The sequence below is a fragment of the Heterocephalus glaber genome, unplaced genomic scaffold (assembly GCF_053883595.1).
Source record: "Heterocephalus glaber isolate CG9 unplaced genomic scaffold, H.glaber_assembly_v1.0 deba00001428, whole genome shotgun sequence".
NCBI lineage: Eukaryota > Metazoa > Chordata > Mammalia > Rodentia > Bathyergidae > Heterocephalus > Heterocephalus glaber.
Window position 1 is genome coordinate 288,494 of NW_028258293.1, and position 64,721 is coordinate 353,214.

The 64,721-nt window shown below is 56.6% G+C and overlaps 4 protein-coding genes across 14 annotated transcripts; 2 read left to right on the forward strand and 2 right to left on the reverse strand.

Annotated features, from left to right (window-relative positions):
- The first annotated feature begins 1,040 nt into the window (after window positions 1-1,040).
- Window positions 1,041-9,194, forward strand: Pkp3 (plakophilin 3). Its single transcript, XM_004851737.4, has 14 exons — window positions 1,041-1,235; window positions 2,433-2,628; window positions 4,444-4,523; window positions 4,669-5,300; window positions 5,392-5,515; window positions 5,911-6,115; window positions 6,528-6,702; window positions 7,073-7,190; window positions 7,267-7,437; window positions 7,529-7,714; window positions 7,969-8,122; window positions 8,259-8,451; window positions 8,539-8,626; window positions 8,832-9,194. The coding sequence occupies exons 1-14, from the start codon at window positions 1,155-1,157 to the stop codon at window positions 8,865-8,867; spliced, it is 2,439 nt and encodes an 812-aa protein (XP_004851794.2). The 5' UTR covers window positions 1,041-1,154; the 3' UTR covers window positions 8,868-9,194.
- Window positions 9,195-9,785: 591 nt separating this feature from the next.
- On the reverse strand, window positions 9,786-17,295 carry Sigirr (single Ig and TIR domain containing). 4 transcript variants are annotated; one of them, XM_004851733.3, is made up of 10 exons: window positions 17,204-17,295; window positions 13,320-13,485; window positions 12,339-12,531; window positions 11,725-11,858; window positions 11,500-11,640; window positions 11,203-11,346; window positions 10,838-10,940; window positions 10,620-10,770; window positions 10,348-10,537; window positions 9,786-10,083 (listed from the first exon to the last, which is right to left on the reverse strand). In XM_004851733.3, exons 1-10 carry the CDS (start codon window positions 17,243-17,245, stop codon window positions 9,920-9,922), a joined length of 1,428 nt encoding a protein of 475 aa, XP_004851790.1. In that variant the 5' UTR covers window positions 17,246-17,295; the 3' UTR covers window positions 9,786-9,919. The 4 variants fall into 4 exon arrangements, with proteins under 4 accessions (XP_004851790.1, XP_004851791.1, XP_004851788.1 ...); XM_004851734.3 differs by having other exon boundaries at window positions 13,320-13,482; window positions 17,204-17,268; XM_004851731.4 differs by lacking the exon at window positions 17,204-17,295 and adding an exon at window positions 15,034-15,177.
- A 762-nt stretch (window positions 17,296-18,057) lies between these two features.
- Ano9 (anoctamin 9) lies at window positions 18,058-30,968 on the reverse strand. 4 transcript variants are annotated; one of them, XM_021264065.2, is made up of 24 exons: window positions 30,843-30,968; window positions 25,995-26,054; window positions 25,647-25,772; window positions 25,411-25,556; window positions 24,627-24,673; window positions 24,468-24,526; window positions 24,316-24,389; window positions 23,936-24,070; window positions 23,759-23,855; window positions 23,575-23,635; window positions 23,401-23,483; window positions 23,127-23,231; window positions 22,870-23,052; window positions 22,760-22,796; window positions 22,487-22,598; window positions 20,693-20,750; window positions 20,516-20,613; window positions 20,307-20,437; window positions 20,082-20,234; window positions 19,297-19,444; window positions 18,688-18,789; window positions 18,526-18,616; window positions 18,323-18,435; window positions 18,058-18,243 (listed from the first exon to the last, which is right to left on the reverse strand). In XM_021264065.2, the coding sequence occupies exons 1-24, from the start codon at window positions 30,846-30,848 to the stop codon at window positions 18,216-18,218; spliced, it is 2,253 nt and encodes a 750-aa protein (XP_021119724.1). In that variant the 5' UTR covers window positions 30,849-30,968; the 3' UTR covers window positions 18,058-18,215. The 4 variants fall into 4 exon arrangements, with proteins under 4 accessions (XP_021119724.1, XP_012930132.2, XP_087067307.1 ...); XM_013074678.3 differs by having other exon boundaries at window positions 25,980-26,054; XM_087211181.1 differs by having other exon boundaries at window positions 18,323-18,616.
- Window positions 30,969-33,141: 2,173 nt separating this feature from the next.
- On the forward strand, window positions 33,142-63,247 carry Ptdss2 (phosphatidylserine synthase 2). 5 transcript variants are annotated; one of them, XM_004851725.4, is made up of 14 exons: window positions 33,142-33,342; window positions 36,411-36,512; window positions 36,627-37,039; window positions 42,693-42,794; window positions 51,944-52,026; window positions 55,311-55,378; window positions 59,752-59,886; window positions 60,068-60,118; window positions 60,619-60,732; window positions 60,819-60,937; window positions 61,369-61,483; window positions 61,555-61,700; window positions 61,803-61,988; window positions 62,216-63,247. In XM_004851725.4, the coding sequence occupies exons 2-14, from the start codon at window positions 36,414-36,416 to the stop codon at window positions 62,382-62,384; spliced, it is 1,800 nt and encodes a 599-aa protein (XP_004851782.2). In that variant the 5' UTR covers window positions 33,142-33,342; window positions 36,411-36,413; the 3' UTR covers window positions 62,385-63,247. The 5 variants fall into 5 exon arrangements, with proteins under 5 accessions (XP_004851782.2, XP_087067312.1, XP_087067311.1 ...); XM_087211186.1 differs by lacking the exon at window positions 33,142-33,342 and having other exon boundaries at window positions 36,246-36,512; window positions 62,130-63,247; XM_087211185.1 differs by lacking the exon at window positions 33,142-33,342 and having other exon boundaries at window positions 36,246-36,512.
- The last annotated feature ends 1,474 nt before the right edge of the window (window positions 63,248-64,721 follow it).

Consider the following 64,721-nt stretch of genomic DNA (forward strand, 5'->3'; position numbering starts at 1 on the left):
GAAACCCAGAGTATAATTAATTTAAAGAACAGAATAAAACACATAGCAGGAAACAGGGAGATAGAGATGGAGGGAGTAAAAAAGAGTGAGGATGTGTTACGGACATGTACCGATCCCCCACCACGAGTGTAACCATTATGTACTATAAACATGTACTAATAAAAAATTAAATTAAAAAATGCATAACTAGGGCGGGGGATTTAGCTCAGTGGTGCCAGCGCCTGCCCTGCAAGTGCAAGGACCCAAGTTCGATCCCTGGTAGCAAAAAAAGCAAAACTCTTCTATGATCCTCTCGCCTGTCTCTGGGACTCTGGCTCTGCTCCTCAGAACGCCCACTGTGGCCTGCCAGGCTTGGCTCCCGACCAACCACAGACCCCAGTGCCCCTACTATACCTCAAGCCTCCCTTCCCCCTTCCTCCCTGAGTAGTGACAGCCTCCTGGGAGGTCCCTAGACCTCCCTCTCCCTCGGGTTGGAGTCTCCCCTTCTGCCCCTGAGGGACCGTCCCAGGCCCAGGTACCTCCTCACCATCATGGCTCCTCAGGGATTCCAGGAGACACTTAGGGAGGACGAAGGGAGGCTGCTTGCAGGATGCAGATCCTAGGCTGGGGATACCACCTCCTGCCGCACCCCACAGCCGAGTCCCTCTGGCCCCTTACTAGTTCTAGGTGAGGCCAGTGGCCTAGGGCCTGGGGTCGTGTGTGGCCACGGTCCATGTGTCCTCGGGGAGTCCTCTGGCGCTCACAGCCCTCACTGCCCAGGGGAAGGCAGGCCAGTAGGATGGTGCCATGGCCCCCAGCCCTGGGCCTCCAGTGCTGTCTCCAGAATCAGAGCCCCTGTATCTCAGGGCAGCTTTACTTCCCCCACACATCCGGCCTTTGCTGCCCTCCCACCACCTCTAGACTGCTACACAGAGGGCTCTGCAGGGCCCTAGGCGGCCCTGGGCCAAGGGAAGGCCGGGCCAACCATGAGTGCCAGCCGTATGCCTCCAGGCTGTCGGGGCCGCACAAACTTGTCTCCCAGGATTTTTCCACACGAAACACATCGCACAGGGAAGCAACAACCGGTCGGATGAGCTGGGTGTGCATTGTTCCCACCCCGCCTTCCATGCCCCTCCGTGCAGTCGCCAAGAGGCTGCCCACACCAGCGGCCCGGGATGGAGCCCAGGACACCTCGGCCAGCAGCAGCGACCTCTGGGACGAGCCAAGGGCCTGGCGGGGGCTGGACCACCGGCAGGGTAGGTGCCCCACCCAGCACCTGGTCGGCCCCTGGTAGGCCTCCACCCAAGGGAGTCCTGCACCTCCCCAGGGGATGCTCTGCCCCTAGCCCACACTCCTGCCACCTTCTCAGCCCTGGTCCTGCCCCCAGGCTGCCTCCAGACCCACTGAGGTAAGAGTCAGGGGCAGGGGGTGAGGGCTCAGAGGGCTCAGGGCAAGAGCTTGCCACAGGGACAGGCAGAGGCCTGGGGCAGCACCGGCGCAGCCTCAGAAGTGAGGGCCATGGATCGCCCCCAGCCTCCCCCGCCACCTCCTGGACCCTGGGCCTGACGGGGCATCTCAGAGCATGCCGCCCCACCCCCACTGACCCTTTCAGGTCTCCCTTGCAGGACCCCCAGCTCCTGTGCCCAGCCTGGCAGGCACGAACATGAGTCTGGGCCCCTCTGAGTCAACCCCCTGGGGCAGCCCTGCCTGCCCAAGTCAGCCTGCACCCTGACTCATGGGCTGGGAATGGCCTCCCACCCCAGGCCTGGGGAACAGCGGGTGGAGGTGCCAGAGAAGGGGTCAGCTGCAGAGTGAACTCAGGGTCTGTGGGCCTGGGGGGTCTCACCATTCCGAGGACTAGGGCAAGGGCCGCCATGGGGCCACCTTAAACACTAGCACTTGGGCCTGAGTCCTTTGCCCTCACCAGCCAAGCCCTTACAGAAGCTCTGGGTGCCAACCCCGCCTGCGGCAGCCCAGCTCCTATGGGGTCCTTGGAGTCCTGGGGCCCCAACCCCTCAGACTAGGGTACCCCTTCCCTGCAGGCTGGGTGACAGGCCCTGGCCCTCTGGCAGGGCCCTGTGTGTTCCTCGCACCCAGGAAGCTGGCACTGTGGGACCCGGTGGGGCCTCACAGGCTAGAAGCAAGCAGGGCTGGAGCTGTGGCCCAGACCTGGGATGGGAGATTGTCTGGAGGCGCCCGGGGCCTGTTCTTCCGCCCAAATTCCACCTTAAGCAGGCAGCAGGGGCCCCTCCCTCCCACCTGGCCAGGTGTCTCCGCCCACAGGGAGCTCAGGCTGGTCGAGCCAGCGTCTGTCTGCAGGCCCACTCTGGGGCGCCAGCCACTGGGGAGGGGACTCTGGGGTCAGGGCCTAGAGGGCCAAGACTGTGAAGAGGCCCAGGCCAGGCTGGGTGGCCACCATGCAGGACAGTAACTTCCTGCTCTCGGCCCTACAGCCAGAGGCTGGCGTGTGCTCTCTGGCACTGCCCTCGGACCTGCAGCTGGATCGCAGGGGTGCCGAGGGCCCTGAGGCTGAGCGGCTTCGGGCAGCCCGCGTTCAGGAGCAGGTCCGAGCCCGCCTCCTGCAGCTGGGCCAGCAGCTGAGGCACAACGGGGCTGCCGAGCCTGAGGGTGCCACCGAGACCAGCAGAGGTAGGCAGTATGGCAAGGTGGGCAATGGGGAGCGGGGACTTGGGTGGCCCCAGCAGAGGTACCCGGCAGGTGTGGCAGTCAGAGGGCAGAGGCCGAGGCAGGCTCCGGGGTTTGGCCCCTGACTCACCAGGGCCTGCTCTGAGTCACCGCTCCGCCCCAGTGGGTGTGGGGAGCAGCCCTGGGTCGGGTGTCCCTTCTCCCAGCAGGGACTCTGGGTCCTCTAGGGAACCAGTTGGTCAGACCCCCCTGTCTCCTGGGCCTTGAGCCTCCCCACAGAGCTGCTGGGGAGTCAGGCACCTGGCGGGCCGGCCAGGCCCTTCTGCAGGCAGACCTGGAACAGGCCCCAGGGACCGAGGTCACAAGTATCTCAGAGCTGCCAGAGTCCCCACCCAAAGAATCAGTGGGACAGAAACATTGGGGGGGGGGGGCGGTCCTGAGCCACAGCCAGGGCTGTCTGGACCAGGTTCCCTGAGGAACTGCAGGGGCCAGCTGGCGGGAGTGACCCAGATCTCCAGAACACGGGCGAGGGTGCCCCTGTGTGTGCGCGTGATATGTGTATGCATGATGCGTGTGTGTGTATGTGTAAGGGTCTTACAGACATGGCAAGTTCAGGGCTGTTGTTCTCCAAGTGTCACTTCCCCCCTTGCTGGGCTACAGCAACAGAGACTAAGGGAGCCGGGAGAATGGACCCCAGTTCACGTGAGCCAGCCTCTGGCAAAGGGGGAGGGGTCAGCCAGTGGGGCCAGGACAGTGCTGGGCTTGTACCTGTCTCTCTGGGCCTCAGCCTTGCTGGGCCAGGTCAGTGCCAAGGGCTCACAGGGTGGAGAAGGCCCAGGAAGGGGTTAATTACCGCCTGGCCACACTGCCAATTAGGGGAGGATTATAATTTGGGGGTGGGCATAAGGTCCCCAAGCGGGGGTGTGCCCCCCAGATGGGGCATCACAGCATCAAAGGGTTAAGCTTCATTAACCAGGGTGGTCTGGGGAGCACGGGGTGGGGAGCCCCCCAGACCACCCGATGGATCCCCCTGACTTCTTTAGAGGCCATGCTGCAGCAGGGACCCATGTCCCATGCCCCGCCCCAGGCCTTCCATCCATGCAGGCATGCTGGTCTCTTGGGGCCATACGCTTCCAGCTGTCTCTGCACCCTTGTCCGTCTACCCCACAGCCCACTTGCACACACTCTGTCCCTCTCTAGCCACCGGTCTGCCTGCCCTTCCAGCCGCCTGTCCCTCCAAGGCTTTGCCACTCTCCCTCCACAATGCCACACGGTCTACTCACCACGGGGTGGGGTAGGCGCCACTGCCTGGGCTCCTCTGTGGCTGGATGGGGCAGGTGCGCTCACTGCCCCGGGCTCTGCCAGGTCGGAGTGACTGCTGCCCACTAGGGCAGACTGGTCCAGCGTGGCTTCACTCCTCTGTGCCTGAGGCTTGGGTGGGTCCTGGGCACAGGAAGAGCCCAAGGGAGCTCAGTGTGGCTGAGGCAGGCGGGGCTGGCTTCCTAGAGGAGGGGGTGGGCATTGTGCCCAGATAAGGAGTGAAGGGCCGATGCAGAAGACCCTGGCTCATTCCCCTGGTGGCCAAGAGGTTAGTGGAGGGAGTGGTCCAATCCCTTGGAGGCTACGGAGGCACAGCGGGGTGCGTTGTGGGACAGGGACCACCAGGGCTGACGCTGGAGGAGAGAGGTTGGGTCTGTGCAAGGTGGGGCCCAGGCAGGGGTGGCACCCAGGACACGGACAGAAGGGTCTGGCAGAGGGAAGCACAAGGCCAGTGCTTTGCCGTCTGACCAGGTCAGCTGCCACGATTCCTGTCCACAGGCTCATCCCGGGGTCAGTACCACATTCTGCAGGCCAGCTTCAGCTCCCGCTCCCAGGGCCAGAGTGGGGACAGAGTCTCAGTGAGTGGCGGGACCCTGAGGTGGGGCAATTGAAGTTCCACTGTCCAGGTCGAGTGGGAGGTCTTCGGTGGGGATTGTGGCTCTGGGTTGGAGAGGGGATGGGCACAGGAGAGCCCAGCACCCTCACTGTCCCTCCCTCCCACAGACCTTCCGGCCAGTCGCCAAGCCAGCGTACAGCCCGGCCTCTTGGTCCTCCCGCTCTGCTGTGGACCTGAGCTGTGGTCGGAGGCTGAGCTCTGCCCACAACGGAGGCAGTGCCTTCAGGGTGGTGGGGTACGGGAGCACCCAACCCACGCCAGCCATCCCCACTCGGCCTCTGTCCTTCCATGAGCGTGGCGGCGCTGGCAGCCGGGCTGAGTATGACACACTGTCGCTGCGCTCACTGAGGCTGGGCGCTGGGGGCCTGGACGATGGCTACAGTGTGGTGTCTGAGCAGCTGGAGCCGGCAGGTGGCTCCACCTACAGGGCCTTTGCCTATGAGCGTCAAGCCAGCTCCAGCTCGAGCCGGGCTGGGGGGCCGGACTGGCCAGAGGCTGCCGAGGGCCCCCCAAGCCGCACCATCCGGGCCCCCGCCATGCGGACCCTGCAGCGATTCCAGAGCAGCCACCGAAGCCGCGGGGGAACTGGGGCAGGGCCAGGCACAGGCCTGGAAACCGTGGCCAGGGCCCCATCTGTGCGCAGCCTGAGCCTCAGCCTGGCTGACTCAGGTCACTTGCCCGATGTGCGTGGGCTGGACAGCTACATCAGCCATCGCTCTCTGCAAAGACTCAGCAGTGGGTAAGCTGGCTGGGCCCAGAGAGGAGGGGATTTTGCCATGGTGCTCGACCAAAGCCTAGGGCCAGCCTGACTCCTGCCCCTGCCTCTGCAGCTTCAATGACATCGACCTGCCCTCAGCAGTCAAGTACCTCATGGCCTCAGACCCCAACCTGCAGGTGCTGGGAGCGGCCTACATCCAGCACCGGTGCTATAGTGATGCAGGCGCCAAGAAACAGGTGGCTGCCCCTACTGTCCACCCCTGCCCCTTGGTGGCTGCCCACTGGCTATGCATGTCCTTGATGACCACCCTCATTGGCCCCTGTGCCCCTTGACCTCTGGTCCCTGACCAGCTCTCAAGCTGACCAGGCAGACCCACCCTGGACAAACCCACCCTGCCCACTGCCTCTCTGCAAAGGAGGGGCACAAATGTGCCATTTGCATTCACCTGCATGCATTGTATGCAGGTGTGGAGAGCTGCCAAGTCATCTGCACACTCCTGTGTCACCTACACACATCCACACATGCCCACATACTCCTGCATCATCACCCACACCTGCACACATCCACATCTGCTCCGGCACACACAGATGTGTCTGCAGGCACCCAAACAGTCTGCGTTCCTGTGCTGTAGGCTCACAGCCTTCAGGCTGTGCCGAGGCTGGTGAAGCTCTTCAACCACGCCAATCAGGAGGTGCAGCGCCACGCCACGGGTGCTATGCGCAACCTCATCTATGACAACGCTGACAACAAGCTGGCCCTGGTGGAGGAGAACGGGATCTTCGAGCTTCTGCGGACACTTCGAGAGCAGGACGACGAGCTGCGGAAGAACGTCACAGGTACCCTCGTCACCTGCCCTCCCTGTGTCCCGCCCTGCCCCCTGCAAGTTCCCCTCCTTTTCTTCACCTTCCTCTACCACCTGTGTCTCTTTTGCCCCTTGGTCTCCAAAACCCTGTTCTTTGTGGTTCTTGTTCCCGCTCCGTGTCTCTCTCTTCTTCTTTCTCTATCCCTCTCTCCTCTCTCTCTCGAGGTCAGACCCTGGGCCTCACCATGCCAGGCAAATACTGTAACACAGAACCACAGTGCAGCTCCTGCCCCTAAGCCTGTCCTCTCGCTCAGTCCCAGCCCCCAAACCTGAACGGTCACATGGAGAGTTTTGGGGGGAAGTTGTGGGTAGGAGCCCCCTGCAGCATCCCCAGAAGAGCCAGAGGTCAGTGGGTGGACCCTGACCACAGCCCCAGCCTCCTCCAGGGATCCTGTGGAATCTGTCATCCAGTGACCACCTAAAGGACCGCCTGGCCCGTGACACACTGGAGCAGCTCACAGACCTGGTGCTGAGCCCCCTGTCAGGCGCAGGGGGGCCCCCCCTCATCCAGCAGAATGCCTCTGAAGCTGAGATCTTCTACAATGCCACTGGCTTCCTCAGGTGCATGGGGCAGGGGCAGCAGACCAGGATAGTGGGGGTGAGCACACCGAGAAGGGGCACTTTCATCAGGAGCCTGGCACAAAGGAGGAGCTGGCCTGGGGCCTGGGCAAAGTGGACAGGCTGGGGCGGCCACAGGTGTGGGCATCACCCTGGCTGCAGGCTTGGGGAGTCAGGCCTCCTGCTCCAGCACTCACCCTCTCCCCAAGGTGAGGGGTGGTAGAGGAAAGACAGTGTAAAGAGGAATGAGGCTAGCACTGTCCTGCAGGGACTAGGAGTAGAAGGGAGAAGGACTTGTCCCCAGGACGGTGCCGTAGGGTCTGGGGTGGCTCTGCCAGGTCTCTGGGCCACTCGGATCTGCCTCCCTCCCCAGGAACCTCAGCTCAGCCTCCCAGGCCACTCGCCAGAAGATGCGTGAGTGCCACGGGCTTGTGGATGCCCTGGTAACCTACATCAACCACGCCCTGGACGTGGGCAAGAACGAGGACAAGGTGAGCAGTGGCCAGTGCCTTGGGGACTCAGGGGCTGAAGCTCGTGCTGACCGCCCTCCACCCTGGCCCTCTGCAGAGCGTGGAGAATGCTGTGTGTGTGCTGAGGAACCTGTCCTACCGCCTGTATGACGAGATGCCACCATCTGCCCTGCAGCGGCTTGAGGGCCGGGGCCGCAGGGACCTGGGTGGGGCCCCGCCCGGAGAGGCGGTGGGCTGCTTCACACCGCAGAGCCGGCGGCTGCGCGAGGTGGGCACACAGGAGGGAGCACCAGCCAGGCCCCCGCTGACCCCCAGGCCCCCGCTGACCCAGACCCCTAATCCTGCACCCTCCCGTGCAGCTGCCTCTCACAGCCGATGCGCTCACTTTTGCCGAAGTGTCAAAGGACCCCAAGGGTCTCGAGTGGCTGTGGAGCCCACAGATCGTGGGCCTCTACAACCGGCTGCTGCAGCGCTGTGAGCTGAACCGACACACAACCGAGGCAGCGGCAGGGGCCTTGCAGAACATAACCGCAGGGGATCGCAGGGTCAGTCACATGGGCTGCTGGGGGCAGGGAAGGAGGGCGGTATCTGCCCAGGAGTAGGCCCTGTGACATCTGGGTCTGAACAAGCAGAAGAGCCACCCTGCCAGGTCCTGACTGGGCAAAGGGCAGAACGGGTGGAGGCTGGCAGCGGAGCTGGAGAAGCAGTTCTGCCTCATCCCTGGGTCAGTGGGCCAGCTGGGGCGGTCAGTGGTCAGGGCTGGCAGGGGACTGCCTGTCCTCAAAACTCTCCCCTGCAGTGGGCAGGTGTGCTGAGCCGCCTGGCGCTGGAGCAGGAACGGATCCTGAATCCCCTGCTGGACCGTGTCCGGACTGCTGACCACCACCAGCTGCGCTCGCTGACAGGGCTCATCCGGAATCTCTCCCGGAACGCCAGGAACAAGGACGAGATGTGTGAGTCTGCCGCCCCCTGCCTGATGCTGCCGCACCCCAGCTGGGCTGGCCTCTGGTGGACACTGGGAGGAGAGGCAGGAACCCCAGATCCCTGGGAGCAGGAGTAGGCGGAGGCTGATCTCCTGACCTCTCCCAGCCACCAAGGTAGTGAGCCACCTGATCGAGAAGCTGCCCGGCAGTGTGGGTGAGAAGTCTCCCCCGGCCGAGGTGCTGGTCAACATCATTGCTGTGCTCAACAACTTGGTGGTGGCCAGTCCCATCGCGGCCCGCGACCTGCTCTACTTTGATGGGCTCCGGAAACTCATCTTTATCAAGAAAAAGCGAGACAGGTGAGGGCCGGCTGGGCCTTGGGCCCTGGCAGGGTGTGCCTGGCCACCCTGCCTTCTCCCTTGACCCTGACCCTCTGACCACCCCAGCCCAGACAGCGAGAAGTCCTCCCGTGCGGCCTCCAGCCTCCTGGCCAACCTGTGGCAGTACAGCAAGCTGCACCGAGACTTCCGCGCGGTACGTGCTGCATAGCCTGGCAGGCAGCTGAGGGCATAGCTGAGTGTGGGAGATGGCACATCGGGGTGGGACATGGATGCCCATGAGGTGCAGGAGACCTGGGACCCAGGCCATACCCAGCACACTGTGGCAGGACTGGGGTCTCCTGCCAGCAGGGCTGAGTAGGCACAGACCTGCACCCTGACTCCAGGCCCTCTCCGTACAGAAAGGTTATCGGAAAGAGGACTTCCTGGGCCCATAGGCAAGGCACCCTGGAGGAGAAGGTGGTGTGGCCAGCCTCCGAGGGACAGGCTCAGCTCTGGCTGCTCACCAGGCAGCTTGGAGGAGGAGCAGGCGGATGGCCAAGGGCACTCTCCCTGGCACCCATGTGCACCTTTGAGGAGCCTCATCATCGGGAGCGGACGGGGCTTACAGCTGGGCATTTGGCTTCTGCGGGGAAGGGGGCAGGCAGGGCTTAGGCTACTCTGGTGCATGGGGTGGTGACCCAGTCACAGCAGCAGAGATGGGGCTGGCCATGGCCTGGCAATGCCTCCAGACAGTGGTGTGGGAATAAAGGTGACTGAACACAGCCCTGGCCCTGTGTGTGTCCATGGCTGGGCTGCCAAACCCAGGACCTGCAGTGTCCCCAGTATGCCCCCCTGGCCCTTGGAGCACTCACCTCCTGGGCTCACACACAGGCCTCCCCAAGGTGAGAGGGCAAGAGAGAGGCAGGGAGTGGCCAGCAGAGAGAAGGAACAGCATGACAGCAGACACCTTGGGGCTCCCCGAGACACAGGGGAGCCATGACTGTGCAAGGAGAGTGACCAGAGGCATGGCCACTAGTGAGCAGTACTCATGCAGCAAACACACCCCAGACTCCAGGCTCAGCCTTGCCCCACGCCGGGAGGTGCCCAAGGCTTTGTCCAGGAGGCTCTGGGACAACCCCATAAGCTCAGTCTTGAGATGTCTAAGAAGACTGCCCCCTTCAGGATCTGTCCACCTCATAAGGAACTGGGGATAGCCAGGGTGACTTGGGGAGACTGCAAGGGACATGCCTGAACTGGCTTAGGACACAGAGGGCACGGACAGGTGGCCAGACTGGGAAACAGGTGTTGGGGAGGCCTGAGATGGATGGAGGAGAAGGGAGCATTCTACCCAGAAGAGGTAGTTGAGACCCAGGTAGAAGCTAAAGGACTTTATTTTCTGGAAACTTGGGGCCACACTCCTTCCCTGAGGGGCCCTGGGCTACAGGCAGAGCTTGTAGTCCTTCATGGGGGAACCTGCCTGCTCCTGGGTCCCAGACTGGGGCATGGGCTACACGTCTTCCTCAGACACCAAGCAGTAGAAATCTGTGCGGGCACTGTAGTTTCGGGAGCCAAGGTCGGAGACGTCCATCTCGCTGCTATGGCCCTCTCCCATCGAAACCCCACTGGCATGCGGTGGGGCTGGTGGCTCCCCAAAGACAGGCCCTCGTACACCTGAAGGGTACACAAGCCTGAGGCTGGGCTGCCCACGCCTCCCTTGTGCCAAGACTGTGCCGAGGCAGTCACCAGGAACGTAGCCTGCTCACCCCAGCCATGGTGGCACTGGAGGTCCAGGCAATGCCTAGGAAGTCCTCCCCTACCCAGGGGCTGCTGGGTTGGTGATCAAACCTTCCACAGGTCGCAGGGGCCCTCAGCTCCCCCCGACCTGCCCATCCCCTACCCTGGGCAGTCTTGGTCAGTGTGGCCGGGCAGGCATACCCAGGTCTCCCTCGGGATCAGGGTCCAGCTCCTGCTCCAGAGCCCGGCCTTCAGCGGCACGGCCTCGCATGATCAGCATGGGGTCGTTGTCATCCTGAAGGTGGGTCTGGGGGTCCCCCTCAACTGGCCTGTACCGCACCTTCCGCGGCAGTGCAAGCTGCAGCTCTTTCCAAAAATCAGAGGACGCCATCTGGGGGCGGGTGGGGCCGTCAAGCTCTGGGGTCCCGCTCGCGAACCCCATCTGGTCCCCTGCCCCCCGCTCCCGAGCGCACCGCAGAGCCCGGCCTCCAGAGCAGCAGGGTGACCAGGTGGCGGTGCTGGCGCAGCAGGTGCAGCGCAGGGTGCGCCAGGTCGCGCCGCGGGCCCTCAAAGGTGATGAAGATGGGTCTGCGCGTCAGCTCCAGCAGCCGACACAAGCCCTCCCTGCAAGGACAGCACTGTCAAGCACGGCAGGAGGGCCCGGTTCCCCCCTCGACCCCTCGGGACACACCGGAAGCTGTGGCTGCACCAGGCCCGGCCCAGGAAGGCGTCCGAAAGCACCACGATGAGGCGCCGGCAGCGGCTCAGGTTCACCAGGAGATCGGCCGAGGGCTCTGAGGACGCAGGCAGCAGTGAGGGGCGGGGCTCGGAAGGCGTGGGCGGGGCCGGCGGGCGGGGGCGGGGCTGCCGGGTGGGGCGGGGCTCTATGAACGTGGAGGCGGCTAGGGCGTGGGGAGGCGGGGCCTAAGGCAGGAGGGGGTGACGGGGAGGAGGGGCTGGCTACTAGAAGAGGGGCGGGGGGGGCGGTAATAAGAGCTACGGGGTTGGGGCGGGGCCAGCGATAAGGGGCGGGGAGGGGCGGGGCCAGGGCGGTACCTGCGCGCGGCAGAATGTCGCGGTCGTCCAGGAAGAGCTTGTAACCCCGACGCCGCTCAAGCTGCGGCTTCAGGATGAAGTTCACGAATTTGCGGTCTTCCGGGCAGTCGCTGTAGGAGACGAAGGCGTCGTAGAGCTTCCCGTCTGCGGACGGCGGCCAGTCAGCGCGGCCCTTGCGAGGCCTTGGACCCCAGACCCTGGTCCCAGAGAGGCACCTCCCACGACTCTGCCCTCTTCTCAGCCCTGTGCCCTCGGAGACCCAGCGCCCCTGGGGAGGCCCCGCCGCCCCGTGCGCACCGTTCATCTCCACCTCCCCATGCGTGTCTTGGTACCAGAGCAGCACGTTGAGGCGACACTTCACATAGAGCAGCCCCGCGAGCAGCAGGACCAGCAAGACCAGGAGGGCGGCCAGCACCGCAGCCACGTGGCCTGCGGGGCCTGCGGACAATGCGGGCCTGGATCACTGGCCCTCAGGCCTCGAGGCCCCGGTCTCCCCACCCCCGCCCTCTCACACCCCCTCACCAGCTCTCTGAAGACTGAAGGAGAAGGAGCTGACGTTTCGGACAGAGCAGGTGAAGGTCCCATAGTCCTCAGCATTGGTCACATTGATGCACAGGACACTGGACACAAGCACCTCTGAGAAGTTGGTCTTGACCCTAGGGAAACCAAGCCCAGCCTCAGCTTGAGCAGAGCATCACCTCTTACCCCAAAACCACACCTTCTGGGGCTCATACGAGGAGGCTGCTGGGCAGTTCTTGGGCCCTAGGCTAAGAGAAGTGGCCAGAACTTGGAAGGCTGTGGATCTTTTTCTGGACAGTCACTCCCATCCTGGGTCTGGATCCTGGAGTCCTCTGACCCCAGGGTTGGCTGGATGAACAATGCCTCATTTAGGCCCTAATCCTGCTAGTACCCATAGCCCTGAGCAGTCTGCTAGGGGAGAGTCCACAAGGAGCACGAAGACCCTGGACTTGTCCCCGAAGCTACCCATATCCACAGGGACACCCTGCCATATCAGATCTGGCCAGTCACTACCCAGCCATATACAAGTGGTTACACGTGAGGGTGTAGACCAGAGAGGCCACTGGCAAGCGGTATATCCAGGTGGCCGCTATGACCGTAGACATTCCAGTTCTTACCAGGAATCCTCATGGTAGTGGTTTACGTTGCCCAGTGGAAGCCCATCTTTTAGCCACTGGACTGAAGGTGGGGGGCAGTGGAGCCCAGATACCACCCAAGCTGTGCAATTCAGAGCAACTGCACTGCCCAGGGAAGGTCCTAGGGCGTGGTCCTCAGCTGGGAAGAGGAAGTCTGGGGCCCTGTCACAGACACCTGCAGAGAGAGGACACCACACAGCAGCTGTGCCAGGGTACTGGCCTCCCACCCATCCACAGATGGTCCATGGTCCAGGAAAAACAAGATAGTCGGAGAGTGGCATGTTGCTTCGTGATCACAGCAGGCCCACCCATGAGAACTAGGGGAACAGAGCCCAGTGCCTGGCACCCTTCCCCCAGCTGTGGCCAGTCTTGGGTGCTCTATCTGTTCTGGATGTGATTTCCCTGGCCTCAGGGGACAGCTCTAGGCAGGGCAGTGGCCAGACTCATTCCTGAACTGACCCGGCCCAGCACACAGGGACCATCTGGCTGCTCATCCATACAGGACAAGAGTCTAGCCCCCTACACTTCCCACTCCAGAGGAGGGGCCAGATACTGCACTCCTTGACCTGGCCTGCCTCTGCTGGGGGTGCTGCAGGGAGTGTGGGGACCACTGGTTTGGGAGACCACATGCTGGGTGTGCCAGCCCCTTCCCCAGGGATGGCAGAGCGGGGAGCCTGGATTCTAGGATCTTCTGCTGCCCACAGGCAAGCCCCTGCTTGAGGGCTGAACTTTCTTATTATTTATTGTTTATTTGTGTGTGTGTGTGTGTATTTTGAGACCCACTTCACTATCTGCCCTGGGTTCAGGACCAAGGGCAAGGGAGGAGTGAGCAGAGACCTTTGTACCCATGGCAACTGTCCATATAGAGAATCCAGGGTAAAAGCAGAGGGCATAGTGTGGAGCCAGCCCGAGGGGCAGAGGTAGGAGTGGGGACTTAGGCCTGTCTGTTCCTGAGCCACCTACCTGCCATGGACTCTGGCTGGGGACTCTTCAAGGCAGGCTGGACTCTGGGGCCACCTCTGCTCGATGGGGCTCCTTGACAGAGCAGACGGGTCCACCAAGGGCTCTGCAGGGCCTGTCTCTGTCCTTGTGACTGGTTGGACAGGGTGCCTACACAAGTCAGAGGCTGCTGCCATCCCAGAGAGCAAGTTAAACAGGAACAGGATGAGTTAACCGATAACTGTCAGCCATAGGTGGCATTATCCCTCACTACCCCAGCCAGTCTCATGGGCGCCAGGCACCAGCATGGCCACAACAGGCACTGCCTCCGCCTGAGGCACAGGGAGAGAACCTCGAATCCAGGACCACTTTCATATACCCTGAGGCCACCATGAGACCCGGGGTGCCATGGTCATGTGTCCAGTGGGACCTGGTGGGACAACGTGGCAGTTACCCTCCTTCCTGGCTTTCCTCGCAGTGGACTGCTGTGTCTAGGGTGTACAGGCAGGCTTGGTAGTTGGAAGGTGTGAACCATGTGTCCCTGCCTTGTGATGGGTACCTGCCTGCCTGCCTGGCCCAAGCCTGCTCTTTGCTGTGGGGTTTTGTTCTGGGTACAAGCAAGCATGCACAGGTACATGTAGACACATCACCCCCATGGACACCCTGAAGATCAGCTGGTTCCTGAGGGTACATCAGAGGGCCTCTCAGGCACCCCTTCTCCTGGGTCCTCTACCCCAAGTGACTTTTCTGGGCTATTCTCAGCCCACAGTGACAATGACACATGCCTGTGACTCAAAAGCTCTGGAGTGACATGGCTGCAGAGAGGTGCCAAGAGTCTGTACTTTGGCAGCCCAGGCCCGGGTTCGCCCTGTCTAGGCAGTTTGCCTTTGTGGAGCACCTACTCCCTCCCTGCAGAGTGGACATATGGCAGCAGGGACATAAGATCAAGGGCTGAGACCTTGTGCCTGGGCTCCCTGGGACATCTCCATTAGGACCCCTGATGCCCTGACACTTTGGCAGGCAGGAGCACCCTAGTCTGTCCCCTATTCCTTCTGCATAGGCAGGAACCCCAGGCTTGGCTGGACACAATTTCCTCTGGATCTGGTACAATATGAGCCACATTCCTGCTCGGCCTGGCAAGGGGGTCTCTCTAGAGCCCTTTGGGGTGGAGAGCAGTCCTGTGAGAGTCCTTGACACAGAACAACCCCCGACTGGAGGCTGAAGAGAACATAACCTCTCATGCACCCAACCCTTCACAGCACAACTAGGGGACAAACCACCAGCGAAGCAGGTCCTGCAGCATCTCCTAAAGTGGCCCCTCATCATTCCCCAGACCAGATCAACCTTGGACCCCTGAAAGCCCACTTCAGACTTCCTGGGAGTCAAGGCCAAACCACAAGAACCTGACACGGGGGCAGCTGGTTCCCCTTCCCTCTACGCGGCCCCCCCAGACCCCCACCTGCACCGAGCCGGTCCTGGCACACTCACACCCTCCACATGACATACTTCCTGCCCCACACACCTCCTGGTGCTGACACACAGGGCTAGGCTGCACACACTTGCCACACTCCCACCAAGATCAGCCACAAGCTCCCATGGCACACTCTGCACTCCTGCTGCCACTCACGCACACCTGTACATGCAAGCATGCACCCCAGCACTGTGGCCTCCCCAAGGCCCAGCCCCAAGGACAGGCCCAGCGCCACAGACCCTCAGAACAGATGCAGGGCACAGTCACCTGGTTCCAGCTCTTTCCTGCTGGAAGGAGTTGGTCACTGAGGTTGCTCATGTGGTGGGAAGCAAGCTCTCCCCTCAGCTGGGCGGCAGGCAGCAGTCACAGACCCTCAGCTGCCTGTGAGTCATAGCCAAGCTCAGTGAAGACCTGGGTTTTGTTGATGTATGTTTTAATCAGAACTTTCCCTGTAGCTTCCTGGCGTTGCAGTCACATCCTCTCCTAAACCTAAACCCCACCCAAGCACCCACCCCTTCCCCTGGCGGGGCAGGCAGTTGGTGGCTCTTGCCCCGCCTGCAGTGTCTTCCTGTAACTCTGAGTCAGGCGGCCCCTTCCTCTGGGGGCTGCCCAGGTCTCCCAGGCCTGTGCCTCCCTGTGTGCAGAAGGGCAGAGATTTAGGGTGATGTGCAGGGGTCCCAGAGGCAGTCCTGCAGTCAGAAGCATCCCACACACACACAGGGCCAACAGGACAGGAGGACCTGCCTTCCAGATGCCCCCTCAGTGCCACAGCCCAGGAAAAGGGGAGTCCTCTGTTGCACCCAAACCAAGTGAGCAGCCCCAGGGTCTCTGACCTCTGACCTTCTGGGTAAAGGGGGTTCAGAAACTCCCCACAGGGCCAGGCATGGTGGCACATGCTTGTAATCCCCGCATCCAGGAGGCTGAGGCAGGAGGATTGCCATGAGTTTGAGGCCAGCCCCTGAACTACTCAGCAAGACCCTGTCTGAAAAAAAAGAAAAACAGGAACTCCCCACCAACAATGGGCCCAGAACAGGGCCCTCTGGCCCAGGAACATCCTCCACAAGAGTGAGCACTTGCACAGGCTATGGTGTCTCGTGGACCTTGGCTTCGAGGCTGGGGCAGGGGCAGAACAGGGCCCCTCTAGGCGAAGAGGCAAACACAGGAGGCCACAAGTACTGGCTCTGAGCACAGTGGGGAGCAGCTGACATCTATGATCACCATGGACTCCCACCCAGGCTGATCTGGACCTCGGGGTCCACTGACTAGAATCACACTCGGGTGTCCTCTGGCCCTTGGCCCTGTCCATGACCCTGTGGCGCAGGGCCCTCATCCTGGGCTCCCTTCTAGTCTCCCTGCCCCTATCTGAGCCCACAGGGAGCACCCTCAATTCAGGACAGGTTTCCTCCTTCCTTCCCCAAACAGAGCCCAGCCTAACTCAACCCCTTGTTCCCTGGTGCCCGCACCCGTGGGTGCAGGTGCACCTCGGGCTCAGGGCCAGGAATAGCTGGAGGGAGCCAGCTGGGCCCCACCTCCACCTTAGTTTCCTCAGTGCTGGCTGGCGCGGGCACTTGAAGGTGCCACTTGGCCCTTGTAAGCACAGAACTAGTCAGCAGCTCCTCAGTGGAGGTCAGAAAGCGGAGGCACCCGGGCACGCAGAAGAGGGAGCCTCCATCACTGCCAGCCTCTCAGCCTCTGGCTGAGCCTGCCCCGCCTCAGGGCTCCGTGCCCCGAGTCTGTGTCACCACTCTCAGCGCTGGCTGCCACAGCAGTGACTGGACGCCCCCTCCTTCCTTCTTTCTGCTACTGTCTGTCCACCCCCACCGTCCACCCCAGGCCAGCTCTGTGGGGGTTCACACAAAAATCCAAATCCTCTGGCACACTTGCCCTACAGCCCTCCTGAGGCACCGCAAGGCCGCTGGGTCTAAACCCCTGCCCGGTCCTACTCGGCGGCTCCTGAGGCGCCCTCAGGCCCAGCCATGCCCCGAGCTTCCGTGGCAGCCCGGACCCCCAGTCAAGCCCGCGCCCCTCCCTCCGCCCGGCTAGCTGGTCTCAGGGGCCCCCTTAGGAAAGGAGGTGCTGGGGACGCTGGACCACGCCACGGAAGGCGCGCGTGCTCGGGCACACGGGGGGGGCGGGGGGGCGGAAGCCGGAGCCCGGGCTCGCGGGCCCCCCCGGGCGGGCGCATCGAGGGGCGGGGTCCTTCTCCGCGGCCTGGCACCGAGGGTCACAAGGACCCAGCAACCCCGTCGGGCGCGGAAAGGCAGCCCCGGCCGCGGCGGAGGCGGGCGGCGCTTGGGCTTCCGGGGCACACGGGCGCCTCCTGGGCCTCGCCACTTCCTGCGGGACCGCGCCCATCGCGCCGAGGCTGCGGCGCCGGGAGTCCACGGGGCACCGCTCCAGGCCCAAGGCGGCTCGGGGAGTCGCGACGTCCACTCACCTCGGTAGGTCTGAGTTGCGACAGCCGCTCACCTGCTGCCATCCCTGGGCGCCCGGGGCGGGGCCTCTTACCTGGCCCAGGTGCGCAGCGGCAGGTGCAGCCCCGCCCCGCGCCAGGGCCTGGGCGGACACGCTGTCCGGCTGGGCGCCTGAGGCTGGCGCTGGAGACCTTCCCAGCTCACCCCGGGGGCCTGAGGAAGGGGCCAAGCCGGCCCGACCAGCCCGCCCCAAAGCACAGAGCCAGGGGCTCCACAGACCCCACTGCCCCAGGGCACCTTGTCAGCTTTCCCTCCCTCCAGGAACCCTGTCCTGACCCCCTGCCACCATAACCCATCCCTAGGGTGCAGAAGGGACCTGGTAGCCTGTGGTGCCACATTCCAGACCTTTCACCCACAGGGACTGATTTCCTTCTATCCAGGCAGACATCACCCCCAGGAGACCTAGTCTCTACCATACTGAGGCTCAGAAATCAACACAAACAGGCTTAATTTTATTACAGAAAGTTCTGCTTGATCAGGGGAGCCAGTCCCTTCAGGGGACAGCCGGAATGCTGGGCTTGGGGCCAGTGGCACCAGCAAGATCGGGTGGGTCAGGCCTGGGGCTGAGAAGTTGGGGAGGCCCAGGAAACTTGGGCCAACTTTGCTGCCTGAGATTTCATGAGGGACTCCCCAAATTTGTAGGTGCCAGAGTGACCCAGAAGTAAACGCAGGACTGTGCTGTACATGCCCACGCCCTGAGGGAGGTGGCGCAGGCCCCACACACATGTGGAACTCCTGTGAACCCCCCCCCATAGACAAGGGCCTCCCAGGACACGCTCCTCTATGGACCGCTAGCACCACATACATGGACACACATGGACACTAGCACCGCTCTCCCATCCAAGGTCCCCACGTAAGCATGAGCCTTCTGACAGCCCCACGTGCACGAGCGCGCATGCACAGCCACCAACAAGACGGGAAGTGAAAGTGGAGATGGCTCCTGGTGCCCAGTGCCTTTCCGCCTGCTTCCGGCCCCTACACCTCTGTGCTCTTGGAGCTGGACCTAGAGGCAGGATAGGGTCGGTGGCTCAGGGGCTCCCACAGGCCCAGGCCTGCCCCAGCCCAGCCCCTCCCCTCCCTACCGTAGCTTCTCCCTCAGCATCTTGTACTTCTCCTCCAGAACCTTGTTTTTCACCGACTGGGGGACATCGGGCACAAACCACGAGGCGATGAGTTTGATGCACAAGGCGACGTGCTGGGCGGGGGCAGCAAGGTCAGGCTGAGGGAGGCCCAGGAGAAGGCTGAAGAGACGGTCCCCCCTGAGACCACCCCCAGCTCTGCCCACCTCAAAGAGGATGACAAAGGCCAGGCGGATGGCCAGGAGGAACCAGAACTGTGCAGTGAGGTTGTACTCCTCATCTCGGTAGTCCCGGTACCTGGGAGGGGGAACACGTTAGGTCAGAGGTCAGGAGCTCAGAGGATATGAACGGGTTGGGGGGTTCCGAACCTGCACACAGTCACGTTTTCGGGGCCCTGAATCTTCTTGGGGTCCTGGAAGTCCTTCGTGTGGAAGACAGAGAGGCTGTGGTTGACGTAGCCAGTGAGGCAGCTGGGGAAGAGAGAGGAGGGTGGGCCCACGGTGCCTCAGCCCCAGGGATGCTGCGCAGGAGCCACTGTGTATCTCTAGGGGTAGTCGGGGGTGGGGCACAACCCAGCCTTCTCAGTTTCCCCACACATGGCCACTGGGGGCCAGGGGAAGCCATGGGGCCTCAGGGTGCCACTGGCTACAGGGCTAAAGGGCACATCCCTCGTCTGTAACCCAGTGGCCCTGGGGACCCCAAGGAGCTGGACCTAGCTCTGCTCTGCCCACCTCCCAGGGCCCAGAGCAGGGTCCAAGTTAGGAGAGGAGCAGTTCTAGCTGAGCCTCAGTCTCCCATGGAGTCCACTTGCTTGTCCTGGGCTCCAGCAGGGTCTGTGGGTTGGAAGGGCAGGGCAGGAAGTACCCCCAGTCTACCCCACTGCACCGGGGCGGCCCCAACAGCATCCAGCTCCTCTCAGGAGAGAGGGCCTGGACTCTCGGGCTTAGCTGTGGTGGGCAGCTTCTCAGGGGCCTTACTCGACTTTTCGGTGGGGCTCCTTTTGGCATGGGCTGTCACGGTACTTGTAGATCACTCGTGGGATGAACTCGGAGGTGAAGGCGATGACCATCCCATTGGCAATGACTGCCAGCACGCCGATGGTCTCCAGTACCTGCAGCCATGTCCCTGGGCCACAGTGGTGGGGCAAGCGTTGTATCCTCTCAATCCCTGACCAACAGGTCCAGTCTCAGCCCACAGCACCCTCTTACACCCAGAGTAGGTGAGTTCTGCTCTAGGAAATCCCCAGCCAAGACAGGCACGGCATGGGCTCAGCTCTCCTATGCCACCCCTTCACCTTGACATGGACAGGAAGGGGCACTCAAGTCCTCATCCTCCATCTTCCTGAACTCTTAGGGCCCACCACCAGGCTGCTCCCCCCTGGGCCCCACCAAGGCAGGATCCCTAAACCTGGCCCAAGGCCCGGTTCCTTCCCAAGACCTCCCCTCTCCCCATGTTGAGCCCCTCTGTCCCCCAACCCAACCATCTCAAGGTTCTAATCTGGGTGCCTGAGGCTCTTGCTCCCAGTTCCTGGCCCCAACCTAGGAACCCCACGCCCTCAGAGCCCAGCTCCTCTGCCTGCCCACCCTCCGATTGCACATCCTTCACCCAGATCCTGGTGGCTCTCAGGAGGGCCCTGCCAGGGGCACCTTTTCCTGGGACAGAGCCCACAGGCTGAACTGGGCTGGGGTGAGTCTGTGGAGGAGAGGCAGCTCCTGCCAAGGCCCCTCCCAGGCCCCTGGCCACTGCCCCAGCAGACCCTGACCGATGTCCTTGGCCTTGCGTGGCACCAGCCGCCGCTGCAGCTGCACCATCTTGATGGCGTCCAGGCGGATTTCCACCATGTTGCTGAAGAGTGCAAGCAGAGGCGCCAAGGGGAAGGCAGCCACGAAGATGGTGGTGAACCCGTACTGGATCACTGCAATGGACGTGTCTGTCACCCTGGGCTCCGGGCTGCCTGCCCTGCTCTGGCCTTACCCACCCCACGCACTCATCTCCATGAACTCTTCGAACAGGGTGAAGGTGGTGACTGGGTTTAGGCGGTAGTTTCGCTGCCAGTCCCGGAGCTCAGGGTTGCCGGCCCAGCAGCCCCACAGCATGCGCCACCTGTAGGCCAGCCACCTGTGGGCAGGGAGCGTGGTGGGCACAGACGGAGGGGCGAGGGACAGAGCGAGGAGCAAGTGGGCGTGGGGTGCTCACGGGCACAGATACTCCATGCAGTTGCTGAGCGTTTGCTTCAAGACCATGATGATGGCCATCTGCACAAACAGGTCCATCATGCAGCCGCTGAGATGGCACTGTGGGGGCCAGAGAGCGTCAGCATGGAGCTCAGGAGGCCACATGGGGACAAGGCAGTAAGCCTCGTGGTGGACTGACCTCCTCCAGCTTCCACAGGCCAGCCAGGCGCGTGGACTTCCCAGGGTGACCGTTGATCCTAGGGAGGAGGCAGGCCTGAGAAGGGGTGGGGCCAGTGTCCTGCCCTGTGGGCAGGGTTGCAGCAGCCAGGGAGGGTGGGGACAGGAAAGAAGCAGGGTGGGCGGGCAGGGGCAGCAGCCCACACCTGATGCACCCACTGCCGGGGCTCACGCGCTGTGTGGACAGCTCAGCCTGCACAAGTAGCCAGCTGCCCACCGGCTCAGGCAGGCTCTGCACAGGGCTGCCCAGGCCTGGCCTCAGCCTGTTCCCATGCACACACACTTATTTCAGCCCTGAGACAGTCTGCTCCCTGTGCGTGACCAGAAGCCGAGCGATCTGAGCCAGGTGTGGTGGCACACTCCTGTAACCCTAGCTACTTGGAAGGCTGAGGCAGGAGGCTCAGAAGTCAGAGGTAAGCCTGAGCAACTTGTCAAGACACTGGGTCAAAAAGTAAAAGGGCTAGAGGTGTAGTTCAGTGGTGGAGCACTTGGCTGGCATGTGTGAGGTCCTGGGTTCACTCCCGAGTATGGCAAACGCGCATACAATACGTATGAAATATACATAGGGAGGGCCGGGGATTTAGCGCAGTGGTTCCGGCACCTGCCTCACAAGCACAAGGTCCAGAGTTCAATCCCTGGTACCAGAAAAAAAACATACACACGTGTCTATAAACTAGCTTAAACAGAGGTATGTATTCAATGGTGAAATCCTGGAAGCATCCCCATTATGGTCATCATGATTTGGGGGGCAGTGCTGGAGAGGGAACCCAGGGTCTTTGCACTGAGTGACATCCCTAGCCCCCCCTTAATTTTTTGAGACACAGCCTTGCCAAGTCACTAAGCTGCCCAGGCTGGGTTCAAACTCGTCGTCCTCCTGCCTCAGGCTCTTGGAGCCCTGGGATTACAGGACTGTGCTATCATGCCCAGCTTCATGAAAACAATTACTTAACATGGTACTAGAATTCCTGGCAAAGAGGCAAGAGAAATATAAGGCACAACTAACATAAATTTGCAAAGGAAATTGTTACTGTTTTAGAAAATATGTTCTGTAGCTGGAAAATCAAAATAAATTAAATGAAACACTGCGTGGCTTAAATCCCTTGACACTCAGAGCAGCTGCGGAGCTGGCGTCGAGCAGAGCTGGCTTCTGAGTGTCCAGCCAAAATCCTAGGGATGGTGCTTGAGAAAATCCCAGTCACAGACGCCGCAACTGTTGTGAAATGAGCAGAATGAAATGCATGGGGCCTGTGGGACCCACACAGAGAAAACGTGAACCCTGCTGAAGAACATGGGAGGACTGGAGCCAAGAACGCTGCCCCTACAGGAGGAGCCAGGGCTCACTGGAGGCAGGAAGGGTAAGGGGCCCCAAGACCAGGGCAGCTGTTTCCTGAGCCTGCGACGGGTCTCCCTCCCTGCAGGGAGCCCCTCCAACAGCCAGCTGACGTTATGGCAGGCTTTCTCAGGGTCTCAGTGGGGAACAGGGACTCGGCCTGGCATTTCTGGCTTGGAGATACGGAGGGCGCCTCCAATGCAGACATCCCCAGAGATTTCTCGTAAAGCAGCGTGAGCACTCGCGGGACTGACCCGCTTTGGCAGGTGGGTGTCCGTGACACACAGGATGCTGAGACCCGCCAGGCTGCAGGGGAGTCACTGTTGGGCCCGAGCAGGGGCACACCCTGTGTGTTGTGAGCACGGATTATCTCTACATGTGTGAGAACAGTCAGCCCCGGGAAGGAGCAGCAAGGGAGGGGCCCACCTGCCCAAGATGAAGGCGACGTAGATGAGGGAGGAGAAGTGGGCAAAGAACTGCAGCGTGAAGAACTTGATGGTGAACTTGCGCTCTCGCTCTGAGAAGGTCCTGGGCTTCTCTGCAAAGAGAGAGAGAGAGCCTCGTCCTCTCCAAAGCCCTGGGCTCCCACAGCCCCGGGCATGGCAGGAGCTCCGCCTGTCTCTGATGGTGGCTCCAAGAATCTCAGCTGTGAACGGACCCGCGTCCCACGCCCAGAGCGGGGCAGGGTCGTGCTCTTACCAAAGTCGCAAAGCTTCAGGGCCACACGCTTGTTGACCTGTGGGCAGAGGGCACTGAGTGGGCTCATGTGGGCCACAAGGACTCCCCACCAAGCCCTGGCCCATCCCCACCTTAGTCATGATGACGATGGTCAGGTAGTGCACCAGGGCCCCGGTCACCACCACGGCTGTGGTCACCACCACAGCCTTGGTGGTCTGGTTCTCCAGGAAGGGCCAGGCCAGGTTGCCGAAGAAGGCGGCAGCCAGCACACGGTAGACCACCAGCAAGTGCGCCATGCCAATCATGAGGCAGATCTGCAGAGGGAGGCTGGTGGGCAGGCATGGAGGGATGCACACAGGGGTGTCCAGCCCCCTAAGCCCCTGGGTACCATGAGCAGAGACAGGACCAGGATGATGGTGCTGCGCAAGTAGGAGTGCTGGTGTGGCCGGAGCTCGTAGTCGGGGCAGTTCATGAGCTCAAGCGCCATTTCTTCCTGGGGAGGTCACCAGACATGCCTCAGACATAAGACGCCGTGTCTCAGGAGCAGGGATCCTCTTCCGATAAGGGGCACACACCTCCTGAGGGCACCCCTCAGACACGGGCCATGGCCCTCAGACACAGGACGCTGAGAGCCGGCAGCTGGGCCACCATGCCTGCCTCACCTGATCCTCGTCCCACCCGTACAGGTCCCAGTGCAGCACCACGCTGGCTCGCCGCCGCTTCCAGAACTCCAGGAACGCAGTGGCTGCAGTGGGGTGTGCAGGGCGTCACGGCGGGGTGGCCTGGAGCTCCGCCTGGCCATCCCCCAGCTCTCGGCTGGCTCTGCAGCAACTCACCCCACAGAGCCATGAAGATGGCAAACAGCACAGTCCCCTCATTGTCAAAGAGGTGAGTGATCTGCGGAGAGCAGTGGGGTGGGCTTCAGGTCAGCCCCACCCACATCCCCCAGGCCAGGAAGAGCCCACTTTCGGGTGTGAACCATGTGGCCCTTCTTGGGCCCTGGGGGCCCTAGCAGCAAACCTTTGCGAAAGTGCAGGTGTCTAACAGACGCTGGTAGCTGTTGCTGTCACCAATAGGACACATGAAGGTGTCGTTGGCAGCCCCACAGATCTCCTTGCTGGAGGCAGGGACGAGGATGGCACCGGCTCTTCCCGGATACCTTCCCCGGCTCTCCCCCAGGCCTGGCCCCTGGCCCACCTGATCTGGCTGGAGTTAAACAGAGCAAATCCACTCAGAAAGATGATGAGGCCCACCACGGCAGCAGGCACCAGCATGTAGGTATACCAGCCGAGCCAGGCGAAGTACAGCGCCACCTTCTCACCGAAGTAGTCCCTGCGAGAGAGCCGGCCTATCAGAGACACACTCCTCCAGGGCAGCCATCACAGGGGCCAGTGACTGGCTGGGGGGACCTCACAGAGAGAGGGAGAGTGTATAGGGCCAACATCCATGTGTCTGAGTGTGTAGCATGAACAGGGTTGCACAGGCACAGGCGCACCCGTGGGGGCAGGGACATGTGTGCCTGTGGGTCACGGGTGTATCTCCAGCAGGGACAGATGGCCTGTTAGGGGCACTATCACCTGATGGCATCGATTGGCTGCTCCTGGAACATGTTTCTCCACTGGGCCCACTTCGCCCTCAGGTCTTCCTCCCCCTGGGTGGGAGACAGGTGGTGAGCACTTCCCGTTGAGGGTCCAGCCCTCGGCCCACTCCCGGCTCGCTCACTCCTCACCCTGTGCAGGGGGAACCTGGCCTCAAAGACCCCGTCTTTCACCAAGTCCTCGAAGGTGTCTGGGAGTCGTGAGAGTTCATGTCATGTCGGAGGGCAGTGGGAGCCAAGGAGGACCCTGCGGGTCAGCAACCTCCCGGCCACCTGCCTGTCTGTTCTCACCACCAGTTGCTGTCTTGCTGTTCAGGACGAAGTTCACAATTCGGATTCTGAAACCCAAAAGTAGGGTCAGGACAGTCCCGTGAGACCTCAGTGGGCCCAAGTCAGCTGGGATCTTCCCCACTCTTCCATTCCTCCCCTCACCTGCCCAGCCCCAGCCACCACCTCCAGGGTGGGCACTGCTGGGGTCCCTCTCCTCCCTGCACCCCTGTGTGTGCAGCCTTCCCTTAGGCCTGGCTGACACCCCCCCTCCAACTGTACCCCCACCAGCTCTGCATGTGTCCCCAGCATCAAGACTCTCTGCACCCCCGACAGCCTCCTGCCTGTGTGGAGACAGGTCAGAGCATCAAGCGTCCTGCAGCAGTGTCCCATGAACAGGCCCAGCTGAGCTCTGTGGGCCTGGCCGGGGCTGGGCAGCCGAGGAGAAGGACAAAGGGAGGGACGTGCTAAGAAAAGCAGGTGCTGGGTGAGCTTTGGAGCTGGGTGTCTGGGGACAGATGTGGAGGGAGGGCACATCTGGCCAGCTGGAGATGATGGCCTCAGAGTCCAGGAGGGACAGCTGGGCCTGGGGCTCTCCAACCCTGCCCACCTTTTCCTGCTGGCTTGGAGCCTGTGTCCCTGGGGAACATGGACCGCTCCAAGCAGAAAGGTCCACCATTATCCCCTAGCAAGGGCGTGGACAGGGAGGCACAGAGCCCTGCTTGCACAGGTGCAGTTGTCCTGCCTCCAGTGGCTCAGGGAGTCCCCTGCCCTGGCTGGACCGGATGGGCTGGGCACAGCCTCTCACCTTGTAGTGGCTGGGACAGTGGTCGGCCTGGCCTGCTCCAGGCTCGGGGCAGGATCCTCTGGCTCCACGAGGAGGGTGCGGTACAAGTCGAAGATCCTGTTGTCAGCTCGGATCCCGAAGAACACGTGTCTCTGGTCCTCTCTCACCTGGGGGTGGGTCACATGCCACCCTGTCTTCCACCGGGAGTTGCCTGCCCACACCCTGGCCCAGCCCGTCCCCTGCTGACTGCCACCCACCTTGACACGGAAGCCTCTTCTCTTGAGCTCCTCCAGGAACTGCTTCTGCCGCTCAGCCTGCCTGAGTCTCATCTCTGCGTGGTACTTGGCCACAAGGATGAAGTCCCACTGCTCAGAGGGCTCTGCCTGGAGAGTGTGGGGGGGACCAGGCAGGGACCCAGGAGGAGGGGAGTGGAAGTCAGGGCCATGCATGAGAGGGGCCTTGTGGGACAAGGCCGGGACCCAGGAAGGGAGTTTGGGGATGGGTCCAGGCAGGGACCTGGGGAGGAGCAGGTGAGGGCTAGGAGTGGAAGAGAGGTGGGACCAAGCTCCGGGAAGGCCGAGCAGACCCACCTCACAAGTGCCCACCTCCATCAGTGGGAAGCTGTCCCCTTCTGTCCCCGCCAGGACCTGGAAGCTCTCTTCACCCTGAGGGGCAGACAAAGGGGTGGGAGATGGGAGGCAAGTGGGTCCCTCACTGGCTTCTTCCTGCAGCCTCTGGACAGGTGCTCAGAATCCAGAGGGGCAGAGCAGCTCCACAGCTGGGATGGGCAGCCAGCAGCAAGTCAGCAAGGGAGTAAGTCCAGGTGGAGGCAAGGCTGAGGATGGCCACGAGCAGATGGCAGCCAGAAAGTGACAGCAGCCACCCACGTAACCAACCAATCCACGTGGAGACCTGCAGAGGAAACCGGCTGTCAGGGCAGACAGCCCCTTGCCACAGAGTGGGAGGTGAGCAGTGGGTGGGTGAAGAGACCCGGACCTTGGGCATCAGGAAGGTGCAGGTCAGACCCTGCGCTCCTACGTGGCTGGTGGTGCACGCAGTGAAGCACAAATTCAGGGAACGTTTTACACTGTGTTCAGAGTTAGGCTCACAGCCAGGGATTTAGCTCAGTGGTTCCAGCGCCTGCCTCAAAAGCTCAAGGTCTTGAGTTCAATCCCCAGTATACAAAAAAAAACAAACCAAACAACCACAAAAAAAACAGAACTATAGAGTTAGGCTCCTAGACCTCTAGTTGGCAGAGCAGATGAGTGCACAACTGTTGACATCAATACTGTGGAAAGCCCAAAGCCACCGAGGGGGCTGGGACTCCAAGATGTGCTGAGCCCGGGAAGAGTCAGCCCATCGAAAACAGAGGAGGCATGTGGGGCATCTCCCTGCCCCTGAGGACCCTGAGCTGGCAGCAGGACTTCAGGTGGCTGCTGTTAATTATGAACGAATCTCAGATCCAGCCAGTTCTCCCTCTCGCTGTGGGCTGGACTTGTGCCCAGAGAAGAATGTGGCAGGAGACAGTGTTGCTTCGAAGAGGGGACCCCAGTAGACAGGGACAAGGTCAGGCGGGTCATCAGGCCGCTCTGATAGGGTGCTGGAGACAGGACACAGCCCCTCCCCTCAGCCAGTCCTCCTTCTACGGGGAGAAGACCTCAGGCAAGCCGAGCAGGATACATCCGGACATCCAGACTCAGAGTCAGTCTACGTTTGAGAGAAAGAATATTGCTTGATTTCAAGAGAATATATTTTAGGATACTAACAATTTCCAGGAGGGGACAGAGGGACCCTCCCAAGGAGGGGAAAGGTCACAGGCAGGGGCAACGCTAATGACTGGGATCATCTGGGACCGTCTGGGCAGCGTGAGTATCTTCATGAGACCTGGCCATCAGGGGAAGCCACACTATTTTCCTGACTCTGTCAAAGCTAAAACCATCCATACATAATAATTTTTTTTTAACGCAAGGCTCAGATGCTTGCTACATAGTATATACTTTTGACATTGTGAAAAGCAGCTAACAAGTAAAGCTTTGCTTTTCAGAAATACAGGTGGAAGGGATAAAGCTGCAACACGATGGAGGAGTCAGGGCATGCAGTCCCAGTGGGTGCTGGGTGCTCTGCAGGGAGGGGTAGACAGGAGGGGTAGATAGGAGGGGTCACCAAGCAGGCTTTTTCCAAACTCAGTGGGGGCGGTTGGGGAGGCTCCAACAGCAGGGAGGCCCGGGTGGGTTGGGTTGTGGGCAGCCTCACTGGCTGTGAGCCCGTCCAAGCCCCCACCTGGCTGAGGGCACAGCCAGCATCCTGGCCGGCAGCTTCAGGGTTGGCACAGGGACCCTGTGTACCAGTGTTGGAGGGACAGGCCACTCTGGGCCCCTCCCTCCCTCTCCCTCACTGTGGCACCCGCCACCCAAAGTGAAGCTGCTTTCCTGGCCACATGGTGGCCTAGGCCTGACCCTGTGCCACATCACCCCACAGCCAGGACTTTGCTCTTGCTGGTCCTCCCCTGCATTTCCTGCCCTTCTCCACCTCATTTCTGCCACCTCCTCGAGAAAGGCTCACTTGACTGCTCCAGCCAGTTGGCCCTCCAGGGCTGCCAGTAATATACAGGCCACCCAGTCACATTTGCATTTCAGATAAACAGCAGTTGCCTTTTCTTTTTTTCTTCTATTTAGTACTGAGGATTGAACCCAGGGCCCTCAGGCGGAGCTACATCCCCAGCTCTTTCTATTTTTCACTTTGAGACAGGTTTTTCACTAAGTGGCTAATTATTCAGACTGGGCTTCAATTTTCCATCCTCCTGCATCAGCCTCCCAGAGTGCTAAAGTACAGACAAACAGATGCCTTTTAGTATAAGAATAGCCCAATGATTGCCTGGGAATACTTACACAGGGAAAAGTGGTTATTCATCGGGAAATCTGTCATGGCTTTGCGTCGCTGAGTCGCACCCTCCTCCAGCCCCCTTCTCGCTCTTACCCTGGAGGACAGGCCTGTGTCTGCCTGACTCCTGCCTTGTCTGGGTCACAGAAGCTGGGAAATGATCAGATCCGCAGCAGGGTGACGGCATGGACCCTGTGGGGCCTGCAGCCGCACTGTGCCCATCCTAGCAGTCCCCTCCCAGAGCACAGCTCCCACTGTGCTCCCCTCCTCCAGATTCCTGGGCTCCAGCCTGCCACCCCAGCACACAGGCGCCTGCACCCAGGTGTGGCCTGCAGTAACTAAAACTTCCCCAGTCCTGGTTTGGGAAAAACCTGCACTTAGAGGGAGGTGCAGGCAGGGACGGCAGGAAAGGGGGCAAAGTCTCAACCAGGCAGGACTGTGGCCGGGGGCTCTGGTGTCCCCGGTCAGCCCATCAAGTGGCTCAGTAGGTGAGTTGGTGAGTGAAATGGGTCCTCATGAGTTTAACTTCAGACCCAGGAAGGAGCCCCCACATCCAGGACCCCCTGACTTCAGCCTGAAGCCACAAAACATGCAGGACAAGTGAGGGGGCACCAGACCAGACCGGAATTTGGGGACCAGGCCGAGGAGGAGCCTGGGACAGGGCACAACCTGAGGCCACTCTGAGAGGTCGGGCCCTGGTGCTGATGTTCCCAACCCTCTCTTGAACCTTAGTCTCCTCATCTGTAGAATGGGGCGACATCACTCCCACTTCACAGTCACCTAATGACATGCACAGGCAGGAAGAGGGTAGCAAGGCCACACACCTGGCCACGGGGCTTCCTGCGGCCTCCCCCCCCCCCCCAATTTAACAGGCCAGGCTCCTGGTGCCCCACCCTGTTGTGCTGGGGCTAAGGGCCAATGGTTCAGCCTCTGGAACCAAGGGATCAGCGCTCCCAGCCACCGCCGTCACGGAGCATCAGTGCTGGGGGTCCTGCCTCCACTGCCACTCGGCCAGCCTCCAGGTCAGGGAGAGCAGAGGGGCCAGCTGTGTGGATCTGATGACCCGCAGCACCAACCAGGCCCAGCCAGCGGGCCACATGACACACGTGTGTACGTCCCAGTTGCACACGTGTGGCCTCATCACCCTGCCTGAGGCCCCTCGTCCCTCAGGTCACAGCCAGCCCTGGTGCATTCTGCAGTGTCCTCGTCCGCAGAGGGGGCCCTGTACCCACCCTGCTGCGCAGGCAGAGTCCACCCTCGCTGCCTGCTGCACCCCAGCCAGGCCCTCTGTCCACGCCCTGCGTTTCCTGCCTCCCTCCAGTGTCCAGCATCACTTGCCACCCGTCAGCTCATCCTTGCCTGAGTCTGCCCAGATGGTGAGGCGGCTTGTTCTGAGCCTCATGAGTAGACGCCAAGGGCTGGAGGGTGGTGGACCAGAGCTCAGCCTTGTAGGGCAAGAGGTTAGCAGCAGGCAAGAAATAGGGGCAGCATTCCTGGGAGAGAGCTATGTGTGGGAGCCATTCTCGAGAGGCAAGGTACAATTGGTGCCTGGGACTCTGTCCTCAGCACTTCCAGGGTCTCAGTCCTTAGCACCTCTGAGAGTTGGTAGTTACTACTTCTTGTGACTAACTACTGAGCATCTCTAAGGACTTGGTAGTGACTATTCTCAGGGACTCAGCCCTTAGCACTCTCAGAGACTCAGTCCTCAGCACCTTTGGGAACTTGGCAGTTACAACTCCTAGTGACTCAGTCCTCAGCACTTCAGCTTTGCAGAAGCATAAAGGGCAAGAAGGGAGCCACCAGGAGGTGAAGCTGGAGGTGAGCAGAAGCTAGATCAGGGAAGGCTGCTCTCAGGGAACTTGAACTTCAGCAGAAGCAATGGGGAGCCACGGAAGAAACCTGGCAGGAAGCACCAGTCTTCTGCGTTTCTAAGGACTGGCATGCTCACTAGGACAACGGGGGCTGCTCCCCACCTGCCCTGCGACCCCAGTCTCTCCTTGCTCCCTTGGACAGCAGGGCTGACAGGGGGACCCTGGGGCCAGGCTAAGCAGCAGGTACCAGAGCTGGACGTGGGCAGAGATGGAAGGAGCAGCCAGCCTCAGCCCACACCTGGAGGCTGGGGCCGAGAGGAGGCTGGTTTCGCTACCCTCCCCCTTGGGACTCCTCCCCAGGGCTGCCAGGTGCTGGCCCCCGCATAGGCGACCTCCTCCCTGACAGGGAGGAGAAAGCTCATCTTCCTGGAGGTCTCCTGTGCCCCAGCCCTCTACTGTGCATGGCAGACTCAGCATCCTGCAGCCCAAAGGGGGCCTCCAGAGCCTGGCTGGAGACTTGGGCACCAGCACCTGGAACACACAATCCACCAGGGCCACAGGCAAGGGACAGCAGCAGGTGGGGCCCAGGCACCTGGAGGACTCACACAGGACCCCCTGGAGCCCAGCCCTGGGGTCTCCAGAGCCCCAGGGAGTGGGGGAAGCCATCCTCCTGGGTCCTGCCCAGGGGCCCTCACCCTGGCAGGCTGCCAGGACCCCCAAGTATTGTCCGACAAGACTAGGGGTGGCACGGGCTGGGCTCACCTGCATGCCGGGCCCGGGCTGCCTGCAATGCAGAGTCCGCCGGGGCTGGTGTGGTTCCAGTGCTGCCACTGAGAGTGGCTGTCAGGTGCAGGCAGAGCTACCACTTCCGTGTGGGCCCGGCCTTCCTCCCCTTGCCGCACCCAGGAGTCCCAGGGCGGAGCCAGAGTTTGCCGCAGGGCTCCCTCCAGAAAGGCACAGGTGGGGCAGGGATGTGCTGCAAACTGCGGTCAGGACGCCCCAGACTGGATGAGGTGGGGGAGCAGGGGACCCCCACAGAGACCCACCGTGCTGGCATCTCGGTCCTCTCAGAGCCCAGCCCCAGCCCCAAGCCTCCTCTTTATTCCCAGAGGGGCAACAGGCAAGAGGACAGGAGAAATCCCAAGAGAAACTGGCTTCCGAGGCCCCAGCCCAATGGTGACCCAGGGAGAAGGGATCTTGGGGTGGTGACAGCATCCATGTCCCAGGCCAGCAGCCTGTCCAAGGCAGCTACTGCTGATGGGCCGAGGAGGCACGGGGCCACCTGAGACAGAGGACAGCATCCAAAGGGCATGGCAATCAGAGGGTCTGTGACAGGACCACAGCTGTGGGAAGGGGTCCTGCGGAGGTTTATCGGGCAGGGATGTGATGGATCACTCAGGGCAACGAAGGGTTTCTCAGCTTGGCTGGAAAGCTAGGAACTCAGGGCTGTGGCAGGACACAAACACCGCAAAGCATGCTCAGCCACAGGGATAAGGAAGGGCACCCATGGTGTGGAAGTGGTGCAGCACGCCCAGGGTGTGAGGCGCAGGGCAGCACCCAGGTGTGAGTGTGAGTGACATGGGGCACCCTGCCTGTCGGCGTTCACTGCCGGCCTGGCATCCCTCTCCCCAGGTCCAGGCCTGGGCCCTGTATGGTCACCTGTTCTCCCACAGGATACCATGTGCCCCTCTGTGGTCGGAACACATGAGGTGGGAAAGGGAAGGGAGAGAACTGGCATCCAGGACTGTGCAGCTCTGCACAGCAAGCCCAGATGAAACCCGGATGGGAAGCAAGCTCGTGTGTTTCACCTGTAAGAAGTCCAGAGCTGGCAGACCAGGCCTGGCGTGCCCTTGGTGTGTGTGTGCACATGTGTGTGTCACTGGAGACTGTACCCAGGGACCAGCGAGTTACACGCCTGGTCTTTTCTTATTTTTTGAAACACGGTCTCACTAAATTGTTAAATCCCCCAGACTGGCCTTGAACTTGAGATCCTTCCATGCTAGCCTCCTAAGCAGCTGGGATTGTAAGTGTGTACCACCAAGCCCAGCTCAGAATCCCTTTAGCGTGTTGCTTAAACACCTGGTCTCACTACATGGTCTAAGATGGCTGCTAAAACTCCAGGCATCACATCCACATTCCAGGCAGCAGGAGAGGAAAAGTGAAGGGCACCCCACCCTTCAGGTGGCTAATCACATGACCACACCTTATTGCAAGTAAACCTGGGGAGTAAGGAAGAAAGCAAAGGACTTGGGGCACCTGCACCCTCTGCAATGCTGAGCTAGAGTTCAGTCAGCAAGGGTTGTTGAACACAGGAGTAACCCAAACTTAGGTCTGCACCACCGGTATCTTTCCCGGCCCCCAGCCCAGCCCAGCCCACCACCACCAGGGATACTGTGTTTATATTTCTATTGTGCCACAACAACCTGCCAGCCTCTCCCAGGTCTACGCCTCCCAGGGCACCTGCACACTGCACTTTTTCAACGACTTTACTGGTCTTCCCCAATTCTATTGCCTCGGAAAACCAGATACCCTTCCCCTCATTCCCATTCTCCAAGGGCAGCACTGCCGAAACACTGGAGGCTGGGCACTGGCCTTGCCCACCTCCCCATTCCCACATTCAGGGAAGGGTGAAAGTCAGCTTGGGCCTCCTGAGCCATCCAAGGAGCAGACAACCCTGCAAGAAGCATCAAAGCCCTCACACTGCTGATATTTCAGTCCATTTATCTCACCTTTTGCAAACTGTCCTAAGGGGAAAAAATTCAAAATAATTAAAATATATATAAATGTGTCATTTGCACCCAAAACTGGGAAGCAGTTAGATCTACCACAAACACATAACACCTTTATAAGCATTATTGTTGACTTACTTTATTATTGTATTACAGTATTTAAACCTTGTTTTCCCCAGGCTCAACCTGAGGCTTGGGCCTCTTGTCTGGATCCTGGCTGGGAGGAAGCGATGGTACCCGCGGCGAGCCCAGCTGCCCTGCCCTGGGGGGGGGGGGGGACCTTGGTCAGGGGACATGGGGCTCCTGCTCTTTCCTTGTGGACCCTATACCTTCTCCTTCCTCCTCGTCCAAGGCAGCAAGGCAGCTGACCACGCCCACTTCTGGATCCAAAGGTGCCAGGAAACTCGAAGGCAGCAGTGGCACTCCCTGCCCTCACCTTTGCCCTTGGGATCTTCGCCCTATCCTCCCTTGGGAGGAATCTAGCCAACCCTGGTGGCCAGGGACAGGCGGCCTGCCAGAGGCAGCATCTCCAGGTGAGTCGGGTGGGTGCCCCAGGAACCTACTTTCTGTCCTCCTTCTGGCTGTCCTGAGAATTCCCCAGCCCCAGGCCCTGCAGGGAGACCCCTCAGCAGGCAGAGCACCCTCAAGCAGGTGCCTGGGGCTGGGGTCTCCCAGCAGGGACACGTGTGCCTCTCTGCTCCGGCCTAGGTCCACACTGGGATGGAGTCACCGTGCTCTCTCTCCTGTCCTCGAAACTATTTTTAGATGGAATTTCCGCCACTATTCCACTCTTTATCACCAGGAATGGGACCGAGGCCACGCCCGCTGTCCCCAGCCGGAACTGGCCGCTTCCTTTCCGCCTTGCCTGTTCCAGTCTCCTTCCCAGGGGCCCCAAGGCCTTCTCCCCTCACAGCCGCCGGTCTTAGAGGCCTTCCGCGTCCTGCGTGGGCCCGGGCCACTCGCTCCAAGGCAGGGCCTGGAGGGCACACGGGGGTCGCCCCTGCAGAGTACCTGGGCAGGCGGTGGCGGGAAGGAGCTGGGCTGAGTCGCCGACATTTCTGTGCCCGTTTCTTCTGCTCTAACGATACAAAAATGGAACCCAAGGAGTAGTGAAGATCTCAACAGCGTTTGCAGGACGCTGGAAATTCATCAGCACAGAGTCAGGGCTCGGTCTAGATGTAACACGTGGGCTTTCGCCTGGATGCGCCCAGTCCAGGGCTCACAGCCAGGGGGGCCCAGACCACGACCCCTGCAGTGCGCCTGCGTCAGGTCTCTGGGCTGCTCCCCGGCCGCCGCGGCTTGCAGCTCTGCGCTCCGCCGTCACGGTGCGGTAGCCAGGCCAGAGGCGAGCGACACCTCGGTCAGGATTCCAGAGTCTGAAGGGCATTCACGGGCCTGCAGCCACTTTCATGTGCTCAGAGTATATTTCAGTGGGTTTGAGTACTTTCACAGGTAGGCTCAAGAAAGCTGCCAGTACCATACCCTCACCAAAATGAGGTGGGGGCGTTACTCGGAACCCCTCCCCCTTGCGGGACACCTGCAAGCTGCGCTGGTCTGGTCGAAGGCAGAACCCCTTTTGAGATGAGGTTTTCGGGTACTGTATACAGTGAGCAAGTCAGCCCCTGCAGCCAGTTCCTGAGATTAGTGCTTGGTTTCAAACTTGTTTGCCTGATTTCTTCTGTGTCTTTAAAGTTAGCCCTTTGTCTCAATTTCTTTGTCACTATGGCAAGTGTATCCTGGGTTATGACTCCTTTGCTAGTCGCATTTTTAAGTTTTTGTTCTAGAAGGCATGTGAGAGATGAGTGCCTTTCTTCATATTAACTGGTGAACATTTTTATCATCTTTTTGGTACTCATTGACCTCTGCTGAGTAAGAATCATCCTTGATCTTCATGTCTTTTTCTTCTGAGTCCTATCTTCCTGGGAATTCTTTCCAGACACCTCTTGTATGTTTAGCTTCTTGGGAGAGGACTGAATTTTCTTAGGCAGCCTGGGCTGTAGTTTAAGGTAGATACTTGCCTAGTGCGCACAGAGTCCTAGGTTTGATCTCTAGCAATGAAAAAAAAAAATCAGTGCAAAGGCCCCAGTCTCTTCCATGGTCTCCATTTGCATCATCAGATCCCTAAAGCTGAACGGCCTTGCTATGTCTGATCCCCCTTCACCGCCCCAACTGGCTTCTGCAACTCCTCTCGTGCCCCCATTTTTTTCAGACATTTTTTTACATAGTCTAGGCTGCTTCCAGCTTTCAATCCCTCTGCCTCAGCCTCCCAAGTGCTGGGCTTACAATCCTGCCCCACCACACCTACTCAGACTCACCTCTGCTTGGTGCAGACTGACAGACCACAACAGGGTCAAAGGACCAACGAGTGCCTGGCCCCTTATCCTACCGCTCATCGAAAGTCCAGGAACTTAAAAGCAGTTTTTTCTAAGAAACAGTGACTCTTCAGTTGGGCCTACAGATGCCAAATAAATAACTAAAAGCAGAACAAAAATTGACCTTCATTTTGTAAAGCTTTGGGTCCAATCCATTCTCAGCTCTGCATATAGACATGTCAATCATTTGGAGTCTAAAAATTGGCAAACTTGATTAGCCCTAAATTTGCATAACCTATCTCATCCCTCTTCAAGATTGAGGGCGCAAATTTTTTTAAAAATATGTTCTGTGTTTTGTTTTTTTGAGATAGGATATCATTCTGAACTCACTGTGTAGCCCAGGCTGGTCTTCAACTCAGACCCTTCTGACCCAACCTCCCAGATGCCGGGATTGCACAATGTAAAGATTTACAGGGACATTCAGCTACACTCAGAAGTCTCCATTGCCCATAACCTGGAGTCACATTGGATTCCAGCAGAGCCTCACAGTCCTGATACTCCTCAAGAGGAAACAGCCGTCTCATGGGAACAGAACTGCCCCCCCCAAGCCAGAGATTTTTATGGAGTTAGGAAACCAAGAATGAGATCATGATCAACCCTAGTCTTTTACAGCACCCTGTAAGGCTGGCCCTTTTCCAACCTCTGTCCCCTTCTGTTCCTCAAACTGAATCCCCTTCCCTATTTTCTTTTACTTTCCTTTGTTAGGGGGCTTGATCTTTGTCAGAGGTGTGCTGTACCCCCTTCATTTTCTCTTACTTTGCTTTTTTTTTTTTTTTTTTTTGCTACCTGGAATCAACCTCAGGCAGGCGCTGCACCACTGAGCTATATTCTCGGCCCTTCTTACTTTCCAATTAAAACTATTTTCCCCTGTAAATTCTTGCTTAATCCCTAAATTTTAATTTCCATTATCACTGAAGCAGTGGCCTGGCAAGCAGGTGACAGGCGAGTCCCCGCTCCCCTTCTCTTAAAGGAGACCGGTTTCTTTTTCAGGTTGACACTTGTAGCCACAGATTTGAACCTCTTTCATCACTCAAAGGACCGATACCTTTCCGCAGCGCAGCTGCTGCTGACGCTCTTTTGCACGGATGCTTCCTATCAATGGGCCGTGTGATTCGAGGTCTTTTGCAACGGCCCCTTTCCTGCACGTTCCCATCCTCTGCACTTCCTATCAGCAGTAGTATTAACCCGCTGGACACACCACTTCTGTGTGTATGACCACCCTTTCACAGGCAATGGGCTCCTATCACAGTATCTCGGGATCGCAGCCACGAACAGCGGACACCAAGCTCCGAGAACGGTGTTCGTGTCTCTCCGGCGGCCGGGACTACGTGGTAACACTTTTTAACCTTTTGAGGAGCTGCGAGGTTGTCTTTCAAGGTTACTCAGGCTAGTCCTTTTAATTTATGTTATTTTATTTTATTGCGGCTTCCCGACCGTGTTAACAGTGGGAGCCGACCAAAGGCAGAAAGTTTTGCGCCGGGGAGACGCCGGAAGCATACGGACGGCAGTCACCTAGCAACCAGACGGCGTCCTTCCCGGCAGGCCCTGCGCCCGGCACCCAGCGTCCCACGCGGCTCAGACGAGCACTACCAGTCCCACAATGCCCCGCAGTCCCGCCCCTCTCTGCGGAGACCCCGCGAGGCTGCGCCGCGACCCCTGCCCCGCGAGCCGCCTGCCAGTCTGTGCGGGCGGGCCGCCATGCGGAGGGCCGAGCGCAGAGCTGCTGGGGGTTTGCGGTCCGGGTCTCCGCGACCCGAGGGCCGCCGCAGCACCGAGTCCGAAGTCTACGACGACGGCACCAACACTTTCTTCTGGTGAGGGCCGGAGACGGGAGGGGGCGCCCTGCCCCAGGCGAGGGGTGAGCGGGCCCGGGGAGGTCTGGAGACTGGGACAGGTCTGGAGGCCCGGGTCTCGGCGGTGAGCAGGCCAAATGGAGGCCCCTCGGGGTCGGTCGAATGCATTTCCCCGCGCTTTGGAAGGGCTCGGTTCCAGAATGAGCTCAGGAGGCTTTCCTGGCCTTCTCATCCGACGTTCGTGCCCCTTGAATTTCTACTCTGCGGACCAGCACTCCTGAGCGGCCCCTGTAATCGCTCTGCTTCCCCCGTGCAGTGGCGTGAACTGGCCCCGTGAGCGTGGCGTCTCGCTGGGTGTCAGGGTTTGCTCGGCGTTGCGAAGCGAAAGCCCTACTGCTCTGTTCAGTCCCGTCTGTCCTTCCCATCCCCCTTCCCGCCCCTGCTGCACAACTTGGCTCCAGGCAAGCCTTGAGGTCAGGCTGCACCTTCTACCTTTGGTGAGATGTCAGCGGATGTTCATCTGGGACTGACTGACAGGTCCCAGGTATGCGTTCTGTGACCTTGGGCTAACCCTTCACCTTTCCTCAATTGTGAGAAAGACAAAACCCATAGACCAGAAAGCATGGTTGAAGAGGGAAAAGGCTTGACCCTTCTTTATCGCAGAAAGTTCATTTCCCATTCAGCTGAGCTGCACTGGAGGCTCAGGGTGGGCTCTAGGGATAGGGGCCCAGGAAAATCCAGAGATAGACTATACTCCAGGAAAGGGAAAACAGCTCTAAGAGAACTGACCTGTGGTCTTGTCAGAGAGCAAGTCTAATCATGGGGCGGGCACGGGGAGATGGTAGGGGAGGGATTGTGCTTTTCAGGGAAAGGTGCCAGATCTCTGAGGGGCCCTGTCTTAATCTGACTTGTATCTCTGGCTTGCAAGTGGGAGTGGCAGGTGAAACTCTGGAGAGATAAGGTCAAGTGGTGGGAAGACTGGTGGGGGGGCGTGGGGCCACATTTGTCAACACACCAACCCTGGGCTATGGTCAGCCAGCCCTGCTTTGGGAAATATGCTGGTGGCTATGGAGCCATAGAGAAGGAAAGAAGGCACTGGGGTGTGGCCACAGAGTTGGTGCCGTGTGGATTCTCTAACCTTCAGGGCCTTGTCATCATCCCATGTCCTGCCGTGCCCCTCAGACAAGACTGTCCTCCTATAATATCTCCTAGAACCCCTGGGCATGCAGAGTCCTGGAGGAAGTGGTTGGGCTCACTTTTCATGTTTCACATTCGTTATTTGTTTATTGAGCCACCCATCCAGCACATATTTTGGGGACCCTTACTGGGTGCTATTAGCATTTAGGGGGCACAGCAAAGAATTGAATGAGCACTTAGACTCTGGCATAGCTCTGAACTTGAGAAAGCCCAGAAAGTGCTGGCTGAAGGAAAAATGAGAAGCAGCAGAAGTCAGAGCACACTCTTCTCCCAGCTTTAAGAAAGCCTGTACTGGTCTCTGAAAGCACAGACTGGCAGCCCTCTGGGGTCTGCTCACAGGGGTGCTGAAGGCACAGATCCCTGGAAGTAGCAGAGCTTACCCATGGAAAGGCTGGAGGTCAGAAGACTTACCAGGAGGATACAGCCTGCCTAGTGTCATGTACCACCTTTGTGCATCTCCTGGGCAGGTGGTTTCCCCTCCCCCCAAGCTTATTGCAGAGGAGCATGGGGCAAGTTCTTACTGCATCTTGGGGAGGCAGAGCTTTATGATTCCTCATAGAGGTGACCAGTAGCTTGCCTAGTAAAAATGACTTATGCTCCCTGCAGAGCCATGCTGCCAAGCTCCTTCTCAGTACTCCATCACAGTCTTGCTGTGCTAGGAATTTTTTTTTGGTACCGGGGATAGAACTTGGGTCCTTGTGCTTGCAGGCCAGGCAGCAGAACCACTGAGCTAAATCCCCACCCCGTGCTAGGATTTTAAAAGCTCTTATTTTGTGTTTTAGAGATTTTTCATTTTATGATGCTGGGGATCAAACCCAAGGTCTCTTGCATGCTATATAAGTGCTCTATACTGAGCTACATCCTCAGCCTGTGTTTTATAGGACCTTAATAATGAATGTTACAAAAAGTTAACATGAAATAAAGATGAATTTATGGGCCACTGATGACCTGATATCCCAACACTTGGGAGGGTGAGGAAGGAGGATTTTGAGTTTGAGGCCAGATTTGGGCTACATAGCAAGTTTGGTTTTTTTGCGGGGGGGGGGGGGGGGGGTACTAGGGATCGAACTCGGGACCTTGCGCTTGCAAGGCAGGTGCTGTAATCACTGAGCTAAATCCCCAGCCCAACATAGCAAGTTTAAGACCAGCTTGGACTATTTAGTAGTAAGACCTTGTCTCAAGCACCACCTCCTCCAATGAATCTCAAAAAAATGTATGTTTGTAGAAATGTCTAAGTTCCAAAATTAACAGAAGAAATTTTTATCTTTAGTGTGGGGTACTTGGCCAAGGACTGAATGGTTAACCTGCAGGGCAAAAGCACTCAGGCTCTCTGAGCAGTGAGTGGTTAGCTAAGTTTAGGTTAGTGAATTATGTTGTGTCTGACTGGTGTCCTTCCCTTTTCCTCCACAAGCTGCCTATCCTTGAGATAGTTCCTTGCACAAACTGCTTATTTCCTGCTTTTCCTCTTACGCTGAGATGCTAAATAAGAGCTGCTACCCTGGTAATGTCCCGCTCTCCATAGAGATGGCCCCTGTGGGCCTTTGGTGTTCAGACAAGTCTCATCTCCCAACTGCTGTAATCTTTCCATCCTCTGCACCACCATGATTACACCAGGAATCAAAGTCAGGACCTGGCGCTTGCCAGGCAGGTGCTGTGCCACTAAGCTACATCCCTGGGCAGGTTTTTAGTTTTGGTAACTACTTGTTAGCCACAGGACCTGCAGTTTGGGTCAGAGGTGGCAAGGGTGCTGCCTCCTGTGCCGTTTGTAGTGTTCATGTGGCTGTCCAGCAGAGAAGCCCTGGGAGTGTTAGGGCCACTCACAGGCACTCTATGAAGCTCAGTCTCCCATACCTTTAAAACTTGTCTGAAGAGCTTTTCAGACCATCACCTTGGAGAGACATATGGGAACATTGCTCCTGATGATGAAGCACTATGGGTGCCCACACTCCCCAACCAGCTCCCACCGGAGTGAGGTCTGGACACTTTGAGAATTTTTATCTTGTATCTTAGAACTTGGTGCTCTAGTGAACCTTCTCCATGACCTGGGACTCTGATGCATCAGTATCTTATTTGGCCCTGCAGCCTCAAGGGTACCTGGGAGATCTTAGGTACCCCAGCTTCCAAAAGATGCCTTTCTCAGCCCCTGCGGGTTAGGGCTTTCCCAGCTTTGCCCACATCTGGGAAGCATGACTGGTCAATTGATGTCTTTTTGGTCTCGCTGGCTGTTGGGCCAGGAGGGCAGTGTCACAGCCTGGGAACCTGTGGCAGGCCATGGGCAGGCCTGACTCTTGGCAATGCCTTCATGCTCTCCTCATTGGTCTTAGCACGCCTGCCTTCCTACCACTCAGCATGGTGAGTGTGGCCATCTCTAAAGAGAGACAACTGGATATTTTCCACTCCTGGAAGGGACCCAGTCCTCATGCCCTACCCCCTATAGAGTGACTAGTTCTGTGCCTAATCATGGGACCCAGACCTGTGTACTGCAGGACCAGGGCAAACAGGCAAGGTGGAAAGAGCTGCCATTGTGCACATCTGGCACCTAGTGGGGCAGGGGTGTCCGCCTCAGGAGTCACTCAGTTATTTCCGTGTGTGTAGATGCACATATGCTGTGTGCAGGCAAGGAACAATGAGATGGGTTTACTTTTCAGCAGAAGTTAATTCTGCAGTTTTGAAGTCTGTCCTTCTGTAAGTCTGATATGCTGGTGTTCTGACCCACTCTCCTCCTATTGCTATGGAAAGGACAGAGTTGGGTCCTCCTTATTCCTGCTTCTGCTTCCCCAGGGCCAAAGGGGCCAGGTACTCAGTGACTTCTTGAGTGACAGGGCGAACATTTACCTCAAAGGGCAAAAAGTTACTTATTTTCTAGGTGTTGTTTTGTTCGTTTGTTGGTTGGTTGGTTGGTTTTGCGATACCTTGAACCCAAGGCCTTTGCATTGAGCTATATCCCCAGCCCTTTGTATTTTTTATTTTGAAACAGGGTCCTACTAAGTTACTAAATTGCCCAAGCCAGGGCCAGGGATTTAGCTCAGTGGTTCTGCCGCCTGCCTCGCAAGCCCAAGGTCCCAAGTTTGATCCCTGGCACACCCCCCCCCAAATTAAATTGCCCAGGCTGGGCTTGAACTTGCAATCCTTCTTCTTTAGCCTCCCAGAGTGTTGAGATTACGGATGTGTACCACCTTTCCCAGATTTTAGATGATCTTCGTGGGATTTTATTGGAGAAGAGCTTAAGTACCTCAGGGTGGCCTTGAACTTTACTATGTAACCCAAACTAGCCTTGACCTCAGTATCCTCATGCCTCAACCTCCTGGGTGCCAGGATTACAGGCCTGTACCACCACATCGAGCTCAATCTTTGTGTTTTTAGAGAATGCAAATATTGGGGTCCCGCTGAGCATGGTGGCACACTCCTGTAATCCCAGCACTTGGGAGGCTGAGGCAAGAGGATCGATGTGAGTTTGAGGCCAGCCTGAGCTGCATAGTGAGACCTTGTCTAAAAGAAAAATTGTGCTCCCTAAGAGGCTCAACGGATGATCAGAGCTGCCCTGGCTGGCCGACCACTAGAAAGGCTATAAGATCGCTGTTACTGGAAAGTAGTAGTGAAACAAACAAAAAACAAAGCACTGAAGTCCCTTTTCAGACAAGCTTTAGGGGCTGGGGATTTAGCTCAGTGGTTCCACCGCCTGCCTTGAAAGCACAAGGACCTGAGTTCAATCCCTGGTACCAAAAAAAAAGACAAGCCTTAATTGTAACTGAAGCTGACATCTGTCCATGCCGTGATTACTGTGTAGTGAAGATATACAGGACTCTTTAGTGTCCAGCCAGGACCCTGTCCTGTACAGGGTGATTTGGTGCATGCCATGTGAGAACTTGGTCATGTGGTTGATAGGGAAAAAGTTTGAGACAGCTTAATAGGTTGAAAATTAAAGTAGTTGTAGAAGCAGAATAGGTAGTGTATCCCTTTAAAAGCTTGCCTTGGCCGGGTATTTAGCTCAGTGGTTTTGCCGCCTGCTGCGCAAGCGCAAGGACCCGAGTTCAATCCCCAGTACCAAAAAATAAAAAATAAAATAAAATAAAAGCTTGCCTTACCCCATTACTTTTGTTGTTTAAAGTGAAGGTTATATAGCTCCTTTGGTCTGTAGCTCTACTATAGGTAACATCCTAACTCTGAAGAACAAAGTTGCAATGCTTGGGCAAACTTGTGGTATATGTGCCTTAACTGTCATGTGTTTAGGACTGTAATCAGTAACAGAAACCACCTGTATCTAACCAGTAAACAGGAATTGGAACTTTATTTACTTAACAAAGACCACTAGGGATGAGATAATGACTAACAAAGGTATAAAAGAGGAAGCAGAACAAAGCATCAGGGTGGACACTGACCAGACCAGTTTCTGGTGGTCCCGTCTGCTTGCAAGTAAAACTTTTATATTTTACCTGAATTCTGTTTCTCTGTGTATTTCTTTCCATGATTTCTGGAACATGGTTTGTCCTCTGACCCTGCCTGTATGTTTTTGGATTGCAGGCGAGCCCACACCTTAACTGTGCTGTTCATCCTCACCTGTGCACTGGGCTATGTGACTCTCCTGGAAGAAACACCGCAAGACACAGCCTATAACACCAAGAGGTAATGGCTGCCTGGCATGGAGGGTGGGGTGTCCTTGTTGTCCTCAGGCTGCCAGGGCTCCTCACCTCCTGCTGTGTGTCTGAGGCATCAACTGTCATAGCTACCCTTGGAGCCGCATGGTGCTCCCTGCCCAGGAATGGTCACTAGGACCTGGCCACAGTTTGCACTGCAGAGACGGGAATGTGCTATAGCATCTCCTGGGTGGTCCCCTGAGCTGGCACTATTCTAGAGTGGCTTTGATGGTAGCACTTTTTAAGTATTTAAACCACTCCAAGACACCAGGTGGTCATCCAGTGGCCACCTGTGACTTCACTTCCCAGGATTTTCCACACCAGGCCAGTCACAAGGATGGTCCTTGCCTGGACTGCATGGTCCCTGAGGCTGTTCTCTAGTATGTACCACAGCTGACTCTAGAGTTCATTTTAGTTCTGAGTTTTCTGAACATCAGACCGATCACTCCTGTTGCTCCTCTGGTCCTCGGCCTTGGTGCTTTCTGCTGTCAGGGACCACGCCCTGCTGGTCTGATGGGAACAGAGGTGGAGCAAGGTGCCCAAGGCCCATCAAGGCAAGGGCCATGAGACAGCCTTGGTTAGTGGCCTCCAGGCTTGTGGGATGTGGTCGTAACAGCTCTGAGCCAGCACTTTGCTTTAGAACAGCTGCAGCCTTAGTGTCTGTCATGAAGATTAGGTGGTATCCTCAGTGGGTGCGATACGGACATATGGGTGTGGTTGGCACACCCCACTAGGGATCAGTGATCTGTGAGGGCAGCTGTAACCACACTGCAGCTCACCATGAGTGTGGTAACATTAGGTGCTCGGCCTGTCTGTCCACCCATAATGGACCTAACAGAGCTTACATCCTTGGTAAACCAGGGCTTCTGGTGCAGAATTGCTGTCAGACTATAGGAGAGCAGCCACTTCCCCAGCCCCTCTGCCCTCTCTTTTCCTGGCCTGGCAGGCACCTGTTCCTGGGCTGTGCTTTCTGGATTTTCCTCCCAGCTGCCAGTCAGCTTCACTGGCTCTTCCTGTTTTTCCTGCATCTTAGGTACCAGCTTGCTCACAGGCCCATCCCATCTGCTGTGTCCAGCCACCCTGTGCTGGACCCCATCTGCAGGCCCACCTGGCCATCTTTCTTTGTCAGGTCGGCCCTGAGTTGTAAGCAGCCAGGAGTGGGTGAGGAGTCTATGTCGCCTCAGCCCCGGATCTGGCTTTGCTGCACTGTTGCCTGTTAAGGGACCACTTGGGGCCACTGGGCAATGGTGTGCAGGCAGGGAGACTGTCAGCAGGAGCCTACATCTGCCCAGAAGGGCTGTGGAGAGATGAGTCTTCCTGTGAATTCATCTCTTGGCCTTGGACATGGAAACATCTGTGGCATCTGGTGAGCATAGTGGGAAGAAGAGTCCTAAGAGAAAGGACTTGGCTACACCTCAAGAGGAGTTTTCCAGGGGCAAGGGATGTAGCTTAAGCCCTAGGTTCAATCTCTTGCACCAAAATTAACAACAATAACAACAGAAAAAACGGTTTCCATGAGGCAAGTGACATTGGTCAGAGATGTGCAGTTCCAATATCACTGGGCAAAAATTGTCACAGGAAGAAGTTACCCCTCCCCTGAAGATCAGTCTATGATCAGGGTGTTGTTCTGGGAAAGCCTCTAAGGGTGCCACCAGATCCCTGCCAGATGAGTCACAGAGCCAAACCCTACCCCAGGCCCTGCATTCAACACTGGGAAGACTAGAGCTGGAGGGCCAGGGCCTCAGACCCTGCAGCTACTGTGGCCCCTGTGTCTACCCTCCCCAGGGCTCTTGGGCACTTTTCACCTCCGAAGTCTGTATTTTGGGGACACTGGACATCTGTTTATCATACTCACTGCTCCCCCCATTCCTCTTCAAGAGCATGAAGGACCTGTCCCTGCTGCCGTAATTCTAAGGCTGGGCCCTGGGACCTGCTTTTGGTTCCTCTTGGGAGACTCTGGTCACCCCAGGTCACACTGCACCATCCCCAGCACTGCTACCTCTTCCAGAGAAGTCACACTGGGTGCGTCTGTCCTGGCTCCATTCTCACCACTTGCTCTGGACCCACAGGCTTCACTGGAAGCCTGTGGCAGCCAGGTATCTCCTGCCCAGGTGCTCAGGGCACCCAGAGGTTTCACATAAAGAAAACTTACTTTTGTCATGCTGGGGATCAGACCCAGGGCCTCACGCATACCAAGAAAGTGCTCTACCACTGAGGTGTGCCCAAGATTTTTTCCCCCAATACTGGGGAGATTGAACTAAGGGCCATTGCATAGTCCTTTTTTATCTTTCTTTTTGTTTCTTTTTTTGTACCAGGGATCGAACTTGGGTCCTTGTGCTTGTGAGGCAGGCAACAAAACCACTGAGCTAAATCCCCGGCCCCCAAAATAATTCTTAAAAATAGAAACAAACAGGACGGGGATTTAGCTCAGTGGTTCACCGCCTGTTGTGCAAGTGCAAGGACCCAAGTTCGATCCCCGGTACCAAAAAAAAGAAGCAGATGATAATGTAAGTTTCTTTTCAATGATCCAAGATAAATTAGTAGTATAAATGAAACAAATTAGCATATACATTTTAAAATGTTCTTGAAACAGGTAATTTGGGGAAGTATTTGAACTTCTACTTCCTGTTTATCTCTTCTATTTTACTCTTTATTTGTATATTTGTATTTTTTGTGTGTTTCTTATATAGGAGAAACTGTGATACTTGAGCTTGTGTGTCTGACTTATTTCACTTAACATTATGTTCTCAGGTTGAGTCCATTTACCTACAAATGCTTCAGGTTTTATCTTTCTTTATGTAAGCATAGTACTTGATGGGTTTGATCCCCATGCTGTACAAATACTACAATTTCCTTCTCCATTCATCTGTTGATGGACATATACCCTGTTTCCAAGATCTACCTATTATATAAATTGTGCTGCTAGGGTGGGGGATTTAGCTCAGTGGTTCCGCTGCCTGCCTCGGAAGTGCAAGGTCTAGAGTTCAATCCCTAGTACCAAAAAAATAAAAAAATAAATTGTGCTGCTATAAACATGGGTATGCATGTATTCCTGTCATATGATTTTAACTCTTTTGGGAAGATACCTAGGAAGGGGATAGCTAAGCCAAATGGAATTTCTATTTTTAGTTTTTTGAGGAGTTTCCACACTGATTTCCAGAGTGGTTGTACCAGTTTACTTTCCCACCAACAATGCAGAAGAGTTCTTTTTTCCCACATCCTCTCCAGAATTTGTTGCTATTAGATTTTTTGATGTTGGTCATTCTTTCTGGGATAAGTTGGTATCTCAGTATAGTTTTAATTTGCATTTCTCTTCTGGGCATTTTTTCATGTATTTGTAGCCCATTTGTGAGCATGGGGTGAGAAGTGTTTATTCGTCTCAGTTGCCCATATTTTGACTGGGCCTTTTATTTTGGGGAGTATAATTTTTTTGATTTCTTTATGTATTCTTTTTTTTTTTTTTTGGTACAGGGATCGAACTTGGGACCTTGCACTTTCGAGGCAGGTGGTGGAACCACTGAGCTAAATCCCTAGCCCCTTAATCCCTGGCCCTCTTTATATATATTCTTGGCATTAGTCCTCTGCCTATGGAATAGATGGCAAAAATATTTTCCTGTTCTGTAGGCTGTCTCTGTACCCTGTTGGTTGTTTGCTGTGCAGAAGCTTTTTCATTTGATTGCATTTGGCCTGGATTCTTGGTGGGCTTGAACTTGTGGTCCTTCTGCCTCAGTTTCCCAGAGTGCTGAGATTACAGTGTGCCACCATCTCTGGCTCCAAGAATTTTTAAAATTTATGCATACGTATGTATAGATAGATAGATAGATTTTTTTGGTTTTTTGAGACAAGCTCTTGCTATGTAGTCCAGTCTGGCCTCAAATTCCCAGCGTTCCTCCAACCTCAGCCTCCTGAGAGCTGCCACCACACCTGGCTTAACATGTATATTTTTAAAGTTAAAAATTTGGGAAACAGATTTGTTTTCATTAAACTTTTTAATTTATGCATCTATATCATTGTTCCTTTTGTGGATGTACTGGTTTGGTACTTGGTTTGTGATGGGTTTTTTCCTGGATTTTTAAGACAGTTTCATCATGTACCCAACTGGCCTTGGACTTGCTATATAGCCTAAAGGTATGGTTCATGTGTTCTGACAAATGTGCACACCTATGTGCCCACCACAGAGTGGTGGCACGGAGTATTTTCTTCACCATCTGGCCCAGACCCGTGCTGCAAACCTTACCATCGGCCCCAGCAGCATAGGCCTCACTGTGTGTCATGTTTTGTACAGTAGGACTGTTTTGTGTCCTCCTATGTCTGCACTTTCCCTGCAGAACAATGGCCATGTGCCATGTGTCGTGTCTCTGGGTGGACTTGCACATTCAGCCTTCATTTATCTGTGTGACCTGGGGGAGATGACAGGCTTTCTCACCCTCATATTTAATTAATTTTCTATTGCATTTGCAAATTTAGTAAACTAGACCTCTGTAAACATTGTAATCATATTAAGCACATGAGTTACACAGATGTAAATGTGAATAAAGTAGCGATTGTTTTTTGCGTATCTGTAATATGTATAAAGTCAAATACACGGCCAGACGTGATAGTGCACACTTGTAATCCCAGCACTTGAAGGGCTGAGGCAGGAGGATTGCTGTGAGTTTGAGGCCAGTCTGGGCACCATGGTGAGTTCAAGGCCTGTCTGAACTATACAGCCAAACCCTGTCTCAGAAAACAACAAAAAGTTGAATATACGCTGTGATGATAGCGCTGGACAGGAGCAGTGTAGGACCGACACTAGGAGCCTCAGTGATCCCCAGACGGGGTCATGACACAGAGCAGACCCCCCAGGAGCAGCCACTGGTCTGTGACTGACGGGCTAGGCTACGTAGCAGGGAGGACAGTCTCCCACAGGTGAATGTCCACACGCCAAGCCCTACTCCATCTGCATTCACAGAGCTTTCCAAGATGGATTATAAATTGGCCTAGATCCACAATTATACATCCTCTCAAGGAGAGCACAGTGAGACGGCCCTGGGCTTGCTGGTGACTGTTGAGGTGTGCCACCAGGGGCACTAGCACAGAAAAGAAGTTGGTGAATTGGACTTCATTAAAATTAAAATTGATGCTTTGTAAAAACACTGTGAGTGGAAAGACAAGCTGCAGGTAGTTTGCAAATTATTGGTAAACGCATATCTGATAAAGGACTTATATTCAAAATATGCAAAGAACACTTAAACCAGACTAATAAGAAAAGAAACAACCCAATTAAAAACTGGACAAGGGGGCCGGGGATTTAGCTCAGTGGTTCTGCCGCCTGCCTCACAAGTGCAAGGACCCAAGTTCGATCCCCGGTACCAAAAAAAAAAAAAAAAAACTGGACAAGCTGGTTGTGGTAATAAGTGCCTGTAGATCCAGCTGTTCTGGAGGCTGATGCAGGAAGATTCACCTGAGCCCAGTTTTGAGATAATCTGGGCAACATAGCAAAACCCTGTTCCCAAAAAAGAAATTATTTAAATTAAGAAAATAAAAACTGGCAGAAGACCTAGACAGATCCCCCACCAAGGAGAAGATACATTAGGGAATTGCAAATTAAAAACCACAAGATACTGTGCCACTATACCTTTGTTGGAAGGGCTGAATTTAAACAGCACACACACTGGCAGGGATGGGAAACAGCAGCTCAGGCTCATTGCTCAAAGGGAGAAGTAATCTGGCCACGGTGGGAGGCAGCTTGTGTCCTGCACTCCATGTGTCCTTTTACCGTCGGATCTAGCATCAGGCTCCTCCCTGGGTGTTTCTCCAGTTGGAGTGAAACTAATGTCCACATAAAGACCACATGTGAGTGTTCATGGCAGCTTGTATGTAATCACCAAAAAGCAGATGCGACCAAGATACCCTCCTGCAGTGAGTGCCATGGAAGCTATAGTCTGAGTGTTCTGTTCAGCAGTAGGAAGACCTCTCACTCTTTGTACTATGGCTCCTGCGTTCTGCAGGAGGAAAGGCAGATGGTGGGAAGGACAGTAGCTTCAGGAGAAGGGAGAGAGGAGCCCACAGAGCTTGGGGCATTTTTATGGCAGCAAGGCTGCTCGGTCTGCTCCTGCAGTGGTGGAGATGTGCCATGATGTGTTTGTCAAACCATAGAATGACACAGTGAACCCTCTGCGTGTGGACTGAAAACCAGTTGAGGCTGCTGGGGACCCCAGAAAGCAGACAGACTGTGGAGGGAATGTCTCTTCCACATGCACTGAGGCTTTGCTGAAGCCCTGGGAGGGGATGCATGGCTCTGGGGATGGCTGGATCTGTAAGGCCAGGCAAGGAAGCTGCACAGAGCTGCGTGCTGGCCGGTGGTGCTGGGCCCACCAGGTGTGGGTGACAGTCTCCATTGCTGTGCATATGGTTGTGTGGTGGGTGCTGGAAATTTGTGGGGCTATAGGCCATCACCTGTGTGGTTGGTGATAACATTGGAGACATCAGTAAGAGCTCAGGTGTAGCTTAGTGAAAATATAGATTGATATAAGGAGAAATACGTGTAGTATTTCGGCTTTCTGTATGTGTGGGTTCTAAATCTTTGGATTCAACCAATTTTGGAAATATGTAGGGGGAAAATGCATTAATTCTAAACAAGGACAGACTTTCTATCCCAGAATAATACATTGTAGCAACTATTTATATAGCAGCTACATTGTGTCAGGAATTATAAGTAATCTAGAGATTATTGAAAGTACAGGGGAAGATTTCCTAGGCTACATGCAAATACTGTGCTGTTTCATATAAGAGTCTTGAGTGTCCTAGGATTTTGGTATCTTCAGGGCATCCTGAAACCTACCCCCACAAACACTTAGGATGCTTGTATAGCAAAGGCACCCATTAGTGCAGTGCAGACAGGTGTGTTGTTCTCTGTGACCTGAGGGCTTGCAGCCAACCACAGCTCGGTGGCAGTGAGCACATCCAGCACCCAGATCTTGGCCTCTGATGTTCTCCAGTAAAGGGCCAGGGCACCTTGGAGAAGTGGCAGATTCTGGGGCTGGGGCAGGAAGTAACTAAAATGAGCCTGGCCCTTTCTCTGGTAACATAAAGCCCCACAATGATGGGTCATGACAAAGCAGTACAAGAGCCAAACAAAAGAGCCCCCGTGGTCAAAGCTGGAACAGTTGGGAGCAACAAAATCAGTAGTGTTGGGACATAGCCAAGTATAAAATAAATATCCACAAGTCCATGCTGATATTAGTGATTAAATAAGTTCATTGTTTGAGGAGAAAGGACAGATCTCCCGTGTGAAATTCCAGGTGACCTCCATAGACACTGCACCCTGGGGAGCAGGAGTCTAGGTCCCCACACACGTGACTGTGCACACTACACCAACCCCTTCCAGCGAGCAAGGCGGGGGCTGCTGTGGAGACCAGGGAGACACTCAGCCAGGTGCTCACGGTCAGCATCAACAGTCACAGCCCTGGGGACAGTGGGGACCCGGAGTGACTTGATGAGAGGCTGCGCTGCCCCTGGGGTTTCCTCCCTAAGCCCCACCACCCTGTGTAATCATGAAGAAAGCAGCAGACAAAGTGGACAGTGGAGATCCTGCAGCACAGCCGCCCAGGTCCTCAGAGACAGCAGAGTCCAAAGCTCTGTCCCTGCCGACAGGCGCTGCAGAGGCTGAGGACTGAATGTCTCGGGGTCCTGGACGGGACGCTGGGGCCAAAAAGGACATTGGGGAAAGCTAAGGAGATATGAAGCATGGACTGTATTTCAAAAGCATATTAGTTCTCCTTTTAAGTTACTCCTTCACCCAACTGCACCCTGGTACTAAGTTCTTAAGTGAAATGCACAAGGCCAGGGATTTAGCTTACTGGTGCTGCCGCCTGCCTCGTGCAAGGTCCTGAGTTTGATCCCTGGTACCAAAAAATAAAAAAAAAGAAATGCACAGATCTTACCTAGTATTAAGTTCTTATAAATTGGCCATAAAAAGTCATCACAGGCACAGGGATGTATAGCCGCAGAGACCCTACGTGACACAGCTGAGTGTGGCCGAGGACTGGGATGGCCCCAGGCAGGTGGGACACAGGCTCCTGTCAGGGCCTCAGGCAGGTATGCCAGGCCTGAGTCCAGCTCCCTGCGGTAGCCCTGGCTGGTGCCATCCTCACCTCCCACCCTGCCTGAGGCTACAGTGACAGGCGTGTGCCTGGCCTGAGCCAAACGCCAGGGCTCTGCTCCTGTCCTGGCAACAGTAGTGTGGGACCTGGGGCTTGTGGAGCCTGGTCCAGAAATTCACATGGTGCTACTGGGGCCACAAATGCCCAGCGGAGTTGGGACCCTTAAAACTGGCCCAAGGCTGAGCACATAATCCCAGCACTCTGGGAGGATGACAGGAGGATCATGAGTCCAATCCCAGCCTGGGCAACTTAGACTGTGTCTCAAAAGTAGGAAAGGAGATGCAGCTTAGTGCAAAAGCCCCGGGTTCCACCCTCAGTATCATGAAAACACCAAAAACAGAACAAAAAAACCTGGGCCAAGAACTGCCCTGGTCCTGAATGAACAGAGCCTGGTCTGGCTGCAGAGGATGGACGGGCAGCCCTCTGTGCTGCTTGGCCCCAAAACCCTGTGTGGAGTGAGCTCCGGGGGTAGAGGGGGAGCTGGCGGTCTCCTCCTCCTGTGCCAGGAGCTCTGCCCCTCCATCCACATGGCCCTGCTCCTCCTGAGCACCTGAGTACAGTGGAGTGTGGCCTTAGCCTTCCATGTGACATAGGGGCCTCCTTGGTGTTGGAGGAGATGGCCCCAGTAGGACAGAAAGTTCCTAGAGATCCTGCTGGGAGCAGTCAGCAGCCCTAATCTTACAGGGCTCCAGGGATTGTCATGATTGTGGTGTAGAAGCTTAAGGCTTTCAGTGTTTATTAACTGGGCAACACAGACACTGTAAACAACAAGCAGCCCCTAACACAAGGGCACTTGAGTGTGTTGCCACCTCAGATGGTGGAGCTGGAGAGAGGGAAATGCTGGTTCCAGAAGTAGGTGCTATGTGGCCAGCTTCCTGCCCTGCCCCAGCTGCCAGGGCTGCCCGAAGCAGGGGTCCCCAGGGTCCCTACCACCTCCCACCTCTGCCTGGGAGACACTTGCACACACTGAGGGCTGTTTGTTCTTTGTTTGCAGAGGTATTGTGGCCAGTATTTTGGTTTTCTTATGTTTTGGAGTCACACAAGCCAAAGATGGGCCATTTTCCAGACCTCATCCAGGTAACTCGCCATTTCTCTCTCCGTGTGTGCCCTGTGGCCTTCTGTCCTGAGCGCCTGGGTGTGAGTGTCCTGTTGCCCCTCCCAGCTCCTCTTGACACAGCAGGTTCCTTCAGAACCCAGCCTGCTCCCTGCTGCCCTGTGGGTGTCCTGCCCCCTTCCTGCAGACAGGGTGCTCCAGGGCCGAGGGGGGGCTGGGGCCTGGGGTTGCTGCTCCCTGCCAGCCTCCAGCCTCCACCCCGAGCTCTGACAAACCCTGGGGCACCCTGAGGATCTGAGAGCTGAAGGGCCATAGGCCTCTCTCTGCCCTGCGCTGGCCCCAGGCTCCAGTTGCCTGGATGCCCAGCTCAGCCACTGTGGTATTGGTTGGATTCCCTCCAGGGTCACTGCAGAAGAATTAGAAACACTTTTATTTTCTGTCTCAATAGAGATTTCAGTTGTGGAAAACACACAAAAAACTAAATTCTGATATGTTTATATATATATATATATATATATATATATATATATATATGCATAGCTTCAAACACTGGAATCATACTGTATGTAGCTTTTTATTGTTTGTCTTTATTTTTTGAGACGGGGGTCTTAGCACATTGCCCAGGCTGCCTCAAACTCCTGGGCACAAGTGATCTTCTGCCTCAGCCTCCAGAGTAGCTGTGACCCCAGGCATGTGCCACCACACCCAGCTGGTTTTTAGTTATTGGGATAAATTAGGCTATGAATGTCTGCATGTAGTCTCTGTGTGATTAGCCGATTATTAATCTAAGAAAACATTCCAGGAGAAGCACAGAGTTAAAGGCTGAGCCTGCCAGCCCTGTAGATGGGCACATCTGCCCAGGGTCCCGGGGTGCCTTTGCCTAGCAGGCTGCCCTCCGCAGCCATCCTTGCTCGGCCCTGTGGACATGGTGGGAGCTGCTGTACTGGGTCTGGAGTAACCAGGCAGGGTCTGCTCAGTCAGGCTTGCGGACCAGAACCAGGGACAAGTGAGGTGCTTGAGCCACACAGGGCCCACATGCCAAGTCCCTGCAGGCTGACTCGATGAGCAGCTGAAGCATAGCCAGTGCCTGCCCTCTGCCTTGAGGCCCATCAGGCTCTGATAAGAATGCATCGCGTGAGTGGGGACCCTAGCTTCTCAGGTGCCTAGTAATGTGGTCCTTCTGTCTGACAAACATAGACGCTTCTGGAAGCTTTCAGCTGCATAAGTGTTGCTCTGGCTTCCCGTGTTGGTTCTCTGTCTCCTCCCTCATGTTGGGAGAGTGCTTGTTTCTGAGCTTTTCTTCTGGGTGCTGCTCAGCCTCTCTTTGGTCAACATAGTTGGCTTTATAAACTCATGTTCTTTGGCAGTCTCTGCCTTATGCTTATGGAAGCCTGTCCTGGAGGCACCGCACATCTTTTAACGTAGGCTTGGAATCCCCTCATCCCTGTCTTCCCGTCAGACACATGTGGAGGGCATGAGAGAGGCCACTCCGGGTAGGCGTGTCGGGGGGTTCCCAGCTCCACAGAGTGGTCCCCACAGGGCTGTGCTGTCCGCCCCTCAGCTCGAGGCATAGGAGCAGCCTGGCCAGGCTGCCATGCTGTGGCCGTGAGCAACTGGACCTCCGTGGAGACACAGAAAGGAGGTTCCAGCTGGCCTGTCTGGGGAACTCTTTATTTGGAAACTTGTAATTGGCTGCAGTTCATTGGAGAAGGCCTCCCTCCCTCCCTGGTAGTTTTGTTTTTGCTGTGACAGTGCTGAGGGATCAAGCCCAGGGACTCATGGTGCTAGGCAAGCATTCTACCCCTAGCTACACCCCAGCCCAGCCCTGGTTCTTACTTTCATCTGCAGCTCCCGCCCAAAGGAAGAGTAGTCAACTGTCCCCAGTTCTGCTGAGGCTGCCCCTATTCTCCTTCCACTCGGTATTTTTGTTTTATGGTGCTGAGGATTGAACCCAGGGCCTTTGCTGTGAGCTACATCCCAGCCCTTCCCCTTGTTAATTTTGAGACAGTGTCTCATATCAGGCTGGGCTCAGACTTGCTATCCTCCTACCTCAGCCTCCCAGAGTGCTGAGATTCCAGGTGTGCGGCCCTGCACTGGGCTCCCTCTCAGATTTTGTTTGAAGTACTCTACTCGGTGTGGGCCTGGAGTCAGGGGCACCAATGCCAGCAGTTGTTCGTGGAGTGATGAGGGACACATAGAAGGCGAATGTAGAGGTGGACCTAAAGATTGGTGAGAATTCAGGACTAGAACCAACTTCTGAGCCCGACTTCTGAGGTGGGACCCTCCCTGGGAGGGGATATAGGAAAGACGAAGTGCATGGCTGAAGAGACATGGTCAGCCCGAGGTCACCTCAGACCTGGCAGCATGAGGCACCTGCAGGGCTGTGTGGCCTCGCAGCACTGGGCACTCCTGGAAGAGCCCCCGGTAGGCTGCACCACAGCCCCTGAGCCAGCTAGTGTCTCCCCACACTCCTGGTGTGGAGTTTGGAAGCCTCGGCTGTTCGTCTTATGCTGCAGAGCCATGTTTGCACATTCCCAGGAGCTTGCTGCATGGTTAGTCAGCTTCTGGGCAGCCACTGTGGCCACTGCGTGTCAAGTAGCACAGCCCCCTGGTGCTGCTTTCGGCACCTGCACAAGCAGTTTAGGGTGTCTTCATGTGGAATGGTCATTGCACTAATGTATTTTAAGAACTCAGTTGTCTTAGAGACAGAAAAATAAAAGTTCATACCTATTCATGATAAAAAGCATATTGGATTGAAAAGCTGTTTGTTTGTTTGTTTGTTTGTTTGTTTTTGTGGCCTCGGGGCCTTCATATTGAAGCACATTTTTGTATTTAGTTTTGAGACAGGATTGTGCTGACTGACCTAAGCTGGGCCATAACTTTCAGTCCTCCTGCTTCAGCCTCAGAGTGCTGGGATTATGTCAAAAGATTTTCTTAGCATGATAACAGTATCCACCAAAAGCCTGCTTCAGACCTAATCCTGCATGCTAGAAGCAGTGCTGGTAGATGCAGGACAGGGACATTTGCCATCGCTGCTTCTGCCTGACAGTTAATGGGCCTTCTGTGCCACAGCGATAAGATGAGGAGCAGAAGAATTCAAAGATTTAAGGACTGGAAAAGAAGAAAATAAAGAGAACACATTCTACATTTCAGAGACTGTGTGCTCAACCTGAGTGTGACCTTGTTCTATAGAGGCTCTGCCCAGGCACATGAAGGCCTGACAGATGCCATGTCCAGCAGCCGTGGGGCTGGGCAGAGGTTGGAGACCAGGCTGCAACCCTGATGTTCCTGTTTCTTGTCCTTGTAGCTTACTGGCGATTTTGGCTTTGCGTTAGTGTGGTCTACGAGCTGTTTCTCATCTTTATCCTTTTCCAGGTAAGTGGCTTTTCTTGGTCAGATAAACTGGGAATAGATGACAGCAGGCTTTGCACACTTGGCCCCAGAGCACTCGCAGAAACCAGGCTGGACCCATTAGGGCCAGGATGCGGGTGCAGGTGGGACAGGCTATTGTGCCCAGACAAAGACAGGACAGTGGGCCAGGTTGGGAGTCCGGTGCATGTGAGAGCCAGCTGTTGCTGGGTGTCTGGCTCTTTGGTACTTTCTCCTACCTGGCTTCTGTTCTGCAGGAGGCCCAGTGAAGTTGGGAGCTTACCTCCTTCCGGTCGTCTTGAGCCAGGGCGTGCTACCCTAAGAGCTGGTTTGCTGAGCTGTACTCTGCTTTGCCGAAGAAACACACACCTTGGTGGTCTTGGGCCACAGAGTGCTCTCCTGAGAGACCTCAAAACCTGCTGGTGTGTGGCTGGGTTGTTTATGGTAGCAAATGGACTGCTGAGGGCAGGCATGCAGTGCTGTGAGTCTGCATACACATCAGATTGCGGAAAACCCTTTGCAGTAGGACACGAAACAGTTGCATCTCACCCCAAACTTTCTCAAGGCCCCCTTGATATTCCTGTACTGGAGATGTGCCATCCTGCCTGCTGCTTCTGTCCATCACCAGAGTTTGTCTCTGTATGCGTGGAACATCACAGTGGGCATCCCAGGTGCGGTGTCACTCCCGCAGAAAGGCAACTCCTTGGTCCCCACGTGGGGACATTCCCATCCAAGCTCTGTGTGGATATGTCTGCCTTTCTCTACAGCTGCAAGCTCGCTGGTCCCACCAAGTGTGTATTTACCATCCACACTACTGTGCGTCTTCACCCCACCAGGGCTGACTTGAAGCACCCACTGCTTTCCGTCCTGGCTCTGTGCTCTTGTGTGGGTCCAGGGGTTAACTGCTGGGTCTGTGGGCTCTGATGAGTAAGAGCCCTGCTGCTGAGTACAGGTTGTGTGTCACTGTGGTTTGATTTGCCTGGGATATGACTGAAGTCCAAGCTTAATTCACATTTCCTTAGTGTTTACTTAATGCCTGTTTTCTGGCCCAGGATCCACTTCAGGTCGCCAAGTGACACCTGTCACCCCTTCTTGGACTCTCTGAGTTGTGTAATTTCAGACTGTCACTGTCTCTCATAACCAGGCAGCTCTGAGGAAGTCTGTCCCAGTATCTAGTACAAGGTCACACATTGGAAATTGGGACATATGAGTCCTCAACTTTTCTTCTTCAAGATTGTCTTGACTCATCTGGTCTCTTGCATGTCCAGATCAATGTTAGGATCACCTTCCTGGCTCTGTAAAAGGAGCAGGTGAGATTTTTTTCCTTCTTTTTTGGTACCGGGGATCAAACTCGGGACCTTGTGCTTGTGAGGCAGGCACTGGAACCGCTGAGCTAGATCCCCGGCCCTTTTTTCCTTTTTTATTATTGCTGGGAATCCAGGGCCTCACACATGGTAGGCAAGCACTGAGCCCCGTCCTAGCCCTAGAGGATGTGATGTTGGTGGGAATAGGTCAGTTTTAGGATATTGTCATCCCAACACCATCAAGTCTTTAGTACATGAACACAGGCTGTCCTTCGGTTGGTTTAGATTGTCTTTCATTTCTTTCAACCGTGTTTGGTAGTTTTGAGTATAAGTTTCACACTGTGTTAAATTCATTTCCCAGTGTTTTATTTATTTCAGTGGTGTTGTAAGGGGAATTGTTTCCTCAGTTTCATGTTTGGGTTGCTCGTTACTAGTGTACAGAAATACAGCCTATTCTTATATTAAGTTTGTGTCCTGAGACATTGTCCATTGGCCCAGCAGTTGGGATTTTCTGTGTCCTCTTTTCGCCTGTGCCTGGCTGGGCCGCCGCTGGGGTGTGAGTGGGTCTCCTCTCCTTGTCCCTGATCTTAGGGCGCCCACCATCTTTCCCCATTAACTGTGTGTGCTGTGGCTTCTGGTTGCCCCCGCCAATTGGAGAGAATTCAGTTATATTCCTAGTTTGCTGAGTGTGTTTCTCCAGAAAGCCCGTTAGGTTTTGTCACATGCATTTTCTACATGGAGTGAGATGATTCTGTGAGTTTTTACTTGATGTGAGATGTCACTGATTGACTTTCTCATTTCAAACCAACTGTGCATTGCTGGGCTAACTCTCACTTGGTCGTGGTGTGCAAACCTGTTAGCATACTCAGGACTTCATTCTTAATGTTTTGCCTAGGGTTTTGAATCCGTATTCCTAAGAGATGCTGGTCTGCAGTTTCCCAGAATGTCTTTTTCTGGCTTTCGCATCAGAGTTACTTGGGATTTGTCTGATGTGCAGAGGACTGTAGTATGATTGAGGCCAAAGCAGGCTGTGAGGAGCTAACCCCACGACTGGCTTGTTTATAGCAGTGAGTCCAGCTGAAGGCTACGAGCTGAGGTCAGAGTAACTCGCACCCAAATTCTGTTCCCACAACTAAAACCTTCTGACTAGGACAGTGTTCTAATTACAACCATAGATTTTGTCTATTCTGTTCCTAATTTGAGAACGCATTGTCTTGTCCTTTATGAGCCTTGTTTACATTAATTTGCACAGAAACTGCACACAGCTCGCCTTTACCCCAGTTGATTGCCAATAAGTCAGAGCCTGGGACTGGCCAGGGCCTTTGTCGGTTGCACCAGCATTGGTTGTCCTGACGCCTGCTTTCTGTGTTCCAGTTCTGTCTCTTAGTTTTATTTCTCAGGCCTGCATCGTATACTGGACAGGGTACTGGAACCGAACTGTGGGGGTTTCAGGTAATTGGTGCCCAACATGGGGCCAATTTTCTGAGGATCTGACGTGGGTAAGGCACACACAGTCAACACGGTCATCATGGCTGAGGCTGACTGTGATGGGTGAGGCACTACCTGCCCGGGTTCTGCACTATGCCTTTTGCATGGTGTGCTCTGGTAGGAAGTCACTGCTGCTGCGTGACTTAGGGAAGGAGGGGACTACTGTTGTGTATGACTTGGTATTGTATACAGTTCCTCTGCAGGGAGATTTGACCCCTCTCCACCATTTATCATTCAGGCATTTTTTTTTTTTTTTTGGTAACAAGGATTGAACTCGGGACCTTGTGCTTGCAAGGCAGTTGACGGAACCACTGAGCTAAATCCCCGGCCCCTCAGGCATTTATTTATATCAGCATGCACTCAGGATTTGTATTTTATACCTAGGTTATATCCAATACTGTATTGTGTTGCGTAGGTTCCTTAGGCCATTGGTAGGTCTCTCGTTCCTTCATTGCCTGGCACACCCTCATTTTTAGGGGGCCTTGGTCTTTTGTTTTTCAGAGCCTTTCCTACCTGGGGTGTTGCAGGGTGCTTAAGGCACGTGCACCCCCTGTCCCAGCCCTAGAGTCAGCCATTTCCCTGAGGGCAAGGACTCCTTCCTAGAGGACCGTCTCAGGCCAAGATCTGGGTGCTGGGTGCTGGCCATCCGTCCAGACATGTGTGCTGGCCATGTCTGTGTGTGGCAGCATCTGTTCAAAAACAGTGGGCACTGCGGCCCTGCAGCTCCCTCCCTGCTGCCCTCTGCTCTCCAAGGGGTCCAGCGGTCTGGGGCCTCTGACCTTTGCCAAGAGTAGAGAACTCATAAGTTTTTTTTTTAAAACCTAAGAATTTTTATGTATTCAGATACTAAAGAGAATTTTTCAGTGAAAATACAGTAATATTTGAATAAAATACAAGTGTATCAGTTGGACTCACAGTCTTAAGGCCTGTCCCACCAAGCAGGGGCCAAACTGCAGCTGCACCTGAAGCCCTTGGGTCTGAGGAGGCACTTGGGTCCCTGGGTCAGGAGACCCTGGAATGGCACTAGGGACAGCACTGTTGGACAGGGAGTCTGTGCCCAGCACCTGTGGCTTTGCTCCCAGCAGGATCTCATGCGTCTCGTGTCCCTGCCACAGACTGTCTGTGGTGTCTTGTCACCTGTCCCTGGTGCGACAGTGTCATGCGCTATGCACTTGTTTGTTCTCACCCCTCCCACCCCTCCTGGACCTTGTTTTGCCATTTTGCCTCCCCAAGGTCCTCAGCTGGTGGCCTCCTGAGGGCACCTTCTTTGCTGAGGTTGTGTCCCAGAAGTTTCCTTTGACTGAGGCTGGAAGGAGCTGCCGGCCTGAGCTGATGCCTGCCTGAGCGTGAAGACCGTGTCCTCCCTCACTTCAGAGGAGACAGCGGCACACCTCCAGGGTGGCCTCAGGGGTAGCAGCATGAGGCTGCCCTTGTTCACCTAGGGATCCAAGTCCTGTGTCCCCTGCCTGATCTGCTCTGCCAGCTCCCAGGGCTCAGGTCAGAGGAGGAGTGGGAGCCCTCGTGCTGTGACAGGCTGAGATGAAGCCAGTTACACCAGGGCCCCATCTGACACATGTGGCCTTGCAGACAGTGCATGATGGCCGGCAGTTCCTAAAGTATGTGGATGCCAGGCTGGGGACACCATTGCCCGAGAGGGACTACGGAGGGAACTGCCTCATCTATGACCCAGACAACAAGACCGACCCCTTCCACAACATCTGGGTAAGGGTGCCACAGGAGCTGTCACCCATGTGTGGGGCTCATTTGAGGGGCTTCCTGCTCTCTGTTGAGGTGGGTCACCCCAGGGGCCCCCAGCACACAAGCAAGACCCTGGCATGGTGGGCAGGGGCGCCACGGGGGATGGGAAAATGCTGTGCCTGAGGACCATTCCTGTCACCCACAGGACAAGCTGGACGGCTTTGTTCCTGCCCACTTTATTGGCTGGTACCTAAAGGTATGCTGCTCTCTGCCTCAGCCCCGTGTTTTAGGCCACTCTGCTCTGGCCATCTCTGGCAACAGGGTGAGCTGGGTATGGTGGTGGGTGAGCCTGGCAGTGGGGCTTGTGCCCACAGGTGTGTGTAGAGCCCCCCGGGAGGGCCCAGGGCTATCGCAGGCCTGGAGCAGCAGCCTGTCCCCCTCTCCAGTGGATCTGCTCACCATCCCTGGCATTGTGGTGGCCAGGCAAGAGGAGGAGAGGAACAGCAGGCAGGAAGCTGCACACACCTTGCCCCACCCACCCCAGGATCCAGTGTTTCTCCTGCACACCACTCGCAGCCAGGGCGGGGCTGGCCTTCGCTTAGTCCCAGTGTGGACACCTCCATACTGGTTGAAAAGCCAAATACTGAGGCTGCTGGAGGGGCAGCTGCCCGTTGCCGTGCTCCCTGGGGCCTGCTGGGCAGGTCTGCATCCACTCCACTGCAGACAGTGCTAACAGTGCTGTGGTGCTCCCTGCAGACCCTCATGATCCGGGACTGGTGGATGTGCATGATCATCAGCGTGATGTTCGAGTTCCTTGAGTACAGCCTGGAGCACCAGCTGCCCAACTTCAGCGAGTGCTGGTGGGACCATGTAGGTGCTGAGGTGCCAGGGTGGTGGGCAGGGTCTTCACACGTGTCCTGGGGCTGGGCCTCACTTGTCTCCCGGCTCCTGCCCAGTGGCTCATGGATGTGCTGGTCTGCAACGGGCTGGGTATCTACTGCGGCATGAAGACACTGGAGTGGCTGTCTCTGAAGACGTACAAGTGGCAGGGTCTCTGGAACATCCCCACCTACAAGTGCGTTACAGGAGTCGGGGCCAGGCTCAGTGGCATGGGGCCAGAGCAGCTGCTTTTTCCTGTTTGTTTTGGGACTGAAGCAAAAGAAACCAAGCTAGCTATAGTGGGATGCTTCTGTAGGACCCTGCTACTGGGGAGCCTGAGTCGGGAGAATCTCTTGAACCCAGAGTCTGAGGCAATCTGGGCAACATAGCAAGGCCTTGTCTCATTCAAGAGGAGGCAAGAGGCTGCAGAAGGCCTGGGGGAGGGGAGGGCGTGGGCAGCCCCACCCCGCCCCTGCGGGCCCCCGTGGTATGCTGAACAGGGCCAGGTGTGGGACGGGGCTGTGCCTGGGCATTGGACACTGGCCACCTGCTGCCACAGCCTGACCCAGAATAGAGCTGGCACCAACAGGTACGGGTGGCTGTGCTCAGGACCGGCTCTGTTCCCAGGGGCAAGATGAAGCGCATAGCCTTCCAGTTCACGCCCTACAGCTGGGTCCGCTTCGAGTGGAAGCCAGCCTCCAGCCTGCGCCGCTGGCTGGCCGTGTGTGGCATCATCCTTGTGGTAAGGCTGGGGCACCTCATGGCTGTGCCCCTTGGGTGCCCTGAGCCATGTTGACCCCTCCCGTCCCCTAGTTCCTGCTGGCGGAGCTGAACACCTTCTACCTGAAGTTCGTGCTGTGGATGCCCCCCGAGCACTACCTGGTCCTGCTGAGGCTGGTCTTCTTCGTGAACGTGGGCGGCGTGGCCATGCGAGAGATCTATGACTTCATGGATGATTTGTGAGCACAGTGGCCAGTCTGAGGATCCTGGGGACTGGGATTGGACAAGAGGCACCCTAGGGTGGGGCTTGGGGAAGCTCACAGCTGCCGCCTCTTCCCCAGGAAGCCCCACAAGAAGCTGGGCCAGCAGGCCTGGCTAGTGGCAGCCATCACGGTCACTGAGCTGCTCATCGTGGTGAAGTACGACCCGCACACGCTCACCCTGTCCCTGCCCTTCTACATCTCCCAGTGCTGGACCCTCGGCTCCGTCCTGGTGCTCACCTGGACCATCTGGCGCTTCTTCCTGCGGTGAGTGGGCCCAGGACCATCAGCCATTCCCCTTGCCCAGGCTGGCCCCACCCCGTGCCCCAGCTGCCGCCTCCATGCGGTGCAGCCTGCATGGCCCCCCACCATCCATGTCCCACAGGGGCTCCTCTGTGTCCTACGTAGGCTCCTCGGGGTGATGGCGTCAGGGGTCCTCCAGCCCTGCACGGGAGCTGCAGTGCACAGGTGGTGAGGTGGCCTTCACTCCCCAGGGACATCACCTTGCGGTACAAGGAGACACAGAGGCAGAAGCAGCAGAGCGACCAGGGCAGGGCAGTCAGGAGCAGGGCAGAGCCCCCAGGGCTAGATGATGATCTGCCGGGGCCTGGGGGCCCTGTGGAGGAGGATGTCACCAAGGAGGGTGCTGCAGCTGCCTCATGAGCCCCTCCCACAGGCCTTGCCTCTTGGGGCTCTTGTTCTCCTCCCTTGCTCTGTGTACCTGTCCCGCCCAAGTGCACAGACGCGTGCACCAGTGAGCATGTGCACATGTGTGTAGTGTACGCCTGGCACTGTTCCAGGGCCAACAGGTGGCCGTGGTGGCCGGGGCTTGCTTCCTGTCCGGCCGTCTGCCTGGCTGGCCAGGACCTCTATCCACAGAGAGCGTCGCCTCAGCTGGCTGGGGAGGAACTGCCTGAGCCCCTTCTCCGTGTGGCCTTGAAAGACCTGCTGATGTGCCCACCAGTGGCACAAGTGAAGGATAGTGTTCTACCTAGGCTGTGGTGGCACTGGGCCCTTCCTCCGGAGCCTTTGCTAACCAGACTCTGTCTTGGGTGGAGCATGACAGGACAGAGGTTCCCAGCCAGCCACCTTACGCATATCATGCAGAGACTCCATGAACAGGCTGCCGTTGTGCCGGGGTTGCGCTGCTCCTTGCTCCTTGCGTTGAGGGTGACTCCACGAGCAGACAGAACACATAAAGCAATGATGAAGGTCCTCAGCCTGCAGCACTCCTCCCTGCCCTGGAGACCAGGGGACCTCGCTGTTGGCTGCAGCTGTGCAGGATGAAGCCGTTCCACAGCCTCGGGCAGAGAGCAGCAGGTCCAGCTGCTCCCCCGGTGTGTGTCCTGGCTGCAGAGCCTTCTGCAGCCCCCAGCACACTTGTGTGTGTCTCATGGGGGACAGGACTGGCGACCGGTGAGAAGCGCTCAAGGGACAGGAACAGAGGGCACTGGGGAGAGGCAGCCGTCTTCTCAGTTGGTGTTTTATTTTGTTCCCAGCCAGTATGTTTAAAGCTTTCAAGCGTTCTCATCTTTGTGGTTCTGGTTGTTAAACCCGGGAAGTTTTCAGACACGAATGAGAGGAAAGTGCGATGATTCCAGGGCCCCACCTGGGTGAGGGTGAGGCCCCCACAGAGACCTGCCCGGGAAGGGACTGGGCCCAGGGCTGGGTACCAGCTGCCCCCATGCGCCTGCAGTGCCCAGGCTTCAGAAGCTACTGGTGTGTCAGTGCTGCGGACGGAGCCCAAGGCCCTGTGCAGGCTAGGTAAGCACTTCACTCCTGAGCCGACCCTGAGCCCCTCCTGCTCAGTGCCTACTTAAGGCCAGAGCACGCCGTGCGCATGAGGCCTCCACCCTGGAGACAGGGACAGGATGAGCCTACTCAAGTGTCCTGCCCCGGGTCGCACTGTCCCCGCCCAGCAGGACGTCAGGCTCAAGGCTGTCACTGAAGCTCCGTGAGCGCCGTCACCATCCCACTCTGGGGACCTGTGCCATCTGCTGAGCTGTGATGCTCTTCCCCACAGAGGCTGTTGCTTGACTTGGGGCCCCTAGGGCCACCTGTTTCTCTAGGGCACCCTGGTTCCTCTGAGTGGAGAGGTCACGCTTGGAAGCATAGAGCCTGTGGTACTTTAAAGGGCTTTTTCTGACACGGAGTGTTCCCTGTCCACCACGTGGCCTGCTGTGGCCAGTGGCAGGATGAGGCCAGCTGGGCTTGAGAGAACCCCCAGCGTCCTAAGCTGACCTGGGCACTGGGCAGTCAGGGACTTGGGGGAAACATGTGGGGCCAGCAGTTCAGAAGCTCAGGGCGCAGGAGTGGCCAAGCCCAGGGGCTGCTGCCCTCAGGTACCACCTTGCACGGGCTGCAGCACATGCACAAGGACATAGCTGGCAGCAGAGCCAAGGAGACCCACCCCCAAGCAAGGGCAGATTTGGGTCACAATCCTGAAGGGCATCATCCTAGTGTCCAACTCTCAAATGAGTCAAATCCCCAAAATACAATTCCAGAAATTTTTATTTTTAAAAATTCTTTAAAGCCAGGCATAGTGGCACACACCTGTAACCCCAGCAGCCAGGAACCTGAGGCAGGAGGAGCACTGTGAGTTCAAAGGCAACCTGAATTGCATGGTGAAACCCTGTCTCAAAAAACAAAGGGGGGGCCGGGGATTTAGCTCAGTGGTTTCGCAGCCTGTTGTGCAAGCTCAAGGACCCAAGTTTGATCCCTGGTACCAAAAAAACCCCAAAAAACACAGGGCCAGGGATTTAGCTCAGTGCTAACGCGCCTGCCTTGCAAGCACAAGGTCCTGAGTTTGATCCCCAGTCCAAAAAACAAAAAAAAATAGGCAAACATTTTTTTGCAAGTATAAACACGTGTACGAACAGTTGCATGGATTAACACTACAAAGCACACAAACCATAATCAAGACACAATGTAGGGCCAGGGATTTAGCTCAGTGGTTTCGCCACATGCCACGCAAACACAAGGACCCAAGTTCGATCCCCG

What these genes read in the sequence shown, in the direction of transcription:
- Ptdss2 (XM_087211185.1), top strand. Translation starts at nt 36,393, where the DNA reads ATGACCACCCTTTCACAGGCAATGGGCTCCTATCACAGTATCTCGGGA. An exon ending in ACAGCCTATAACACCAAGAG is followed by an intron (nt 42,795 to 51,943) that starts GTAATGGCTGCC and finishes CTTTGTTTGCAG; the next exon opens with AGGTATTGTGGCCAGTATTT. An exon ending in ATCTGGCGCTTCTTCCTGCG is followed by an intron (nt 61,989 to 62,215) that starts GTGAGTGGGCCC and finishes TTCACTCCCCAG; the next exon opens with GGACATCACCTTGCGGTACA.
- Sigirr (XM_004851731.4), bottom strand. Translation starts at nt 15,084, where the DNA reads ATGAGCAACCTCAGTGACCAACTCCTTCCAGCAGGAAAGAGCTGGAAC. An exon ending in CGACATTCTGCCGCGCGCAG is followed by an intron (nt 10,941 to 11,202) that starts GTACCGCCCTGG and finishes CTGCGTCCTCAG; the next exon opens with AGCCCTCGGCCGATCTCCTG. An exon ending in TCTGGAGGCCGGGCTCTGCG is followed by an intron (nt 10,538 to 10,619) that starts GTGCGCTCGGGA and finishes ACCCGCCCCCAG; the next exon opens with ATGGCGTCCTCTGATTTTTG.
- Ano9 (XM_087211180.1), bottom strand. An exon ending in CCAGGTTCCCCCTGCACAGG is followed by an intron (nt 24,390 to 24,467) that starts GTGAGGAGTGAG and finishes TCTCCCACCCAG; the next exon opens with GGGGAGGAAGACCTGAGGGC. An exon ending in GAAAACGTGACTGTGTGCAG is followed by an intron (nt 18,617 to 18,687) that starts GTTCGGAACCCC and finishes TCCCCCTCCCAG; the next exon opens with GTACCGGGACTACCGAGATG.
- Pkp3 (XM_004851737.4), top strand. Translation starts at nt 1,155, where the DNA reads ATGGAGCCCAGGACACCTCGGCCAGCAGCAGCGACCTCTGGGACGAGC. An exon ending in GCTGCGGAAGAACGTCACAG is followed by an intron (nt 6,116 to 6,527) that starts GTACCCTCGTCA and finishes AGCCTCCTCCAG; the next exon opens with GGATCCTGTGGAATCTGTCA. An exon ending in ATCAAGAAAAAGCGAGACAG is followed by an intron (nt 8,452 to 8,538) that starts GTGAGGGCCGGC and finishes TGACCACCCCAG; the next exon opens with CCCAGACAGCGAGAAGTCCT.